At 33.3% G+C, this 72,089-nt stretch overlaps 3 protein-coding genes across 10 annotated transcripts; all 3 read left to right on the top strand.

The window, feature by feature from the left end:
* Positions 1–11,600: 11,600 nt before the first annotated feature.
* On the top strand, positions 11,601–12,795 carry LOC135147130 (uncharacterized). The gene is made up of 7 exons (XM_064080881.1): positions 11,601–11,756; positions 11,830–11,925; positions 11,989–12,121; positions 12,195–12,291; positions 12,354–12,475; positions 12,567–12,648; positions 12,765–12,795. The coding sequence occupies exons 1-7, from the start codon at positions 11,601–11,603 to the stop codon at positions 12,793–12,795; spliced, it is 717 nt and encodes a 238-aa protein (XP_063936951.1).
* A 16,483-nt stretch (positions 12,796–29,278) lies between these two features.
* On the top strand, positions 29,279–36,186 carry LOC108204979 (uncharacterized). 7 transcript variants are annotated; one of them, XM_017374705.2, is made up of 21 exons: positions 29,279–29,420; positions 29,599–29,722; positions 30,922–31,001; positions 31,508–31,594; positions 31,690–31,740; positions 31,818–31,992; positions 32,109–32,173; positions 32,268–32,351; positions 32,483–32,533; positions 32,679–32,741; positions 32,828–32,874; positions 32,992–33,061; positions 33,154–33,216; positions 33,755–33,844; positions 33,922–33,960; positions 34,070–34,297; positions 34,377–34,462; positions 34,863–34,911; positions 35,058–35,138; positions 35,268–35,361; positions 35,616–36,186. In XM_017374705.2, exons 2-21 carry the CDS (start codon positions 29,605–29,607, stop codon positions 35,804–35,806), a joined length of 1,812 nt encoding a protein of 603 aa, XP_017230194.1. In that variant the 5' UTR covers positions 29,279–29,420; positions 29,599–29,604; the 3' UTR covers positions 35,807–36,186. The 7 variants fall into 7 exon arrangements, with proteins under 7 accessions (XP_017230194.1, XP_017230197.1, XP_063947037.1 ...); XM_017374708.2 differs by having other exon boundaries at positions 29,295–29,420; positions 29,596–29,722; XM_064090967.1 differs by lacking the exon at positions 29,279–29,420 and having other exon boundaries at positions 29,590–29,722; positions 35,616–36,056.
* A 2,684-nt stretch (positions 36,187–38,870) lies between these two features.
* Positions 38,871–59,639, top strand: LOC108202588 (guanine nucleotide exchange factor SPIKE 1). 2 transcript variants are annotated; one of them, XM_064090965.1, is made up of 31 exons: positions 38,871–39,098; positions 40,671–40,754; positions 41,433–41,595; positions 41,852–41,973; positions 42,095–42,207; positions 42,326–42,381; positions 42,493–42,590; positions 42,744–42,881; positions 43,109–43,411; positions 44,113–44,385; positions 44,789–44,959; positions 45,042–45,233; positions 45,406–45,449; positions 45,945–46,014; positions 46,779–46,940; positions 47,171–47,278; positions 47,428–47,465; positions 47,900–48,044; positions 48,287–48,413; positions 49,251–49,444; positions 50,035–50,165; positions 51,245–51,324; positions 51,417–51,523; positions 51,950–52,132; positions 53,559–53,702; positions 53,855–54,028; positions 54,193–54,540; positions 54,660–54,992; positions 55,087–55,272; positions 57,486–58,460; positions 59,239–59,639. In XM_064090965.1, the coding sequence occupies exons 2-31, from the start codon at positions 40,671–40,673 to the stop codon at positions 59,491–59,493; spliced, it is 5,517 nt and encodes a 1,838-aa protein (XP_063947035.1). In that variant the 5' UTR covers positions 38,871–39,098; the 3' UTR covers positions 59,494–59,639. The 2 variants fall into 2 exon arrangements, with proteins under 2 accessions (XP_063947035.1, XP_017226550.1); XM_017371061.2 differs by having other exon boundaries at positions 38,872–39,098; positions 51,245–51,320; positions 51,413–51,523.
* Positions 59,640–72,089: the final 12,450 nt, after the last annotated feature.

The raw sequence follows: 72,089 nt of genomic DNA, 5'->3' as shown, positions 1-72,089 counted from the left end.
GATTATTAAATAACACTAGCACATATATCGTTTTGTTTCACTAAAACTCGAATTCTCGATCACCTAGCCGAAATGAGAAAAAGGAAACAACCACCTTGCTTCTCGCGGATAGCATCCAAATCAATATTCGACAAATACACACAGTTTGATTACTAACGAAGAGTATATAAAATTAGAATAAAATCGAGATAGGTTGATGTGAAGGGCTGAACTATGAAGCCACATGGAATGGACCACCTGCAGTTGCATGAGAATCTTTTCACAATAAAAATAAACAAAAACAAAAAGAAATGAAATAAATTAAGAGGATTAGGTTAGGTATATGGTAGTTATAACGTCAATTTCATCACCTACGTACTCATGCATCCCCTATTTGCCTCGCTATTTTCTTCTTCCTTTCGATACCGTTTGTTCGGAGTTCGATAATTTATGCAGAGAAGAAGAAAAATACCGTTTTCATGGGGACTTAGCGTGGAGCTTCGTGGCTTTGAGTGACACCAGCCATATGAGGAGAGCTGGTTCAGAGTCTTGCACATGGCGCCCTCCAATTTTTTGACCTAAACACATGCAGGAGCAATACCTACATTTTCCGCTTTCTTAGACCAATATATTGGAGCGAAAACACATTTTAACTCCACATTATTAATTTGATTTGCGTAAATTAATAATATTATTATGAGTTCGATGATATATGAAACTAGATAATTTTTTAAATTTTAAAATGTCCAGAAAACTCTCAACAAATTCTTATACCCCTTTTGTGCCAATAACTTGTTTTAGACATTCTTTTTTGGATGACTGATATAAGTCCATATTACATTTCAAAACTTATCAAATATAGTTAAATTTCATAATATAAAAGTGAGTTATTTTCATTATTTTTCTTCGCTATTCTTATAGTATATGCATCTCAAATTTCAGCCAGTCCTATTATCATCCATATTTTTCTTATATTTCATTCATATTTATATAATTTTTAAAATTTATTATAACATATATTCCGTTTAGAACATAGTCTGAGTAGAGTATATTTTGACGAGAAAGAGCTGGAGTTCAACGGGGACTAATGACATAAGAAAATGGAAGTCATGGGGCACTAGTTTTAGATTATAAAGAAAACATGGACCATTAGAAAGGGAAATCATGTAAAGAAACTGAGAGAGCAAGCGATAAAACGATAAAGATTTTGTCGGCAGGCAAGGCAGTTGAGATCGGTTGGTGTGGGGTCCTTAACCGAAACAACCGCCAAGGTAGGGGTCCAACTACTTATGACTATGTCAAAACTAACTAGATTCCACGTGTCGCCACCTGTCCTCTTTATTACCCGTCAATCGCCCTACGCGCTCCCGTGCTTCTGTCAGTGACTTGTCTATTTACATTGTGGACCCCGCTTTTTAGATTTTTCACATTTTGTTACAGTCCTGCTGGGCCCACTGTTTTACCGGACGAAACGAATGTCACGAATCAAGCAGAAATTGGAAACTGTAGCGGAGGAAACTTCCTTATGGGACTCTCTCAAATAAGTCCACAAGTTGTTTTTTTTTTTTTTTTTTTCCACAATGGGGGCACAGGTTAAAATAACTAATTCATGCTCTCGGTCTTTGTTGACTATTAACTAAACTAAAATTATTACAGGTAATTGCCTTAGTTATGTATCATTGCGTCATAAATTATTCGTTAGTTAATTATTCATTGGTGTATATCAAATTTATATAGTGATACACTTGTTTGCCAATATTTTGTCTTTTCTTAGTTACAGTATGTTTTCAGTTATATTTTAAATTTTTGTTGAGATTTATGTTTTATCATGTGTTATTTTTTTTGATATGTAACCAAAGAGACCTCACTATCTCTTTGGTGTAGATTTTTTAATTATTTGTTTTATGTTAGTTTTTATTTACTTTCGGTATGCTTTAAAAAATATATTATATTCTTATCTTTTTTCTTTTTAATTAAGAGTTTGTCTACTTTTTGCCTTTTTTATTTTTAGACAGTTTTATTATTCTATTATCTATATGAAATTATTATGTTCTTTTATTTGTATTGTATTTTTTCAGGGCGAGAGTGAAAGAAAGAATGATAGCGTGACCTCTTATGAGTGTTTTCTTATCGAACATTAAAATTTATTTTCTAAGTATTTCTGGTCATCTCTGCATGTCCGAGAGTTAGATGATAAACTTTTTTAAACAAAAAGAACTCATGGCCACGGCTATCGTATTCTGATACAATTTATCATACGAGATTGTATCTTATGACCAAAAAAATAATAATTCTACTTTGAAATATATACATTATAGTTTAAATTAATGATAGAGAAAACTATAGATCTACCAGTACATGGTTGTGCTTAAAAAGATCTACCGGGTACATTATCTCATAATTTTATTCGACACTAATAGGACTTTTTCAGAAAATCTTTGACCGTTCTATTACAAACGAATCAGAAAATCTTTGACTGCGTTCTATTACAATAATCAGAAGGGAGGGGGCATTTTCAAACCACCCTGCGGAAAATACGAATGGTCGACTTTCAAATCTGTTCAAAGCAATATAAAAATTCTCACACTGAGTCACTGACACATGCATGTTTTATGTATACAATTGATCCCACGAGGGTAGGGTACATGTCAAGGCAGTTCTCACCGGCATGCCTATAGACTAGGGGTGATCACGGTCTGGTTTAAACCGCAAAATCCGCATAAACCAATCCGATATTAATCCGATCCAAACCGAAACCGAAATGAGGTTTACGGTTTCGGTTCGACTAATTTAAAAAACCGTGGTTTGTGGGTTGGTTTAGGTTTTATATTAAACCAACCCATTATAAAACCGAACCGCATATTTATATATATACAAAATATTAATTTTATATAAAAATATTAATTTATTAGTTTATACTTGCTGGGTTGTTATCAATACCAACTACAAGTTATATTAATTCACTAATTCAGTAAACCAAGATTTCGATTCAAGTTTATGCATTTTATTAGATTAAAGTTTGTATTTTAATTTAACTATGTGAAATTGTGCAAATGGAGACAAAATGAACTTTATTTTATAGTATTATTCATGAATCCTTATCTCTGGTTAAAATCTTAGTCATAGACCGATCAATCCGTTAAACCGAACCATCAAAAACCGCACCGCATGTTCCGGGTTAATTGGTTTGCGGGTCACGGGTTGGTTTAAAATTTTAAAAAACCGCTAATGTATGGTTTGGTTCCGGTTCCACCTCCAATCCGAACCAAACCGCATGTCATTTTCCATTAAATATAGCAAAAACTGCTACATCATTACAGGATTGATACTAAAGTGCACATACAAATATAACCAAAGTTAGTAAATATTAAGAACAGAACTTAGTACAGTACTTTATTTAACTATAAAGTTGAACTATATTTAAAATTTTCAATATTTATAAGATATAATATTTATATAAATTTTATTAATTATATAAAAAATTAGTAAAAAAACATAACAAATGGACAAAAAGCATGCCTAGAGCATGCCCGCATCCCGTGCCGCTGTGACATTGAACCGTACATGAGGGTCTGACTAGGTCCGAGTCTGATTGCCTCATGTTCTCTAACAAGGTGGGGTAGGTCTTTTTTCCAAGTTTAAGAATTAATTTTTTAATTTATATATATATATATAATTTTTACCGAATAAAAATATTAAAAAAGTGTTTTAAATTTTTTATTCATAAAAAGAGGACTTATGTTAAAGAAATACAATTTTATGTACTTTTCTTGAAAATAATCCTTTTTTTCTCGAAAATAAATTTAATAAAACCGTCATAATACAACCCATCCAGATTACTCGAGGATTCTGTTCAGGTTGCTGCTGAAAAGTAAGATCCTAGTAGAAATGCTGGTTCAGGTAGTATAAAATTGCTCCATTTAATTTTTATATATATAGTGAAATCTGTGAGATTTTCTCGCAAAAACATAAAATTTTGTTAAACTAGATTTTTCCAATGTGTAGGTTATTTTATTACTTTTCCTATTTTAATAGTCTTTAGGTATTAATATTTTTTTATTCAAACACATAATTTAATAGTTTCTTCTCTTACTCATATATATATATAAATTTACAAAAGACAAAACGAGATTCGAGATAAATTTTTTTAAAAATAATACTCCCTCCGTCTCGTTGGATTGTTAACATTACTTTTTGGCACGCTCGTTAAGACCTCTTTAAAATGTAGTTCCATAATGTTTTTGTTACTAAAAAAATTCTGAATAAAAATTTGATGTTTAAACTTTTATTCAGAGAAAAAATAAACTAAAAAAACATTATAGAGTATAAGAGTCTCAAATGCGTGCCGTTAACAACCCCATGACACGGAAGGAGTAATAAATGAGATAACGTATTTGTAAATGTTATAAATTAAAATAAAATGTTCTAAATTTGTCACATGAATTTATGAATAAAAATAATTAAAATAAATATATTATCATGCACAAGATCACACAATATACCGGTGTGTGTGTATAAATAACTAAAAAGGTTTCTATCTTTATCTACACTAAATTTATTGGATTAAAATAACATATTTGAAAATTAAATTTCTTTTGAGATTCAGGATTTGATCAAATTAAATGTTTAAATAAAATATATCCTTCACAAACGGCAACAATTTATTCTCTAGATAAAATGAATGAGACCTGATGAATACTCCCTCCGTCCCAACCAATTCTTTACGTTTGGTTTGGGCACGGAGGTTAAGAAATATGTATAAAGTAGTGGAAAAGAGGAAGAAAAGTGGGTGAAGTGGTGGGACCCGTCAATTTTTAATGAATAAAAGAGAGATAGTGGAGTAAAAGTAGTGTGAAAAGGAAGAAAAAGTAGTGTGAAAAGGGAGGAAAAGTTGGGAAGTGGTGGGACCCATTGACTATTTTTGGTAAGTTTTGGAATGTAAAGAATTGGATGGGACATCCCGAAAAGGAAACTGTAAAGAACCTGGTGGGACGGAGGGAGTATTAGCTTACCTCTATGAGACTATGAATTATGGCCTGCGTGAAATAAACTGATCAATACTCCTAGAAGAGACGGTGGTGAAAGATCAGAAAAACATCAGTGTCAAGACATGGGATGAGTGAGTACTGAGTCATTGCCACCTCCATTCCATGTAGTCCACGTTCGTAGCACCACGTTGCTTGCATATATCAGATATAGGTGGTGTTCTTACTTCTGTTTTTTTACTCCTTTGTGTAAGGAAGAAGAAGTTTTTTTAAGAAACTGAGAATTTTTCTAAATACTTTATTAACTTATTTATTTATCATTTCTGCTCCATCTTTTTGCATAAGTAAAAAGTCACTTTTTTAAGGTAACTCAAACGGCCCCATTATCCGCAGATGTTGCTTCTCTCAGTTTCATTTCTTTTTTCAACTTGTAAACAAACGGCGTGCACTTTGTCAAGCATTTCAACATGTCCCATGTTCATTCATCTTATCATTTATTTGAATACCCCATTTGCTCGTACCAATCAGCTTTTAATTTGTAATTACACATTGTTAGAATTAATTAGAAGTATTAGACTATTAATAGAATATTTTCAATTTAATTAAAATACAGATATCATGATTTGTTTGTTTTTATTATCAATATTTTTTAGAAAGAAGTTTGAATCTTGCAGTACCACTGACCAGCCAAATAAGGTTTGAATAATATGCATGGATGTTACTTGTTAGCATGTGAATATACAGTCGTTACCTCGTTGGTTTGCTTAACTACGTGTAGCTTGTCAGTTGGATGGTTGGTATCTCATTTTCAGACATGCAAGTCCTACAACGACCTCATCAGTCTAGGTTCGACTAATTAGGTTTTAAACACTAATCTAATTATTTTTTTTTGACAAAATATCGCTTATAACATAAAATAAGCTCTTAATCAGTTTAAGCTATCTAAGAGCATCTCCAACGGCATTGGCTATAATCGTTGGCTAAATTGGACCTGTAAGATAATATGTAAAATTTGTTGAACCTGTAAGACATTGTGCTCCGATGGTGTTGGCTATATTGGTTGGCTATAATATAAAAATAGTATGTGATTAATATTTAGATTGTTATAAATAGAATATATCAGTTTAATATAGTAATAAATGATGGGAAATTTTCTTACAGATTTCTTACAGAGCTGTAGAGGTTCGACAAATTTAGCCATCCATACGAGGTTGTCTATAATTATAGACAACAGGTGGACGTGGTTGGAGTGTACTTTTTTGACGATGTTGGCTATAATTTTTAATTATGGCATGCCAACTCATATTTTAGCTAAAGGTACACTATGGTTGGAGATGCTCTAACCATGCTCGACATTGATCTAATTTTACTCACACGTCGCTGCAGATTTCTTTGTACTAACAACATTTTATGGAAATTCCAGCTCTTCAATAATGAACCAACGCACAGCTGTATGATGCAAGAAAACATGCATGTCTGCGAGCGAGGGCCTTATTCAAAAAGTACTGCTAAATGCACGTAATTGTACACAAAGAATTTGTATGTAATGACATGGAAATTGATATGGAGTGTTTTGATTGGGATCGTTGATGTGAATGTAAAAGACTCATTTCAATTAAAACTAAACACATGTCATGTACAAAATTTTATACACAACTACGTGCACCAAACATTCAAATATTTTTCCATACACAAAAAATATATATTTTATAAAAAAATATATTTAGATACACAAAAAATTTCGATTTGAATTTTATTCTGTAATTCAGGACATTGATCAAATCCTAATATAATTTGGTAACACTTTAAATCATGTCATTTAAAATGAAATATTTGTTTTCGAACACAATCGTGTAGGATTAGAATTCGGCAAATCTCAGGACCGCAATGTAGTGGATGAAAGGTCGTTGCCTCCAAAGACGACATAGAGTAGAGTTTGGTAGCATAGTAGAGCTGATGTGGGAACTACGTGGAATATATCATTGTGTGCACTGTGAACAACATTTTGGTGGTTGTGTACTCGAAATCGCCATTAATTGGATATTAAATAAAAAGGGCATAATATGGGGAGGCAGAGACAATGTAGTAGAAGCTGTGCACTGGGGAGTGATGACGGAGATGAAGAGGAAGAAGATTGTTTATAGAGTCAGCAACAGGTGTGATATCATATCATCTGTTTGGATAAGAAGGGAATTTTTCATGCCTTAAGAATGACAACATTACATAGTATTTCACTTAGTGTTGTTATGTTGTTCATCAACAGACGATTCCCTCTGTTTAGGGCAGTTCGGGAAAAATAAGTGTTTTTTGTTTAAGATAAAAAAGTAAAGTAGAAGTTATAAGCAAATTAAGATCAGTGATTAAAATATTTGCGAAAGAAGTAGAAATCAGGTTACAAAAGCTAATATTCTCAATCTCTTATGAGTATTTCTTAACTTTTTACACAAACGGTAAGAATAAGTGTTTCTAACTCATAAATCCAGAAGTCGTTTTTAGATCCGGCCAAACACTCCCTTAGACTAATTGTTAAGAAAAGAGATTTGTATGCATGCATGTTAACGTTTAATTGTGGAAATGAGAAATCAGAATTCATTAATTGATCTGTTGATTAAGAATTTATCAATTAAATTTTTTTTATTTAAATCAAAATATAATCGATTTAGACTGGTAAAATCGGAGATTTATCAGGGAAAAAAAATCAGTAAATCGGGTATTTTCAGAGAAATGATTCTTAGATATATTGAATTTATCAGTATATTTTGTGTAATTTTTTATAACACCCCAGTCTCACATCGAGTCGTGTGGAGACTTTAGTTTGATTTATAAGCATAACTACTACTACCAATTGCACCAACAAATCATGATCTTTTGTGGGTTTGGTGGTGAGCTTGTGGATTACTCAAGTTGCACTTGGACCAGTTTATTTTGGCTTATTTTTGGATTCGAAGTTCGGGACTTGACCCGATTTTCGGAAAAAGCCTCAGGATTTGACCCGAGTTGTTTCATTTTTGAACTTTATGAAATCAAGTGCGGAATAAATAATACTCCCTCAGTCCTTTTTTTTTTTTTTGATTTTTGTGGTTTACTTGATCAAATTTTGACTGAAATTTACGTTGACTGAAAAAAAATTAAAAATATATTATCAGAATTTACTTTTATTCTAATTTAAAATATATTTTTCCAATTTTTAAAATTAAATAAAAATAATTATTAATTACCAATCAAAATCTGATCAATTTAAAAAAAAATCAAATAACACCACATAAGTCGGACGGAAGGAATAATAGAATAATAGATACGCGTAAAACTAGAATGTCAACAACACAAATTCATATTAGTCAAAATTGCAATTTGTTTTATGTTTTAGCCAACCAGTGAGTGTACACTAGACATAAAAAGCTTAGGAACAAGGCTCGAAAGGAGACACGTCCGTCGTGTTAATCAGTGTCGCAAATGCCCATTGATTTTGTCATTTCTCACGGTGTATATATGTTTCATATTTTCTTAGACAAACTTGTTTTGTTCAATTGTTCCTAGTCCATGTCAATTTGTCATATGTATTTTCTTCGTACTCCATTTGTCAATTTCCCTCTAGGATAAGGAAAGTGAAATGGTTTTTACCTGGATAATGTACTTAAGATTCTCAGATGAAAGATTTGGTCGGTCATATCTTTTGAAAAATAAAACAACTGATTTTTCTAATTTCGAATGTTCTTATAATTATTGTGATCGACTGGATTCACATTCTGAATTTAAAATTATAATTAATATAGAATGAATAACCTTTTTGACATTTTCTTTAATTTAAGAATTATATTATTTTTGCTCACTTTTTCAAGTTGCATATATGATTTGATAATTTGATAAATTTTATAATCTTTTCACTGAGAATGAATTGTTTTTAGATAATATTGTTAGAAATTAAGCAATTGTCAGAAGATTACTAGAAAATTAATAATTGTACATCACTTTTATGTCTTTCAAAGATTCAAATGTAGAAATTTATATATAAGCGTATAGAATATTTTATAATATAAATATAGTTATTATCAATATTTACTGATTACTGTGATATTGACTTTATTTGGATAATATATACTCAATTTAAAATAATTTTAAAATTAATTTATTACCAACCATTTTAGCATAACCGTAGATACTTCAACATAAAAAAACAAGTAATTATTTTATTCAAACTTTTTCATATAAAATAAAGGAAATTTGCACGTCAAAACACGCCAAAACGTCGAAGTACATGGATATGATTCATTAAAACCGAAAATGTTAATCAAGATTATCTATAATCAAATTTCGTTTTCAATAAAACCAGACGACTGCATGCTTTTTTTGACTAAACTCAAGCAGCACAATCCGAATCTTCGTACGAGTCGAGATGATATATGAACTCCTGTTATAATAAAAAAAATCCAAAGTATAATACAGTATAAATATTTTATATTTTTGAGACACGCTTGGTCTTTGTCCATTTCTACCTAAACAATATTACTGAATCGAATCTCAACATTAAGTATTGCAAAATGTAACTATCTTCACATTAGCTATTACTCCCTCTGTCCCATTTAATTGTATTCAACTGTTCGACATGCATTTCAATGCTTTTATAAAACATAGTTCCGTAACTTATTTTTGAGATTTTCTTTTTCTGAATAAAAATATAACATCCAAACTTTAATTCAGAAAAAGAAAATTTTAAAAATAAATTACACAACTACACTTTACAGGAGCATTAAAGTCTGTGCCACATCCCCGTCCCCCAATGTATACAATTGAGGGGGACGGAGGGAGTACATGTCATCTTAATAGACATTAAAAACGAGGCTTATTGTGAACGTATACACACACGTAGTCTAATCGAAAAGTGTGTGTCTTTTTCTCTAGAGTTAAAGAGAAAATGAAATCTGATATTTTTCGGGATCTTAGATTTCGATCTGTATTATGAAAGTACTTCCTCCGTTTTAAATTAGATGTCCACTTTAAAAAAATCACACAGTTTAAGAAAAGTGAATGTTCATAGATTAATTGCATTAAATGATCAAAATATATGGAGTGAGATTGATCTAGGAAATATAAATAAGAGATTTGTGGAGTAGAATTGACTTTGGAAATATGATTTTGCATTGAAAGTTGAAGTGGACAAATAATTTGAAACAAAAACTTTCTTCAAAGTGGACATGTAAATTGAAACTGAGGAAGTATATGTATATTTATAGGAAATTGCTCACATACATTTTACTAAATTATTGAAGTGTGTTCGACTAAAATTTTAATATATTATTTTTAGTTAATAAATTTTAATAGATTGTATCTGATTTTGATTTTGTTCGGATTTTTGCTAAAATGTTGCGGAGCTGATATAAATTTTTTAGGATTTAAGTACAACATTTCAAATTCTCATGGATTTTGAATAGGATTTCAAAATCTATCATATCATAAAGTCCAAAATTTTTTTTACTAGTATTTGAACACCATCAGATTTTAAACAACCCCACTTAAATATCACTGAATTTGAAAATATAATTAAATCATGATTGAATACCATCGAATTTCGTAGTATAATATAAAATTTTAATTATATATTCTCATATTTCATCAACAGAATTTTTTTTTAAGATCTCAAATAATACACCCACCTACAAATTAAAATGCAAAGTCACATAAATCACCCTCCATGATATTGATATCATCCATTTACGACTCATCAATCATCATGTATCCACGTAGTCCGAAAATTTTAGTTAAATCGGAGTATAATGGATAAGTCGGTGAATGTTTTAAAAAATTAATTCAAATCTATATAATTCTTAAAGCATGGGTCATTTTTTAAGGCTGCTTTGGTAATTTCACATTCTCTTGGATCAACCCATTAAGCTCCGGATCGACCCAGCAGCTTTCTCATTCAAATTAACACTATGAAAGCATATTTCGGGTTTTCATGCGACCCACCCGATTTCCACTGGATATGCAGCATGTTCCTGCCATATCAGGAGCGTTGCATTTAATGCTGTTCCTTCGATCATGCCACTCATTACGCTTTTTGTATGACAAGTCTAATTATTTTTTGTATGTTTTCAAAATAAAATTTATACCTAAATTTCAGTATATTCTAAAAGGAATACAAAAAATCATATGTGACACAAAACAAATGATGGCTTAATCATAATGAGATGAGATTTTTATTATGTTAGCAAACAAATTTTTATATAGAAAATCATGTTTACTGATATTATTGACAAGAATATCCATTAGTGATACGGTGTTTTTATTTGTGAGTTCCTTTTCATTGAAAAGAATATCAATCATCAGTGATCTTCTTCAACATTCCTTCTAATTTAAATACTTGATATCTTTGTTATTATCAATTAGTACGACAACATTCCTTCCGATTGAATACAGAAGGAATGCATGATCAGACATGCAAAATCAGTGGCTTTGACCGTGTTTCCTCCTTTAATACATCAATGCTATAAATAAAGATGGAGAATTGTCATCTTTCACCAAGGCTCCTGCAGGACAGGCCAATCATACAGGTTGTGTTTTCTTTTGTCACAGTTACTATGTTCTTGAGTGTTTTCTTTCATACACACTCCTCAATGTGCTGACCCCGTATTTTTACATATGTCTCTTCCAGTGATGAGCTTCCACGAACATATCTTCTCTATTGACACAAGTAAGCTGACATGGACACTAAAGGTGAGGGTTACAAGGATGTGGTCGACACTTGATAATCAAGGCAATGTTGTTAGGCACAATATGATTCTTCTTGATTGTGTGGTAAGCGTCTTCTTCCCTTTTTTTGAATGGTCGAAGTGTTCCTTTACATTTAAAAACTGTCCCAAATTTGCAGGACATGCACATTCACGCAATTGTAAGGCCAGAAATATGGAATCAAATCAATCCTAATGTGCTTGAGGGAGGTTTATACATTATAAGGAATTTCCAGGTGCTTCCTCCACAGGGCCGTCTTAGGCTAGTAAGAATTAATAAATGTATTTTATTGATCCAGACCACCACCATTAAAGCTATTCCCGTCGACGACTTTGCTATTCATTTGCATAAGTTTGAAATTGCACCATTGTCCATTCTAGAGGAACTTATTGAATCTGATGATCCAGAGTACAAGCCACGTTATGCAGCAGGTATGAACAATTTTATACATTATAATACCTTATGTACTATATCATGTAAACAATATATTAATGTTTCGAGCAGATGTGGTGGGAGTTCTTCATGCGCTACAACCTATCCAGATTATAAGGTCAAATAATGTTGACAATCATGTCGTCTGTTTCTCTATATCCGATGGCAGGTTTATTGGACGAATTAAGTTTTTCACTGTAACATGTAGTGATTCGTTTTGGTTTTTAAAAGGATCTCAATCCCGGTTCATTTCTTTGGGCCACCAAACGAAAACACTGAATCACTATACGGCCATGATCTCCAGAACCAGATAATAGTTATTCTTGCATGTGTGAGAATTAGTCGTTTCGGAGGTAAACATCTTTCACTCTTAAACTTTATTTTCAATCCATATATGATTTGTTGATCACATTCATGGGTGTAATGATCTGTCACCATTTTCAGAGAGAATCCACATCACCAACTTGCCTGGCTCAAAGATTTACATTAATCTCCAATATCGTGATGTTACTGAATTGAGGCAGAGGTTCAATAAGTTATTTTTTTTTATAAAAAATTTATTTCATAAATTGTTTCATAAATATCACAATATTACTAATATAAAAAATGATCATACTAAGTCGTGTTGTTTTCATGTCTTAGGTTGGCAGAAGATGAAGACCAGAATCCGTAGATAAAAATCTGCAATCGCACGTTATTTGCTTCTATATAAGATTACATTCCTTGAGTCCTGGAATATTTCTATAGGTTGCCCTTTTAAATTAAAAATAAATAGATTATCGTTTTGTTAAGGAGTTGTGATGATTCTGTTTCCTTCGAATAAGGATCTTGATGTAACAGTTTATCAACAAATCTATTGGAGATACATTGTTTATTTTAATATTTTAATTATCAGTTCCAGGTTCGTTGTAATTGTTTCTCTTATTTTGTTCTCCCATAATCCGGGCCTTGATTTTAGCACCTCATCCTACAATATAATTGATAAATTTCAACTAAGTCATTGAGATTGATACAGAATCTTCCTCTCCTAAATTATAGCCCATGATCAAATAATATATTTAACGAATCAATTATCAAAATGTCCACATCAAAAATTTATATTTACTTATAAGTATTTAATTCTATAATATATAATATATAATTATTTATATTTATTTATTTATATAAATATTTGACGTATATATGTATTTATTCCTAAGAGTAATTTTCATTGAATTGAAGGTGACTTAACACTTGATTATTGCTATATTTATTTGCTTTAACTTTTCAAGTACGTTTTCAATATATAGAAAAACAAAGTACTTCTACACGTTATTTTTAATATTTTTAATAGGTAAAGTTTATATCGAAGAATATAAAGTTTATTGTTATAATTATAAAAAAAATTAATTTTAACTCAATTATGTTGAGGATTCTCATAAATCCATTTGGAGAAACATATGATCAACTTAATTATGGTTATTAATTACTAATATACATATATCCATATCCATATTTCAGATTTGTTGAAAAGACACCACACATGACTTCTAACGACCAGGTTCATTGTATCTTTTTATCACACATGTTTTTATCTACATTTTAGGCCTTAATTTTAGCACATCAACCTAATTTTTTTTTTTATAAACTTCAAGAAAATCATTGAATTTTATAATTGATCTTCTTCTCCGAAATTATGGTCGAAGATTAGAAATCGAGATTATCTGAAATGTTATCACAAGTGTGAATTATAACGACCAGGTTCTTTTTTTATTTCTATCACCTATGTTGTTGTCTTACATAATAAGCCTTGATTTTAAGCACATCATCCACAAAAAAATAATTGACAAATCATTGTATTTGATAATGCATCTCTTTCTCCTAAATTATAGCCAAAGATTGTCCCTTGAATGATAACTAAATTAGAGAGTTAGAGGACTAGATCAGGTTATATATCTTATGATAAATTATCCAAAAATAAATATAAAATTTTCTAAAATTTTAAAATTCAAGATATATTTTAAAATTTCTCTTCAAATCAAAATAAGATTCTAAGTTGGTTTTTTTCATAATGCGCGGTTTTACTATGTTTGTCTTCTATATCTAAATACTTCTTAAAGCATGAGTGATTTTTTAAGGTTATTCCGGTAATTTCACATGCTCTTGGATCAACCCATTACCCATATGGATCAACCCGGTCTCTTCCCTATTCAAATTAACACTGTAATTTCAAATTTCGGATCTTCATGTAACCCGACCCAGATAATGTTGGATCTCATAGCATCTTCCAACCATATGAGAGTTTGAAAAAGGCATTGAATTCGGTTCCTCCAATCATGGCACTCATTAGTACGTCTAATTGATTTAAAATTCAAACATGATAGTTAATCATAACATATTCATGCTTAATTTTCTTAATCAATCTTTTCCTCCTCTATTATGCTCTCTGCTATTTTTTTATTTGAAATTCGAAATTCTTATAATCTGCTTGCATCTGTAATCATTTGGTCATTTTTTCTCACTCTCGATTTGCAGAGTGTTTGGTAGTAACATTTTTTTATATTGTAGTGATAACGGTGATCGTGTTTTTTTAGCATGAAGATGGATTCAACGTCGTCAACAGGTTTTGCAATCCTTTCTATGGTAGGTCATGTTGCGTTGATCAGTGTATATATGCATCAGGCAAGACGATGCTTCGACAAAGGATGATGTCTCGAAGTCAAAAAGAGAATAACACTATTGGACGTGAAATAGGTCTGCACTATATCCAGCTTAATTTACAATATATGCTCCATTGTGTATATTTGTTCATTCTATTATTTTTGAACGGGTTCTGAGTTTGTTATTTGAACGCTGCAGGTATAATAATCAGTACATAAATTTGTATTTAACGTGTTTGATAATTTGCTACAGAGAAAAATTGAAAGATCCGTTCTCACGATTTCTATTGGATTTCATGTTTCAGGAATTTGAGAAAAGGTTCGAACACTTTTGTGCAAATGAAAGATTTGTGTTGTGATATTGAACTTGAGATTATTTTTTGAACATCATTTTTAACTCTTCGTGTTAGGATTTGTGTTGTGCAAAACGTAATCTTGATGTTTTCTCTTTTAATTCTTCTAGATTCAATTTATTTTGACTTTGTTATAGTTTGTCATGTATGATTTCTGATTTGTGGTTAGTATAATTCATAGGTCATAAAGTGTTTGTTAGAATGTCTAAACTAAACTGTTTGTTCTTTGTGTTTTTTGATTCATTTAATATATTTTTTATTCCTAACGTGTTAATCTCTTCAAACTCTATTTGTGTTTCAGATTAATGTTAAAAGAAATGCTTGAAGATCTTAGAGTGAAATCAGTTCAAGTATTACAAAATAATTTCGTAATTGATTTCCGCACTAGAGTAAAGTTTCCATACGCATTCATTTCCAAGATACAGTACTCTTGGTCTTGGTTCCTCAAAAGTCTTGGACGCGATCGTATTGTCGTTAACGTCTTCATGTAGAATCATTAGTGTGATATACAACAATTTGTAATAAGTTTGTGTCTGTTATTTAATAGGTATTCTCATGTGGGGAGCTCATTTTATTCACCTGATATTGGATTAAGGTAGTCACTAGGTGAAAGTTTGGAAAGCTGGAGAGGCTTTTATGAAAGTATACGACCTCCACATATGGGATTGTGGCTTAGCATTGGTGTATGTTCTATTTTTTGTATTTTTGTTCCAGTTTTTAAGTTTTTTATATTGTATAGATGACATGATATTTTGTAATTAATTTTTTTGGATTTATTTTTGCATAATTTCCTTTCGTGTTGATAGTGATTATGATGCATATAATGCATTTATTGAGCTTTTTTTTTAGAGTTAATTGCAATTGGCACCCCTTTGATTTCGGCTTATTGCACATTGCACCTAATAGTTTTGAAAAATACACTTTGCATCCCCAGACTTTTAACCCGTAGACACTTTGCACCCTTTCCGTTAAATTCTGCCGTTACCGTTAACTTTTGCAGGGGCATTTTTGGAAATTTAATTAAAATCAGACTTTTATTTAAATTTTTTGACCATCTAAACAATATTTTTCGGAAAAACTTAAAGAACGAAAGTTGTAGAGAATAAAAAAATCTTCTTAGAACTATAAGGTTCAAAATTTTCGTAATTGTTTTTATAATTATTTTTAAAAAATTCAAAAATTAGCAATCTTGTAAAAATTAGCACGTTATTTGCTTCTATATAAGATTACATTCCTTGAGTCCTGGAATATTTCTATAGGTTGCCCTTTTAAATTAAAAATAAATAGATTATCGTTTTGTTAAGGAGTTGTGATGATTCTGTTTCCTTCGAATAAGGATCTTGATGTAACAGTTTATCAACAAATCTATTGGAGATACATTGTTTATTTTAATATTTTAATTATCAGTTCCAGGTTCGTTGTAATTGTTTCTCTTATTTTGTTCTCCCATAATCCGGGCCTTGATTTTAGCACCTCATCCTACAATATAATTGATAAATTTCAACTAAGTCATTGAGATTGATACAGAATCTTCCTCTCCTAAATTATAGCCCATGATCAAATAATATATTTAACGAATCAATTATCAAAATGTCCACATCAAAAATTTATATTTACTTATAAGTATTTAATTCTATAATATATAATATATAATTATTTATATTTATTTATTTATATAAATATTTGACGTATATATGTATTTATTCCTAAGAGTAATTTTCATTGAATTGAAGGTGACTTAACACTTGATTATTGCTATATTTATTTGCTTTAACTTTTCAAGTACGTTTTCAATATATAGAAAAACAAAGTACTTCTACACGTTATTTTTAATATTTTTAATAGGTAAAGTTTATATCGAAGAATATAAAGTTTATTGTTATAATTATAAAAAAAATTAATTTTAACTCAATTATGTTGAGGATTCTCATAAATCCATTTGGAGAAACATATGATCAACTTAATTATGGTTATTAATTACTAATATACATATATCCATATCCATATTTCAGATTTGTTGAAAAGACACCACACATGACTTCTAACGACCAGGTTCATTGTATCTTTTTATCACACATGTTTTTATCTACATTTTAGGCCTTAATTTTAGCACATCAACCTAATTTTTTTTTTATAAACTTCAAGAAAATCATTGAATTTTATAATTGATCTTCTTCTCCGAAATTATGGTCGAAGATTAGAAATCGAGATTATCTGAAATGTTATCACAAGTGTGAATTATAACGACCAGGTTCTTTTTTTATTTCTATCACCTATGTTGTTGTCTTACATAATAAGCCTTGATTTTAAGCACATCATCCACAAAAAAATAATTGACAAATCATTGTATTTGATAATGCATCTCTTTCTCCTAAATTATAGCCAAAGATTGTCCCTTGAATGATAACTAAATTAGAGAGTTAGAGGACTAGATCAGGTTATATATCTTATGATAAATTATCCAAAAATAAATATAAAATTTTCTAAAATTTTAAAATTCAAGATATATTTTAAAATTTCTCTTCAAATCAAAATAAGATTCTAAGTTGGTTTTTTTCATAATGCGCGGTTTTACTATGTTTGTCTTCTATATCTAAATACTTCTTAAAGCATGAGTGATTTTTTAAGGTTATTCCGGTAATTTCACATGCTCTTGGATCAACCCATTACCCATATGGATCAACCCGGTCTCTTCCCTATTCAAATTAACACTGTAATTTCAAATTTCGGATCTTCATGTAACCCGACCCAGATAATGTTGGATCTCATAGCATCTTCCAACCATATGAGAGTTTGAAAAAGGCATTGAATTCGGTTCCTCCAATCATGGCACTCATTAGTACGTCTAATTGATTTAAAATTCAAACATGATAGTTAATCATAACATATTCATGCTTAATTTTCTTAATCAATCTTTTCCTCCTCTATTATGCTCTCTGCTATTTTTTTATTTGAAATTCGAAATTCTTATAATCTGCTTGCATCTGTAATCATTTGGTCATTTTTTCTCACTCTCGATTTGCAGAGTGTTTGGTAGTAACATTTTTTTATATTGTAGTGATAACGGTGATCGTGTTTTTTTAGCATGAAGATGGATTCAACGTCGTCAACAGGTTTTGCAATCCTTTCTATGGTAGGTCATGTTGCGTTGATCAGTGTATATATGCATCAGGCAAGACGATGCTTCGACAAAGGATGATGTCTCGAAGTCAAAAAGAGAATAACACTATTGGACGTGAAATAGGTCTGCACTATATCCAGCTTAATTTACAATATATGCTCCATTGTGTATATTTGTTCATTCTATTATTTTTGAACGGGTTCTGAGTTTGTTATTTGAACGCTGCAGGTATAATAATCAGTACATAAATTTGTATTTAACGTGTTTGATAATTTGCTACAGAGAAAAATTGAAAGATCCGTTCTCACGATTTCTATTGGATTTCATGTTTCAGGAATTTGAGAAAAGGTTCGAACACTTTTGTGCAAATGAAAGATTTGTGTTGTGATATTGAACTTGAGATTATTTTTTGAACATCATTTTTAACTCTTCGTGTTAGGATTTGTGTTGTGCAAAACGTAATCTTGATGTTTTCTCTTTTAATTCTTCTAGATTCAATTTATTTTGACTTTGTTATAGTTTGTCATGTATGATTTCTGATTTGTGGTTAGTATAATTCATAGGTCATAAAGTGTTTGTTAGAATGTCTAAACTAAACTGTTTGTTCTTTGTGTTTTTTGATTCATTTAATATATTTTTTATTCCTAACGTGTTAATCTCTTCAAACTCTATTTGTGTTTCAGATTAATGTTAAAAGAAATGCTTGAAGATCTTAGAGTGAAATCAGTTCAAGTATTACAAAATAATTTCGTAATTGATTTCCGCACTAGAGTAAAGTTTCCATACGCATTCATTTCCAAGATACAGTACTCTTGGTCTTGGTTCCTCAAAAGTCTTGGACGCGATCGTATTGTCGTTAACGTCTTCATGTAGAATCATTAGTGTGATATACAACAATTTGTAATAAGTTTGTGTCTGTTATTTAATAGGTATTCTCATGTGGGGAGCTCATTTTATTCACCTGATATTGGATTAAGGTAGTCACTAGGTGAAAGTTTGGAAAGCTGGAGAGGCTTTTATGAAAGTATACGACCTCCACATATGGGATTGTGGCTTAGCATTGGTGTATGTTCTATTTTTTGTATTTTTGTTCCAGTTTTTAAGTTTTTTATATTGTATAGATGACATGATATTTTGTAATTAATTTTTTTGGATTTATTTTTGCATAATTTCCTTTCGTGTTGATAGTGATTATGATGCATATAATGCATTTATTGAGCTTTTTTTTTAGAGTTAATTGCAATTGGCACCCCTTTGATTTCGGCTTATTGCACATTGCACCTAATAGTTTTGAAAAATACACTTTGCATCCCCAGACTTTTAACCCGTAGACACTTTGCACCCTTTCCGTTAAATTCTGCCGTTACCGTTAACTTTTGCAGGGGCATTTTTGGAAATTTAATTAAAATCAGACTTTTATTTAAATTTTTTGACCATCTAAACAATATTTTTCGGAAAAACTTAAAGAACGAAAGTTGTAGAGAATAAAAAAATCTTCTTAGAACTATAAGGTTCAAAATTTTCGTAATTGTTTTTATAATTATTTTTAAAAAATTCAAAAATTAGCAATCTTGTAAAAATTAGCACGTTATTTGCTTCTATATAAGATTACATTCCTTGAGTCCTGGAATATTTCTATAGGTTGCCCTTTTAAATTAAAAATAAATAGATTATCGTTTTGTTAAGGAGTTGTGATGATTCTGTTTCCTTCGAATAAGGATCTTGATGTAACAGTTTATCAACAAATCTATTGGAGATACATTGTTTATTTTAATATTTTAATTATCAGTTCCAGGTTCGTTGTAATTGTTTCTCTTATTTTGTTCTCCCATAATCCGGGCCTTGATTTTAGCACCTCATCCTACAATATAATTGATAAATTTCAACTAAGTCATTGAGATTGATACAGAATCTTCCTCTCCTAAATTATAGCCCATGATCAAATAATATATTTAACGAATCAATTATCAAAATGTCCACATCAAAAATTTATATTTACTTATAAGTATTTAATTCTATAATATATAATATATAATTATTTATATTTATTTATTTATATAAATATTTGACGTATATATGTATTTATTCCTAAGAGTAATTTTCATTGAATTGAAGGTGACTTAACACTTGATTATTGCTATATTTATTTGCTTTAACTTTTCAAGTACGTTTTCAATATATAGAAAAACAAAGTACTTCTACACGTTATTTTTAATATTTTTAATAGGTAAAGTTTATATCGAAGAATATAAAGTTTATTGTTATAATTATAAAAAAAATTAATTTTAACTCAATTATGTTGAGGATTCTCATAAATCCATTTGGAGAAACATATGATCAACTTAATTATGGTTATTAATTACTAATATACATATATCCATATCCATATTTCAGATTTGTTGAAAAGACACCACACATGACTTCTAACGACCAGGTTCATTGTATCTTTTTATCACACATGTTTTTATCTACATTTTAGGCCTTAATTTTAGCACATCAACCTAATTTTTTTTTATAAACTTCAAGAAAATCATTGAATTTTATAATTGATCTTCTTCTCCGAAATTATGGTCGAAGATTAGAAATCGAGATTATCTGAAATGTTATCACAAGTGTGAATTATAACGACCAGGTTCTTTTTTTATTTCTATCACCTATGTTGTTGTCTTACATAATAAGCCTTGATTTTAAGCACATCATCCACAAAAAAATAATTGACAAATCATTGTATTTGATAATGCATCTCTTTCTCCTAAATTATAGCCAAAGATTGTCCCTTGAATGATAACTAAATTAGAGAGTTAGAGGACTAGATCAGGTTATATATCTTATGATAAATTATCCAAAAATAAATATAAAATTTTCTAAAATTTTAAAATTCAAGATATATTTTAAAATTTCTCTTCAAATCAAAATAAGATTCTAAGTTGGTTTTTTTCATAATGCGCGGTTTTACTATGTTTGTCTTCTATATCTAAATACTTCTTAAAGCATGAGTGATTTTTTAAGGTTATTCCGGTAATTTCACATGCTCTTGGATCAACCCATTACCCATATGGATCAACCCGGTCTCTTCCCTATTCAAATTAACACTGTAATTTCAAATTTCGGATCTTCATGTAACCCGACCCAGATAATGTTGGATCTCATAGCATCTTCCAACCATATGAGAGTTTGAAAAAGGCATTGAATTCGGTTCCTCCAATCATGGCACTCATTAGTACGTCTAATTGATTTAAAATTCAAACATGATAGTTAATCATAACATATTCATGCTTAATTTTCTTAATCAATCTTTTCCTCCTCTATTATGCTCTCTGCTATTTTTTTATTTGAAATTCGAAATTCTTATAATCTGCTTGCATCTGTAATCATTTGGTCATTTTTTCTCACTCTCGATTTGCAGAGTGTTTGGTAGTAACATTTTTTTATATTGTAGTGATAACGGTGATCGTGTTTTTTTAGCATGAAGATGGATTCAACGTCGTCAACAGGTTTTGCAATCCTTTCTATGGTAGGTCATGTTGCGTTGATCAGTGTATATATGCATCAGGCAAGACGATGCTTCGACAAAGGATGATGTCTCGAAGTCAAAAAGAGAATAACACTATTGGACGTGAAATAGGTCTGCACTATATCCAGCTTAATTTACAATATATGCTCCATTGTGTATATTTGTTCATTCTATTATTTTTGAACGGGTTCTGAGTTTGTTATTTGAACGCTGCAGGTATAATAATCAGTACATAAATTTGTATTTAACGTGTTTGATAATTTGCTACAGAGAAAAATTGAAAGATCCGTTCTCACGATTTCTATTGGATTTCATGTTTCAGGAATTTGAGAAAAGGTTCGAACACTTTTGTGCAAATGAAAGATTTGTGTTGTGATATTGAACTTGAGATTATTTTTTGAACATCATTTTTAACTCTTCGTGTTAGGATTTGTGTTGTGCAAAACGTAATCTTGATGTTTTCTCTTTTAATTCTTCTAGATTCAATTTATTTTGACTTTGTTATAGTTTGTCATGTATGATTTCTGATTTGTGGTTAGTATAATTCATAGGTCATAAAGTGTTTGTTAGAATGTCTAAACTAAACTGTTTGTTCTTTGTGTTTTTTGATTCATTTAATATATTTTTTATTCCTAACGTGTTAATCTCTTCAAACTCTATTTGTGTTTCAGATTAATGTTAAAAGAAATGCTTGAAGATCTTAGAGTGAAATCAGTTCAAGTATTACAAAATAATTTCGTAATTGATTTCCGCACTAGAGTAAAGTTTCCATACGCATTCATTTCCAAGATACAGTACTCTTGGTCTTGGTTCCTCAAAAGTCTTGGACGCGATCGTATTGTCGTTAACGTCTTCATGTAGAATCATTAGTGTGATATACAACAATTTCTAATAAGTTTGTGTCTGTTATTTAATAGGTATTCTCATGTGGGGAGCTCATTTTATTCACCTGATATTGGATTAAGGTAGTCACTAGGTGAAAGTTTGGAAAGCTGGAGAGGCTTTTATGAAAGTATACGACCTCCACATATGGGATTGTGGCTTAGCATTGGTGTATGTTCTATTTTTTGTATTTTTGTTCCAGTTTTTAAGTTTTTTATATTGTATAGATGACATGATATTTTGTAATTAATTTTTTTGGATTTATTTTTGCATAATTTCCTTTCGTGTTGATAGTGATTATGATGCATATAATGCATTTATTGAGCTTTTTTTTTAGAGTTAATTGCAATTGGCACCCCTTTGATTTCGGCTTATTGCACATTGCACCTAATAGTTTTGAAAAATACACTTTGCATCCCCAGACTTTTAACCCGTAGACACTTTGCACCCTTTCCGTTAAATTCTGCCGTTACCGTTAACTTTTGCAGGGGCATTTTTGGAAATTTAATTAAAATCAGACTTTTATTTAAATTTTTTGACCATCTAAACAATATTTTTCGGAAAAACTTAAAGAACGAAAGTTGTAGAGAATAAAAAAATCTTCTTAGAACTATAAGGTTCAAAATTTTCGTAATTGTTCTTATAATTATTTTTAAAAAATTCAAAAATTAGCAATCTTGTAAAAATGAACAATCATTTTTAAATAATTATTTAAATTTTGAACCTTATTGTTCTAGAAAGATCTTTTTATTCTCTACAACTTTCGTTCTTTAAGTTTTTCCGAAAAATATCGTTTAGATGGTCAGAAAATTTAAATAAAGGTCTGATTTTAATTAAATATAATTAAATTTCCCAAAATGCCCTTGCAAAAGTTAACGGTAACGGCAGAAATTAACGGAACTGGTGCAAAGTGTCTACGGGTTAAAAGTCTGGGGCTGCAAAGTATATTTTCCAAAACTATTAGATGCAATGTGCAATAAGCCGAAACCAAAGGGGTGCCAATTGTTATTAACTCTTTTTTTTATGATTGAGTTTTCCTTGCAGCTGCTGAATAGAGATGATTCGTCTAGGCCACTATCGGATGCTCACCGTGTGAAGATTTATATTAACTTTTTTTCAACATCTGATCAAGGTTTTTTGTTTACTTCTTATTGCGTGTCATTGTATTTTGACAAGAGACACCGAGAATGAATATGACCCAATTTCCATCTAGATACATGAATCTAGCCTACTATAACTCATATGTGTACAAGGAAATGTAGTCAAAATATATTTGATTTTCGATGATTTTGGCATTAATCTTTTTTTGTATAATATGTAGTGATTTCCATATTCACTATATTTAATTTTCAAATCTAGACCTTTTGTTATAATTTCAAATTAATGGAGTACTTTTTCACTCCACAATTTTAGCTCTCGATAAGGAAGTTTTTATATATTAGATTTTTAAATATTCGGATACATGGATCTAGACTGTTAATAGGGAAGTCAAACTTTATTTGATTTTCATTGATGTTGACATTAATTACTAAAATACCATTTACATTTAATTTTTGCGGTTTCCACGTTCATTATATTTAATTTTCAAATCAAGACTTTTTGTTATAATTTCAAATTAATAGAGTTTTTTTTTCACTCCATAATTTTAGCTCTTGATAAGAAAGTTTTTATATATTTGACCTTTTAAATTTTTGGATACATGGGTCTAGCATGCTATAACCCATATGTAAATAAGGAAAAATAGTCAAATTTTATTTTATTTAACTGATTTTGGCCGTTATTATTACAATCCTTTTTTGTATAATATATATTGGTTTCCATATTCAATACATTTAATTTCCAAATCAAGACTTTTGATATTTTGATATATTAATTATTATTTTTTTTTATATTTTCCGATACATGGATATAGACTGCTATAATTCATACAGTTGCAAAAAAAGAAACGTAGTCAAACATAATTTGATTTCCACTTATTTTAGCATTTAATACTACAAAACTTTTTCGTATAATTTGTGCAGTTTTCATATTCACTATATTCAATTTTCAGATCGACTTTTTGTTATATTTTCCGATTAATGGAGTATTTTTTTTTCACTTCACAATTTTAACTCTTGATATAAAAAGTTTCTGTATATTAGACTTTTAAAATTTTCAGATACATGAATCCATTTATATGTAAATAAGGAAACATAGTCAAAATTTATTTGATTTTCAATGATTTTGATATTTATTATTACAATCCATTTATGTATAAAATGTAGTGGTTTCCATATACATTATATTTAATTTCAAATCAAAACTTATTGTTATAAATTCAAATTAATGGAGTTCTTTCTCACTCCATAATTTCAGCTCTTGATAAGGAAGTATTCATATACCAGGTTTTTCAAATTTTCGACACATGGATCCGGACTGTAATAGCTTATGTGCGAATATAAAGTCAAACTTCATTTCATTTCCACAGATTTTGACATTTTTTACTAAATACTTTTTCATTTAATTTATACAGTTTTCATGTTCATTACATTCAATTTTCAGATCAAGAATTTTTGTTATAATTTCATTATTAATCGAGTACTTTTTTCATACTCGTATCATACCCGTGTGTGTAGCACGGGCCAAAATGCTTAAATAATTTTCATGTGGTAATAAATAAGCATATTTTTATTTAAACAAATTAATAATAAATTTTTTTACATACGGTTTATTATAATTTTTTGTTATTCTATTCAAGATACGAGGTGTCGCCGTTAGGCGACACCGAGAAATTTTAATTATATAGTCATTACTATATTCATGTCTTTTATAAGTATTTCTGAAAAATAATTTATTTTTTAAATTATTTTAAGTAAAAAATTAATGATTGAATAATAGATCCATAAACATATAAATTTTTATTCCAATCACAAATATTATTATTATATTAAAATTTGGTCATTTTTATTCCATTATAGATATTTATGACGTATATCTTCTTATTATAGATTTTTAATATAGGCAATAGTTGTAACATATAAGTTTAGTAATGTAAGTGAATTATGACTACATATGTATTTTTTTTTTTTTTTGAAATCACATATGTATTTCTTTATTGATGTATTTCTTCAAGGTTAATTATTTCTTAACATGTTTATCAATTTTTATATAAGGACGGGAGGAAACTCTATCATCAGCATATTCACCTTAATTAATGATAATAATGAAAAATCTATTACTTTGTCTTTCATAACATATATCTCATATCATACTGTTTGTTAATAAAAAAATTTATAGCTTAACTGGAAAAAAAAAACAAAAAATCCTATCTGTGTACGTAGCACCGGCCAAAATGCTATGAGCATTTTTTTTATTTGAATAAAAATTTGATAGATGAGCATCATTTTATTCAAATAACTTAACTGTAAAATTCTTTGCATACAGTTTATTATTATTTTTTGCTACTTTATTTAAGGTATGAGCTGGCGTCGCCGAGAAACTTTAATTATATAATCATTACTATTTTCATATTTTTTATAGATATTTTAGATAAGAATTACCTAATATATATTATTATTTTAACTATACAAATAATGATTTAATAATATATCCATAAACTTATAGATTTTTATTGCAAACATGAAATACTATTATTATATTAAATATTTGATTATATTAATGATATTAATCATCAGCATATTCACCTTAATTTTATAATTGAGGAATAGATATATAGAAGCTCTATAATCTGCATAATCAGGTTAAGTTAATAATTATATATATATATTTCTAAATACAAAGATTTATATAGTCTGCTTCGTTATAATTTCTGTTGCGTGATTTTATTTTTTCAATCGACATTCGTATATATTAATTTTAACATCTACAACGTACTGATCGCCAATAACAAAACTCGAGTATTTTGACTCTTACATACGTTGTTTTCATAACTTATATCTCATATCATACTGTTTGTTAATAAAAAAAAGTATAGGTTAACTCGATAGAAAAAAACAAACAATTATACACGTGTGCGTAGCACGGGGCAAAATGCTAATAAACATATAAAATTTTATACTTTAAAACTCATAATAAATAATTTGACTGCGCCGATTACCCGCCAGATTTGGGGTTAATCACGACATAAAGTATAGATTAAATTGATAAAAATTAAAGAATCAATACCCGTGTGCGTAGCACGGGCCAAAAAAGCTAGTTTTGTTTAATAGATCAGTGATTCTAAGAAGACTAGTATTATTGATTTATGTTTAGTTTATATTTTATTATTTTGTATAATCCAATGGAGAATTTGATAGAGTTACAAATTTATTCTACAGTCAAAGAGTACAATTAAACTAAACTTATGATTCACTTAGGCCATCTCCAGCCGTTGTGATCCAAAAATTTAAATTTAGATTATCCACTAATCCAAATTCTGATCCAAATTTCTGACCAACTCCAGAAACGTGATCCAAATTCTGATCGAAATTACTTTTTGTATATTATATTAGATAAATTTTATATTAAACTATATAATCTTAAATTTAAATTTAATTATGCATTTTATTTTATTTTATACATTTTATGTACTTTTTATTTTATGCATGTAATGTACTCTTTTTTCAATTTCGATGAAATTTGCTTTCCTATTATTCTAAGTTTTTACTAAAACATTAATTTTATTAATTATTGATTATAAACTATTTTTAATTAAATATTAATAATCGCATATTAAATTTAAGTCCAATAAACGAAAGATATAGAAATAACAAAATCATTATTTTATAATAAAGTAGGTGATCCAAATTTGGATCAGTACTATTCGTTGATCCAAATTTGGATCACTTTTTGAATCACTGCGGGAGAAGAATTTGAGGTAATTTGCCTCAAATTTGGATCATTGGATCACTGCTGGGTTTGCCGTTATTGTTCCAGCATGCTCAAATATTTAAATAAGTTGGAATTAACACATTTAAGAAGTAGATAGGTAGGTTCAAGTCCTACTTGCAAGCAAAACATAAGTGTACGCAAATGCAGAATTAAATTTAAAATTTATAGGCATTTATTCACCAATAGTCCAATATCGTTAATTTGACTATATTAAATCTTACAAAAACTTCGCTATCACACATTCAACACTCCTGTTTAAAATCTTCAAACTACCAACCTACCACTCCTATCTCCCTGCCAGATTTTTTATGCACTTTACGATAGCCTCACTACTTATGACGTCACATATATTTTTTTCCTGCATAATTAGCATCAAAGTTTCCACTTATTCCCAATACTATTATGTTGCTTTTCATTATCGATATTACACACTCCTCAATATATTATCTTTCGTATCATTACCCCCCTCAATTTCAATATACATGTACATATTATTCAATGAGTTTTGATAATTTATAATATCATTGTTGACATAATTATTTTATATATTTTATAAAGAATTATGTACAGATGAAATGAAATGATTGTAAAAGTCGGGAATCGATTAACCAATCAAAATTTATTTAATAAATCAAAGATATTTAATAAAATCAGAATATAATCAATAAATTAATAAAATATATTTTTAAAATCAATCAAAAAATATTAATAAATCAAGAATTTTTAGAACATAGAATTGTATGACTCTGAGGACCACATATATTAGTGTAGTGACATGCCTGTTTGGCAAATGGTACTTTCCAAATCTAAGGGTTTATTTTCTTCAAAAAAAATATATTTTACAATTTTCATTATTTGACAAGAAAATAAGATTTATATAAAAAATAGAATTTTTTTATATTTTTTTCTTCAAAATTGAACCCTTGGCCCAAAAAATAAGTTCAGCCGGACCGTATGCATAATTAGGGCTGTAAAATGATCCGGGTGATCCCGGGTACCCCTCTGCTCAAGTACCGGATCATATTATTTTTAGCTTGTCCAGATTTGGGTCCGGGATCGTTTTATTCGAGTATAAACCGATCCCGGGTATTTGAGATTCGGATCTGAACCGGATATGATCCAGTATCGTATTTTCTATTTTTTAACCGGGTAGTTTATGATCCATCGAATATGAGCCGAATATGATCCACTAACATCAAATATCATTATTTATTCATTGATTCAAATAATTATTATTTAGTCCAAGTAAACATAATATTATAAAGTATAATAATTTTGAATTAAAACTTATAGTTATGTGTTGGTATGTATCATTTATTAAATATATATGAAGATAATAAGCATGATCACATTAAATAAATCATATTTTATGAAGATATAAACTTAAATAAGATATTACAATTTTATAAAATGATGACTATTTACTTGCAAATACGATGGTGTTAAAATATAATATGTATATGAGTTTGAATCGAATATGAACCGTGGATCATATTCGGTTATTCAGGTAGGATCATATTTATGAAAAATTATATGAGACCGAATCTGAGCGGGTATAGGTGTGCTTGTATCCGGGATCATATATTATACGGCTTAATTTTTCCGCCAGATTTGGATCGTTTTCAAAACGGATATAAGACATGTATCATATTTTCAAGCCGGATATGAGCCGAGATACCGGATAGTCCGTATCGATTTACAGCCCTATAAGCATAATGTGACGACTGTTGGGGCCGGGGGGTTATGAGTTGAGACTCGAGAAAGAGGAGGGTAGATTTGTATAAAGCCGCCATTCACTCTTCTTATTTTCTTCACCAATCTCATTGTTTCCCTCTTTTTTTCCAACCTCTTTTCTCTCTTTAACTACTTATTACTCACAACTCTCTGTAACTACAGCATTGTAACATATAACTACACAAGGTAACTCATTTCTTTAACACACTACTTTCGTATCATAATATGCATACTTGGGTCTTGTCAAAATTTGATCTTTAGTACTTTGAGCTGATGTTCTTGGTGTTTTAAGATTGTGATCACAAGGGGTTGTGGTTTTTGCATGTTTGAAGCTGATTGTTTGGATTTTTTGGTGATGAAGCAGGGGAAGATGAAATATGTGTTGGTGAGTGGTGGAGTGGTGAGTGGACTTGGCAAGGGTGTTACTGCTAGCAGTATTGGCCTCATTCTTAAAGCCTGTGGTCTTCGTGTTACTTGTATTAAGATTGGTCTCTGATTTTCTCCCTGTTTTGCTAATTTGCTTAAAGATTTTGATTTTCTTGAGCATAAAGTTGATCATGTTTTTAGCCCCCCTCTCTCTGTCCCTCTCCCTCTCCCCCATCTCTCTCTCTCTCTCTCTCTCTCTCTGTGTGTGTGTGTGTGTGTGTGTGTACACTGTTGTGTTTAGTGGGGTTTGGTATGTTATGCGGTAGTATCTTTTTTTATAGCATTAGATTTTTAAGTATTCGAGTATGTGAGTAAGAATTTTAAACCATGAGATTTGGCTCAAGAGGAGAAGATGAGCCTTGAAACTAGGCTATAGATGGGGTTATTATTTGAGTTTCTTTTTAATGCATTATATATTTTAGTATACGGGCAGGGGAGTGAGAATTTGAACCTATGACATTTGGCCGTGAGGTGGAGGGGTGAAGGAGCCTTGTCACTAGACTATCATTGAATCCTCGTGTCCTCATGGGAGTGAGAATTTAAACCTATGACCTTTGGCCTTGAGGTGGAGGGTGAAGGAGCCTCGTCACTAGACTATCATCGAATCCTCGGTGTCATTTTAGTTTTTACTTAGAACCTATAATAAGAAAAGAGGTGTTGCTTTTTGTACTTTTTTTGTGATTTTCATTTTTTTTCTCTATATATTTCTTTTATTTCTTTCTGTACTTTGCCGAATTCTGAATTAATTATCCTTGTATGCTATGTTTAATGGACTGCAAGTGTTTAAGTGGAGAAATTTACAGCATTTTGAAATTTTGCATGTTTTTGGCAAAAGTTAACTATGTTCTTGTATGGTATGAGGTGTTGTGCCGATCTAAACGTGAGTGTCAAACGCTCTCTATATATTAAAGACTTTCAAAATTATATATTTTTTTAATATTATTCATATGAGTAAGAAGATTGAAACGGATTGAACCATATGGTGTTATTTGATTGTATATATTTTCTCTGTTGAGGATCTTTTCCACATGGGTTCTTCTAGGTAGGCCTCATATCAATTATTGTTATTATCTTCTTTCTTTTTGTCTTCATGATACATTATTACATTTGTTTTTCGAACTCCTCTCTGATTGTGTTCCTGTTGAACGTGATGCTGTTTGCCTTTTGAATGGTACATACTTACATGTGTAGGCTTTTAATTAACCTCTTTCTTTTGTCATTCCATTTTGCTCAGTATGCTCCTTTTATTTACATCTTTCAGATCCATACTTAAATACTGATGCTGGAACGATGTCCCCTTTCGAGCATGGTGAAGTGTTTGTCTTGGATGATGGCGGAGAGGTAATAGAAACGTGGTTTAGAATTTGAATCAGTTATGTATCCCCCTTGCACCCCCTTTGGTGGTATATTTTTTGCACAGAAGTGCTATCAGTTGTGCAAGAGTGCCTTTAGGTTAGGGTAATTGAGACAGAAAAGAATCATGAACAGAGTGTTGATTTTCTAGTGGGGGATTTGAATTGAAAAGGAAAAAACATGGAGAAAGGGATCACTTAAACGACTAAGAAGTTATATATATATTCCTACCAGGCAGAGTACAGTTGTTATTAACTTATCATACATAGTGAACCAATTATGCTTTTACTACAGGGATAGAACACATATTATTCGAAGTCTTAGGTCTTAACTAACTAATTATATGAAAATTTCACTTCAGATATCAAAGCTCTGTAGTTTAATGTTCCTCAGTATCTGTTTGGTATTGCATCTGGAATCCTCTTTGCAAAATTACTACATGAAGTAAACATTCTACGTTCCACTAAGAAAATATTATGATTTCCTTGTTGAAGGTGGATTTGGACCTAGGGAACTATGAGCGGTTTCTAGACATCAAGTTGACTCGTGATAACAATATCACTACTGGAAAGATTTACCAGGTTAGCGATAATTTAGTTTACTTGTATTTGTTTTCTGTAGTCATCTGATTGAGCTTGAATTTGATTAATTGATTACCATATTTGTTTTGTGATAGTCTGTCCTTGACAAGGAGAGGAGGGGTGATTATCTGGGTAAAACCGTTCAGGTCCACTATTTTGAGCAGCCTTTGTCACTTGCAAGTATCTGGTTTGGCCCGATCTAATATTAATCTCTCTCAATCAGGTTGTCCCACATGTCACAGATGCCATTCAGGAGTGGATTGAACGTGTAGCAGCTATACCCGTTGATGGAAAAGATGGGTCGCCTGATGTTTGTGTTATAGAACTGGGTGGTACTATTGGAGACTTCGAGTCGATGCCGTTTACCGAGGCTCTTAGTCAGTTCTCGGTCCGTGTTGGTATGTAACACACATATTGCTTAAAACAGCCCACTTTACTATTTCATACAATTCAAAGACACTTGAAGCAATCTTAATATGCAATTAAGTTTGTTTTATCAAATCCATCATTACAGGCGCCAGCAATTTTTGCTTGATCCATGTCAGCCTTGTTCCTGTTTTGAATGTTGTTGGCGAACAGGTGAATATAACATTGAAGTAATAACACATGTTGATAGATTTAGACGTTATAGTAGGGTTTAATGACATTGTGCCATTTATGTTTTCATGTTCAGAAAACAAAGCCAACCCAACACAGTGTGAGAGCATTGAGAAACCTTGGATTGACGCCACATATACTAGCTTGCCGCAGCACAACGGTATCTCCTCTTGTTTCATTATGCATATGTTCATGTACTCAGTGCCTGTGAAGTTGCCTACACTTTTATGCGAAACATCTTGCCTGTGGTGTCATCATTCGTCTCGTCATTTCTTTACTATTTAATTGCAGGAACTTGATGATAATGTCATCGATAAGCTATCTCAGTTCTGCAATGTAGCAGTAAGTTGATAACTCGTAGGACACCCACGCACACACAACTTTCTGTGCCAAATTAAAATTTCTTTTTTGTTTATCAGTGTTGCCACTGCCAGTACTTCTTGCTAAATCACTTGCATATGCTTCCTTTTTCCTTTTTTTTTTTCAGGTGGAGAACATCATTACGCTCTATGATGTTTCCAACATCTGGCGGGTTCCATTGCTATTAAAAGTACATGGTTCTCTTATATTATTGTCTTATGTTATTGCAAAATTGCAATCGGAATATTAACTGGTCCCCTCTCCCTCCATATATAGGAGCAGAGGGCTCATGAAGCAATTCTGAAAGTGCTGAACCTTTCTGGGTAATCCAAAGGAGCTCATATCTTTTTCTTCTGTTACAATTGGCTAGGATCAAGTTTTTATCCGTTTCTCTCTTTTTGTGACAATTTAAGTCTAGCACTCACACTAACTTTATGCAGCGTTACCAATAAATCTTCACTGGAAGGCTGGACATCTAGAGCGAATCTTTGTGATAGGCTTCACATTCCAGTATGTTCTAACACTTGCCTGTATTTTGTGTCAAGTTTACTATTTCCAATCCCTTGCAGCTTCCCTTAGAGTGTTCTGTATATTATTGACAGGTTAGAGTTGCTATGGTTGGCAAGTATACAGGCCTTTCAGATTCTTATCTATCTGTACTGAAGGTAATACTTATTCTTCAGCAGTTCTACCACTCTGTTTACATGTTAATGTTTGCTCATCAAGAACACATATCTAAGTATATCTTTCTGTTGCGATTTTATTTTGTTTCAATCCTATGATTACTTGTTACGAAGTATATGGCATCAAGGTGAAATATAGTAGGAAAGTGCACTTGTGCAAACTTTTTGAGTTGGAAGACTATACCAATGCTTTAGACGGTTCGTGGTTCAGTTATTAGATTGCTGTCATTAGCTTCTTAAAACATGCAATGTCTATCCTTCACAGGTGTCTGTAATTCACTCTCTATGGTCTTTTGTATATTACTTTATGGTTGATATGTACTGTTATAGTTTATTTAAAAAGAATCTGGATGTAAACGGTAAACGTTAATAGTAACAGGCTCTTTCTATTTACTATACGTGATTCTAGTCAAATTAGAAACAGACACCCGAAGATCAATCATTATTAACGTCAATAGGGGGACTACACAGTTCATAGAGAGTAAAGAATCTGTGCTGATTAAGCTTTATCATATTCCAGGCTCTGCTGCATGCTTCTGTTGCTTGCCACAGAAAACTGACTGTGGATTGGGTTCCGGCTAGTGACCTCGAAGATGAAACCAAGAAAGAGGTTATTGTCCAGTCGTCTTCCTCATGAAATTTTCCAGTGTCTTACTTAACTGTGTGACTATAAATTTATCCTTGCAGAGTCCTAAAGATTACAAAGCTGCCTGGAACTTGTTGAAGGTTTGTGCAGCTTCAGTTTATTCTTTGTCATTAGCAAAACATAATCACTTGCTTTAACTTTTGTGTTTGAAACAAAATTTGTAAGCTTTTAACATATATTTAACTTTAGGGTGCTGATGCTGTACTTGTTCCTGGAGGGTTTGGTGACAGAGGTGTGGAAGGGAAAATACTGGCGGCAAACTATGCCCGAGAGAACAAAATCCCTTATCTTGGTATATGTCTAGGAATGCAAATTTCTGTTGTGGAATTTGCGCGGTCTGTTTTAGGGCTGGAAGATGCCAACAGTACCGAATTTGACCCAGAAACTCCAAATCCTTGTGTTATATTTATGCCAGAGGTCCGCATCCTTTCTGTGTCTAAAGCTTTGATTTCTATTTTTCTTGGAAATTGCACTTCTTATCTTTGCCTTCTTGCAGGGTTCAAAGACCCATATGGGAGGTACAATGCGTCTCGGTTCAAGGAGAACATACTTTCAGGTTAAAGACTGCAAATCTGCAAAACTGTAAGCATTTTTACCTTTTGCGCAAATATTTAATTATCGACTGTGTTCCACACATTAAGGCTGCAATTATCTTTTATTATTGTTTTATGCAAGCACACCTGACACCTAGCCAGGTATTCCAATGTTAAATCTTGGCGTGCTTTTTGAAACCATTACTAATTATATTTAAAATTAAACTGAAAATCCTATAACTTGTCTTCCTCCAGTTTTTGTCAATCAAAGCATAGAATATCTAGTCATTAGCCGTGCATAGTGAAAATTGCCTCGATTATTTTATTCTCAATTCATGCATATCTCCTTAACATAATACTCAGTCTTAATATATTTTACATATTAGCCAATATGACTTACTTCTTCCATTGTGAATTCTAATGTTGAGGTGCAAATCATTTCTTATTAGATATGGCAATAGGAGCTTTATTGATGAGAGGCATCGACATAGATATGAGGTACGTATATGACCTTCTTTTTCTTTATTTCGTTCCTTCTGTTGGTAGTTGCTTAAAAAACATTTTTCTAGTGCACATACTCATCTTGTGTAATTATTACATTACAAGCTTTATCGGGACTGAACAATGTGCTTTATTCTGTGTAGGTCAATCCTGATATGGTTCCACAGCTTGAAAAGGCAGGTTTGTTGTTCACCGGCAAAGATGAAACTGGCCAGCGGATGGAGGTAGGTCTTTTGTATATGATTAGTGGATTTCTTCACTTGTTTTGGGAGAGGGGGATGGGGGGAGTAAGTTGCTTTGTTGCCATGTCTTTTACCATCCCAATCTTAAGGTTGTCTTAATCTGAAATGCAGATTATTGAATTGCCCACACATCCATACTATGTGGGTGTCCAATTCCACCCTGAGTTCACATCAAGGCCTGGAAGACCTTCTGCTCTTTTTGTAGGTAATTTTACATCTCACTCTTTCCGAAGAAGGGTTTATCCACCATGATGATGGTACAATTCATCTTGGTTGCGTTTTATTATATCTCTACTATTTTTGATGCTAAGATAGATTAAATACATCACTCGGTAAAAATCTCTGTTTCCTACATGTTGTTTTGTGGCTAAGGTATTTAAGCCTAGCTACACTATAGTCCCCAGCACGTTGTAAAATTGGTGCCCTCAATTTCCTAACAATGCATTGTCAACAAAACAGGGCTTATAGCAGCAGCATGCGGACAACTAGATATTCTCTTAAGGAAGAGCGAGTCAAAAAGTTTTGGTTTTATCAGTAGGAGTGGTGGCTCAGCAATAACACCGTACCAAAATGGGCATTCCCTAAAGCATGCGAATAACTTAATAGATGGCATTTACAGCCATGGCAACGGGAACGGTCTTCATGTCTAAGGAGCAAATTTTGTTTGGTATTGTTGCAGAGCCTTCTTTTTTCAGGTAGCATGGTTTACTAGTTGTGCTGCAAGCCTTCTCTTTACGCGTGTATACAGTAATGCTAGTGTGCTTAGGTATTAGCTTCTGGAATGGAAATGTGCATAGGATGAAGCTGAAATTCCGATCTTTTAAACGGAACAGCCTATTATATATGTTAGAGCAAATATGCCAAGGGGAAATGGGATTTGAGGGGCTAATTATCTTTCTAGTTTCGAAGCTGCATAATGTGGTTTATTTCAGTAGCTCTTCATCATTTAGACAAGTGCAGTAGCCTGTCATTGTATATATTCGGACAATTTGTTTTGTTAATTTTAAATCTAGTCATTGTTCCTCTTAAATGTGACTTGTGATTTCACCGGGGTTGTTGTGAAATAAATAAGGCTTTATACTCTTGGTCTTGAGTAGTATCTCTGTCACTCTTTTACAAGGGGATGTTAATAATTCGAAATTTGTCAAAAACAATGCGGGTGTGTGGGTTCTTGTGATTGTATAAAAAAAATATTAAGCAATCTTGTTTGAAGAACAACTGGAGATGAGCATAATTGAATTATGTAAGAAATTAAATTGATAACTTCTGTCATTGAATAAGTTACCAGAAGTTATTGAACAGAAGGCGTAATGCCCTTTTGGCCATCAAAATTTGGAATGTACCGAGGCGGGCTCGATGTTTTTACTCGGCCGATTCAATCCTCCTAGTATCTGATATGTTCCTTTTTAACCCTCAGTATTGTCATGGTTCCACTATAGTCCCCAGCATGTTGTAAAATTCAATGTCACGGTTCCTGATCCATGGAATTTTTAGCTTTGCATTCTGTACCTCCTACAGAACCTGGAACTATAACCGTTGCATCCATTAAGTGAAATCAATTGATCTGCGATCTGTTAAACTCCGGTCTGCAGCCTGCAGATTATATGGTATATAAATATCATTCACCGCGAGTTCAGCTAAATAGTTCATAGCTTTCGTCCACAGCATGCCATTAGCTCCCGCCTCATTATCGTGCCTATGAGGTATAAACTATCTATCTAAATTAGTTGGTTGGTGTACTAATGATGATCCTGCATTTTACACTCCTTCCATCTCCTATGCATCCCAGGATGGCTAAGAGTGAAATGTAAGGCAAGGCTCCATCTTTTCTTTTTCTCTCTTTAAAAAACATGTAAATTGACATACCTGGCATCTCTATGTTATCCAGACTCTTTATTTGTCTTAAAAACCCGTATCGGACACTGGACACTCGAATATGGGTATGAACATTATGACACTTATTTTAAACCAAAAACATATAAAATTTTGAGAATATTGCCGACTCCGACACTTGGACAGTTGGAGACGTTATCGATGTTGAACACTTTTAACCGAGTCCGGTAACATAATCCGGTATTGACGCTGATGCGTTGAAAATGCTGATGTTACTATACATAAGAAATAAATGAAAAGGATGCCTGCAACTTCAGCTGGCATTTCATTTACAGAGTGTATGACATATTTTAAGCACCTGCTCTGTGTGCGCAATATGATTAATAATACTATCATGCAAGGGTTATAATAACTGGCCAGTGGATTAGAGGTAATTAACTCTCAAATTATATGATTAATTGAACTTTTTAAGTGAGGGATTAGGTTAATCGTGGCACAAACTTTTTAGAATGCTCCTCATGCCATCAACTGTCTCAGCCAACAAAAGCGTGGACATGTGATGTTATAGTTGACGGCGGAATTAGAGATCAAAATATTTTCAATAAAAATGTAAAATAATAATTTTTCATCGAATTAATTGTAATAATCCCGGGATTAAATATATATATTTGCAGGATCTTAAGAACAAGAGATGCCTGAATATATTGAAAAAAAGAAAGATATGACTTATTATAAAAAATTATTAATTTTTCTCGATTAGCTGGAATTTTAGTCTGGAATGACTTAGGAAAGATATGCGAATAATATTTAATTGTGATCGTTTAATAAATACAACCGAAGCTTGAGGTTAGTTCACTCAATCCCTCATCCAAGTGTAACAATGTTTTTCTAGAAAAGGTAATATAGCAATGTTGCGGTTCAATAAAATTTTCTCGAGAAAAGATTGACAAGTTTTATATCCACTTTTAGTCATGAAAAGGTGCTACATTTGTAGCTTTCTCTCTGGGGTCACACAAGGAGGCACATTCATTGTTACTGCCAATTGTATTCTTGGGACTCCAACTTTGAGGTATATATGGTAAAAATATGTTTTGTCCTCCTTTGCAAAATCTATCAGCTCATTTAAATTCAGTCAATATATCCCTATGCAACAGTGGGCTCGTCGGGCCAAACTTAAAAAAAATATTCTTTGTTTAAGGTGAGGAAATGGATTAGAAATGAGAAGTAAAAAAGTTAATAAAATGTTTGGAAAAGAAGCTGAACCGGAGAGAAATTAGCATTTTCAACTTTTTAAAAATGCTTCTGCTTATTTACACAAAAAGATCAAGAATAACAAAAGTTAGAAGCAGCTTCTGCTTCTCGAAAACAAACACCCTAATGATTCATGATTCTATGAATTGGATCAAAACTAATCGATTAATCTATTATTTCATGATTTATTATCAATTATCAAATATTTTTTGTTAATTAGAAATTTTCAAGCAAACCAGAACATAATTGATAAACTGTTTTTCAAGAAACACTTGAATATTAATCGAGAAACTTTTAATAAGTTGAATATTTCTAAATTATTGCTATGTATTGAGTTTTTCTTATAATTCCGTTTTGGGTGTGGATGATAACAATAAAATTTACGATATTATAACAACACTGTTTGGACTAGATATTCTATGATGTATATTTTGAAAGTTGGAAATTTTTCTTAAAATTATTACTCTAATATAAAACACCGCTCGATCTCGGACTATTCATTTATCAAAGAGCGTTTAAAATGAGTATTTGAATTTCAATTAAAAATAAATATTTCAATATAAATCTGTGAAAATTATGTTAATTGAATAATTTCGAAAGGGACGAGGAAAGAGTAAAGGAGCTCCGAAGTAGAAAAACAGAGTAGAGCAGAGAGCCAGGGACTAGTAGTATACGGTATAGTTCGCGTATCTAGGGATCCCTACGATCCCGTTAGGTGCTCTATCACTGTCGCATACTCTCCAAGTTTGTTTCAACCTGTTCAAACAAACCCCCGATTTATACATACACACACCACTACACCCTCTCTCCCTCTATCTACTCCACCATTGCCTCCCTGCTACCTATCTCTCCTCTCTCGTAAGTCTCTCTCTCTCTCTCTCTCTCTCTCTCTCTCTCTCTCTCTCTCTCTCTCCCTCTCCCTCCCTCCCTCTCTCTCTCTCTCCGAAACTGTTACTTTTCATGTCTAGGTCAGATTCACTGTTCGATTTTCACCTGCATTGCTAATTACTACTAATCACACTCTAGATTCGCGAATCTCGGATACGTGTTTCGCCTAATTCAACTCGAATCTGCCGTTAATTTGTTAATTAGTGTTTGACTTAGGTCTTGACTTCATTAATTAGGGCTCAGCTACTTGGATCTTGTTTATCTTAGTTACTGTGTCTGTAGATTGTAGTACATTGAAGTAAATTGGCGGTGATAGTATAGCTGTGAGTTGAAACGAGGTTTCACGTTTTGATTGAATGGAAGTGAATGTTGTAGTTTCGTAAATTTTAGTGTGTTTCGGTCTGCTCTCGAATTTCATATTCTATGAAGAATCTAGAATTTAATTTTAGCTCTATAATATGATTTCATTCATTTTATTACATGTCATATTTTTGTCAAGCTTCATTTCTTTCCGAATGAAAATTAATATCTGGGAAAATTATCATTGAGCATTTATAAAAAGATATAGACTGTTAAATTAAGACACTGATAGTTTCTTAAAGTGAAAACCGAGCTGAACATTTATCTGTAAGCTGGTGTATATATTGCTCATGTGAAATCTTATTGTTATTATTTCCTAGGATATCTGCACTCTTATGACATTTCATAAAAAATCCCAACTCCATCCAATTAAAGTATCATATGTGTTCCGGCAAAAAAAAAAAAAAGTATCATATGTGTATCTTCTATAATTAGATATCTTTACTTGCCAAGGTTTAGATATATCATATCCGAGAAAGCATTTTACAAATACCACGTATTGACAAGTTTAAGGTCTAGTTTTAGTTGCTAAAGTATGATATCAAAATAAGTCTTGATGATAAGATTGTACACTTTTTGTCTTCTAGATTTTTTTGTTGTAAAGAATATGGTCCACCGAACGAATTAAATGGGAAGAGCAATGTTGTAAAAAGCGGGAATCGGACTTAATCGGTGAAGTCACTGAACAAAGATTAATCGGGGATTAATTGGATTGATCGGGGATTAATCGGATGATTAATTGCATAATCGGATATTTAATCAGTTCGACAAGTTACGAAACATGGATTAATTGTGATTAATCACCGACTTTTAGAACAGAGGGGAAGAGTATCAGTGTGACTAAATGATGGTATGATGCGAAGTAATGTCTTTTCTAGGCCGATGACACATTTATGTAATTTTTGATGGTGATAGGGATGCACCTTAAAATGTATGGAAAAACATAATGCAAAAAGTATATAACATGTGCAGAACATTCATTCACTGTTCCTGTGCTAAATTCTATTCATATTAGAGGGCAACCTTATAGTATATATGTATGGAGAAGTTAAATATAGAGACCTCTATTTTATTGGAGACCACGGAGACCATATATGTCATTCAAGCAGTACATATTTTGCATAATAATATATATTGTGGTTACTATAATCCTTATTGGTTCATTTCTGGCTTTAATTTCAGATGGAGAATTCGTCTCCAAACGGGCATCGTTTTAGAAGAATTTCCCGTCAGTCCTTCGCTGGTAGTCTGAACTTAGATCCACTGGTGAGTTTGGAACACTTAATTATTTGTTTTAAGTGTTAAAAAAGAAAGTCAGAGATACAATAAACATTACATTCTTGGTAAAATGTTACTATTTTATGCACATTAAGGTCTAAGTTTTAATTTTTTTAAAGCAGACCATTAAACATTTCCTTGAATAAACAAACAGCATGAAAGAACTTCTCGTTCCAACTCCTCTCAACTTAAAATATACCCAAAGTTTTCTACTATAATTAATAAAATTGTTTTTTCTGGTGTGTGCCATTGGGTACAATAAAAGCCACTTTTTAATTAGGTGGCAGATTTTTATTGGCTTCAATCTCATTAATAATGATGGCCCCATGTATGCACAAAAATCTCCTCCAATAAAAATCTGCTACCCAAGTAAAAAGTAGTTATGGTGTTCCCATGAGCACACACTAGAAAGAGCCTTGATAAATTATAGCTTAATGAACACATGTGATCATTAATTAAACAAAGTGAACATCCTTATACTATAATGGGTTGAAATTTTCCCCTTAGTGCGTCTTATGTTGTCAAAATGATTGTTATGCTAGATAATCTTGAAAGTGTTACTAATAGTAACTTGCAGATCATGGTTATACCTATACCTATTAATTCTGGAGTGTTTTTATTAACATGAAAAAAGTAGCACCTTAACCTACATTATTTCTTTTCCAGCTTGATGAAAACTTGGAACAGTGGCCACATCTTAGTGAACTTGTTCAGTGCTACAGAACTGATTGGGTGAAGGATGATAACAAGTATGGGCATTATGAGAGCATCGGCCCAATATCATTTCAAAATCAAATTTTCGAGGGACCTGATACTGATATTGAAACAGGTAAACTGAATATAAAAAGCTAGTAATTGGCATGTTCAGCTCCTTGATTAAGGATGACCTTGGGGCAGACTTTCTCTGTGCATCTATTTGTTTCTTGCTTTAAGCTTATTTCGTGTATTTCGATGACAGAATGTTCTTTTTTTCTGCAAAATAAGAGTTTGACCTAATCATAAATTTCACTATATTACGAAGGTACACTGTAAACTTCCCACTGCTTTCTTATGGACCTGTTGCAATATTAATATGTTGTCTGCAGAAATGCATCTTGCTAATGCAAGGCAAAATAAGATCGATGATACTGATGACGACATCCCAAGTACTTCTGGGAGGCAGTTTACAGATGCCGCCTCCAAGTCATCAAGCTTAAATGTTTTAAAGGTTGAGCCAATAATGATGGTTTATCAATGTATCTGTCTATGTACTTCATGAATTCCCCGACCACATACAATCTGTGCATATACTTTCTATGATTGCAAATTGATCTAAAGTCCCACTGCAGCATTTGGGAGAATCCCCACTGCCCACTTATGAACCTGTTTTTGACTGGGAAACTGAGAGGTCGACAATATTTGGGCAAAGGATCCCAGAAACTCAGCTAGCGCAATATGCCAGGTCAATAAATGTTTTGGAGTAGAATTTGAATATCTTTGATTTTAGTGTTTGTTTAGTTTCTTCTCTTTTACAATGTTGTTTTTTAAAGTTTGTTTACTTCCATAATCTCGTGTTGTAGTGGATTGAAGATATCAGTTAAAGTCCATTCCTTGTCATTTCAAGCGGGACTAGTGGGTGAGCCTTTATGCCTAACTACTAGATGCTTATACCAATTTCTTTTTCTCACAATAGAGACTTAAAGCCTTCTTTCAAATTGTAATGTTATATTATCAAATCTTATTGCAGAGCCATTTTACGGCACTATCTGTTTGTATAACAAGGAAAGGAGGGAGAAACTCTCAGAGGACTTCATTTTTTCTGCATTACCCACAGAAATGCAGGAGGTAATGTCCCCCCCCCCTCCCCCACCCCACTCTCTCTCTCACACACACACACACACACATGTCCTAACTGTCTTTTTAGGTATTCTTCCGCTGTATATACTACAAATATAAATTGATATGATCTTTACTGTCATCTTTTGTGACTACTACCAGGCTAGCAGTTCCTATGAACCTCGTGGTATTTTTTATTTAGATACCCCATCAGCATCAGTTTGTCTTCTGATCCAGTTAGAGAAGCCTGCCACAGAAGAAGGTGGGGTAACTCCCTCTGTTTATTCACGTAAAGAACCGGTATGTATGGTTCCCCCAACAACTTATTGCATAAGTTATATTCTGTTTTAAGCGTAAGTTAGGATTGCATAAGTTATTCATGTAAAGAACCGGTATTCACGTAAAGAACCGGTATGTATGATGTTGTGGTTGTTGGTGTATGTTGTGCATATCCTTTGCAGATATAGAGGAAGGCTTAGTGTGTATGTTCTTCCGAATTCATGTTTACATTTGTTTGATTAAAACAGGTCCACATGACTGAGAGAGAAAAGCAGAAACTCCAAGTGTGGTCCCGCATCATGCCCTACAGGGAATCTTTCGCCTGGGCTATTATTCCATTGTTTGATAGCAATATTAATTCTTCCCCTGGCGGGCCTGCTTCTCCTAGTAGTTCTGTTGCTCCTAATGTGTCCGTATCAAGTTCACAAGACGCCTCTGATCCTGTTGCAAAGTTAGATGGAAAACTAGGTTACTCAAGCGGAAACTCTGTTGTAGTTGAAGTATCAAATTTAAATAAAGTTAAAGAAGGGTATACTGAGGACTCACTCCAGGTCTGGTAGCCAATTGCATGAGTTTTTTTATTTGAATTATATTTTATTAAATGTTCTTTTTTCAACATTTTATCTCCCTTGTGTTTCTGTTCTAGTATCAAAAAGGTGGTTGTTCTAGGTTATATACTTGTAATTTAATAGTTTTCGTTGGTATTTAATTAAGCTATATATATTTGTGCTGGAAGACTATGGTCTTGTACAATTTGCTACACATTACCTGTGTCTGTAATGGGAAGAAGGTTCTCTGCTTTAGTTTATGCATATTAACTGCACACTACTTGTAAATTGTAATTAACCTATGCATTACTAGAATAAATGTGTATGGAGCTTGAAGCAGACAGGAGATAAAGGGCAACGGTAAAAGCGTTCCATTTCCTAAAAAACACTAGTAATTCTACTGTTGTAAAGATTATTGGCTTATGGTATGGAAGTGGTTAATTTGTACTGTTAGCGTGTATGGTGCTGGTGTGTTTCATGTTGATTGAGGGAAGGGGGCAGAATGTGGTGTTAGTTTGGACTCAATTTTTAACATTTGAAAAGATAGTATCCTACTCTATTTTTTTGGAATTGCTAATTTTTTAGAATCTTAAATTGTTAATAGCCTTGTCCTATTTGTCACTCATATTAATATTATTGTTATGTGTTGTAACTTGAGCTAATGGAGGCAATTTGTTGACTGGGTCTTTTGCTCTCTGTATTAGGATCCCAAGCGGAAAATCCATAAACCTGTAAAAGGAGTGCTGAGATTGGAAATTGAAAAGCTCCAAGCTGGTCCGGTTGACTTTGAAAATGCTTCAGAAGGCGGAAGCATTGATCATGAAGATCAAATTACCGATTCAAGGTTTGCAAAGTGTCCCAGCAATGGTTCTGATGGACCTCAGAATGGGCATTCAAAAGTGAATTACTATGAAGGAAAAGAGTTACCTCGAAATGGATCAATTGCTTTGGGAAATACAGATTTAAATACTGATGATGTGAGTGCAGCAACTATTTCATGCACCTTATAATATACCATTACATCTAATAATAATTGTACATTTCTATTTGTCCAGTGCTATCACTGCTATCTATTTAGGTTGGTTGATAAAACTTGATATACTTTATAGTTATTCGTGCATTTCCTTGTGATATTTTAGTGTACTTTATTTTGCAAATATCCAAGATGGTGTAGTTTAACAACACACCCTTTTAAGATAAAGATAACATCTTGTGACTAATTAGTTTATGATTTGTAAATTTTTTTTCCTTGTATAATTTAACATTTTAGGTTCTGCTTTTAATTCATAGATAAGATTCATCAAATAGGGTGTATTTTCTTTTGCAGCAGTATTTTGTGTTATTTCTTCTTCAGAAAAAATTGTATTGTTGTTATTACAGTTCCAAGCCTTCGACTTCCGAAGAACAACAAGAAACGAGCCGTTTCTGCAGCCATTTCATTGTCTCTATGTTTATCCAATTACTGTAAGTTTGAGTAGGAAAAGGAACCTGTTTATACGTGTTGAACTCAGGAAGGATGATGGTGATGCTCGTAAACAACAGCCATTGGAGGTAAGTGGTGTTTATCTTCAAGGCGGTTTTCCTTCTAGATTTCATTGTTTTGAGCGGTGATATATGGTTTGTCTTTTATCAGGCAATGCATTCAAGGGAACCTGGTGCATCCCTCCAGAAATGTGCCCACACACAAGTTGCTGTTGGTGCTAGGATTGCTTCTTACCATGATGAAATCAAAGTTTCACTTCCGGCAATATGGACACCATCGCATCACCTTCTGTTCACTTTCTTGCATGTTGATCTTCAGACAAAACTAGAAGCTCCAAAGCCAGTAAGTTTAATCACGTTGATAGCACTCGAACTGATTATACTTGGTGTGATGCCCACCTTTCATTGTAGCGCCACATCTACACTATTATATTTCATTCATTTGTATTCTGAGAATGTAACTACTTTAAATTGTTCATTGTTTTCCTTAACAGTTCCGATTTTGATCTGTACAGGTGGTAATTGGATATGCATCACTCCCGTTATCAACACACGCACAGTATGTAATTTGTCAGAATCTTTTTTGGTTTTTGTAATACTAATTGTCTAATTGCATATTTACGTTATAAAAGGTCCTTTTCTTTGGTATAAACACCAGTAGGTAACTAGGTTTTTTTAGAAATATAAATGTAACTTTATTATATAAATATTAGTGCATCTTAAAATTAATTATGGTCATATAATTACAGCTTCAGATTAAAAAAATATTGATAAACATTCAACATTAACGAAACTTATTGTTATCATACTGGTGTATTTGTATAATATTTTTAGTAGGTATTTGTATAGGGCAGGGGATCCTTTGCACATTTTTTATTTTGGGGGGGGGGGGGGGTGAGAGATTTTGGATGCTCTGAAATATGTCTTTTAGGGATACAGTAATTTTTCTTCAAAACTATGGAAGGTCTGGGCTGTCTGTTGTAATTCTTTACTCTAGGCTTACTGTTAAATTTCTAAAGAACTAAATGATAACCAACTTCATGAAATTATTTAGGTTGAGATCAGAAATTTCACTGCCAATAATGAGAGAGCTGATTCCGCACTATCTTCAAGACGGCGGAAAGGTATAAGCTTGACACTGACAATATGCTACACATGTCTTTATCCTATCTTTATTGTTATATTCTCAAATTGATTCCACCTTTATATTAGTTAAAATGTGCACTGCTTGTCGAAATAGTTTTAAGCTCTAATTATATCGACTAGCAAGATTATTCTGGACTTTGGTACATACGTAGTCTTGACAAGAAACTAAACCCTGACATTTACTACCGTGAACAGAGGAAGCTGCAAACGTAAGGATATGTACACTTTAACCTTGAAAATTTATCTAGTCAAATAACTTAACCTTACTGTCTCTTTAGTGGCGCCTTCTATCAAGTATATCGAGACATTTGTGGTGCCAGTTTCAGTTAAATAAATTCTAAGACTTAAAGTGTACATATCTGGAGGTTTAGCCGTGGTAACGGCACTCCACCATGACAAAGGTCATGAGTACAATTTCTCGCTCCCCCTCTCCTATACTTGCAAAAGAATGCAACTTTTAAAGACAAATATGTACTTGTTTAAATGTCAGAGTTCTATTTGTTTATGTGCCATTTCAGTTGTTGAGTCTAATAAGAACTTGAAGTTTTATAACTAATACTAATTGTTTTCTGGTTAGGAGGTTTGATCAATTTGCTTGCTTTTTTCCACTTAATTTATATTTTCTACAGTTTTTATTGTGATAAAAAAAATTCACAATATATATTTTACCTTCTTGATTAAGTTGTCAAAGCCGCTCATTATTGTCGTAATATATGTTACCTGATACTCGGGGGTGTTTCAGGAAAGGATAGATTACCTCGAGGATGGCAAGAATGTATTTAAATTGCGATTAAGGCTGTGTTCATCCTTATATCCAATTAGTGAGCGCATTAGAGATTTTTTTCTCGAGTATGATAGACACACACTCCGAACAAGTCCACCTTGGGGATCCGAACTACTTGAGGTATATTTTATATTATTTGGTTTACTGATACTGTAGTTGAAATGTTTTTACTGATTGTTTTTAAATACAACTCCTAGAGGTTCCATCTCTTTTGTTGCATTTGTCGCTTGTTTTGGTGATGATGCATGTTTTAAGTTGGTACTAACTGCTGAGTGTTAATGCTGTATATGTGATATATGTGTACAAGCGGTGTCTTTACTGAAACAATGTACAATTTTGTATCCTTTCAGGCTATTAACAGCTTGAAAAATGTTGATTCAACTGCTCTGCTTCAGTTCCTTCAGCCAATACTAAATATGCTTCTCCATCTAATTGGAAATGGTGGAGAAACTCTTCAGGTTTGCCAATGATTTTATAAACATCTTAGGATGCGTTCATCTTGTTTCTTAATGAATTGAGTTCTTACTTCCTTTCTGATATTTCTCTCTATCAGAAGACACTTGTCAAGCTTTGAATTTTTACCTGGTTGCTTTTTTCTTTCTCTTAGGTTGCAGCCTTCAGAGCCATGGTCAATATACTAACGCGGTATGTATATTTAGTTCAAATTCAAATGTTGGGCACAGATCAATTTGTTAGTTTTAGTAACAAGTAAAAATGATCATGGTCACAAGCAAGTTTGCATTTTGGTAAACAAGGCCTTTCTTAACCATTCTTATCTTGATAATAGAAAAGTACCATTTTAGTTCCAAGTTGGACTTTTCTGGAAGAATGTTCCAAGTGACAATTAAACATCAACACACTATAATTAATAACATAAAGATCTGTAATGTTATGCTTGCATGCAAATATTGTCAACTCGTAGAAGTAGTATCTAATCAGTAGCTATGCAAACTTAAGATTTAGGGAAAGGTTGCATTATTTTCTCAGCTCTGGTCAATACTTCAAGTCTACTACCAGTGGAGTCACTCTTTTGTATTTTTTATAGTAAATTATCAATAGCATGGAATGTTGATATGCAGGGTTCAACAAGAGTCAGTTGATGAGGCTGAACGGAACATTTTTCTAGTGAACTATGTGGACTACTCCTTTGATGATTTTGGGGGTCGTCAACCACCTGTTTATCCTGGTTTATCAACTGTATGGGGAAGCTTGGCTCGCAGTAAGGTGAATACTCACATCAAATTTTGTGTCGACTTGTCAGTATAACGGTCACTTGTCAGTTTGCAAGACCTAGCTACTGCTCTTTCTAAACAGATATGATGTATAGGTGTAAAATTTCTTCTTGTTTGCTCTAATTAAACTTTTTTGATTTGTAAATCACTGCATGTTACAGAATGCAGACATTTCATGTTTTAGAAGTTGAAATGGTTATGTTACCTTGTACTTTTTAATTTTTGCTTTGACAGGCAAAAGGATATCGTGTAGGACCAGTTTATGATGATGTCTTGTCAATGGCATGGTTTTTCTTAGAGTTAATTGTCAAGTCGATGGCATTAGAGCAGACTCGGCTGTTCTATCACAACCTTCCACTTGGTAATTATTTTTCAAACAAAGTGTTTTGTGGCATGTTCATTTATTCTCCACTTGAAAACTAAGTTGTGAAATCTGATGTTTTTTTTTTGCCTTCCCATGAAGAAAGTCTCACTTTGTCTGTAAATGATTTCCCTTTAAAAAATTCATTACAGTTCTCCCTTTCTTTTGCTGGTGACTGAGTAATATAGAAGTAAATATATCTATAAAAATTCATTACAGTTATCCCTTACATTACCACGCACCGGCGCACCCGCACCCCCACAACGGTGCGTATCCCGTACGCAATATTCCACCCATGTGGAGTATTCCTGCTTTGGGGGAAATATTGACCGCATATAATGTGAAGTTGAGGTTTTTTTTAATTTTTTTTTAAGACAATGACCTCCATGGAATTAAATACAATACCAATGCCAAACTACAAGGGCTACTTGGGTTGTCATAAACTGCTTAGTTCTTACGATGATTTATCTTTAACCTGGGGCCAGTGCTAGTTTGTAGCCATAATTTTTTTTAGTTAATGGTAGCCTTGATTTGTATTCTTGCTTCTCCTAAGCTTCCAGTGCGAGATCTCATCAGGTATCTACACGACTGTTCGACTGATTCGGGAAGGGACCAAAATGCTGAACCTTTTTACATCTCATGTTTGTATGGTTATGGCAGACTTCTTGTTCCTCCATTAACGACAGGCTAAGAATATACAAATTATTTGCTTATCAATATCAACAAACAAACAGAAGGGAAGCATAAAAGGAAAGAACATAAAAATTATTGCCAGAGATAACTGATTGCCTATAAGTCTAGTTAGTTGATTGTTTTTTTTGTTTTTTTGTGCAATAGGTGAAGATATTCCTCCCATGCAGTTGAAAGAAAGTGTTTTCAGATGTATACTGCAGCTATATGATTGCCTTCTAACAGAAGTACATGAGCGTTGCAAAAGGGGTCTAAGCTTGGCAAAACGCTTGAACAGTAGTCTGGCGTTCTTTTGCTATGATCTTTTGTCAATCATTGAGCCTCGTCAAGTATTTGAATTGGTATTCTTCACCTTTATCTGGCATTTGGACTTTCAATCTTTCACACTCATTTGATGTCATCAGCTTTGTGTTGAGATGTTCATGTCAGATGAGTTTCTTTCTTCTTGTCCCTGCGTTATGTGTTTCCTTTTTTGCATGCGCTGACTTCATCTTTGTAGGACACAAAAAGTCAGAAATTCAAAATTCTCAATCATTGTTACATAGTAGAGAATCTTTATTTGAATATACTTCAAAATTTTGAAAGAGATCTGAAATTCATTTCATACTTTAAATCTGCGTAAGTGAAAACATGAGAAAAGCTTTCTCTTTACTGTACTAGTATCCTTCTTTGTGTTTGTAATTTTTTATTTGTGAATTCAATACAGATGATAGATATACACATGCAATGCACGCCCGAACACAGAAACACACACACACACACACCAGGCTAACTGAATTTAGAATACAACCATGTTTAGCCTTTGGCTATATCTATTTTGCATGTGGCCAAAGTTAGTCGCATCCCATAATTGGCTATATATTTTTCTTGTGTTTGACAGTGTTTCCCCATCTTTCAGTTGACGGTTAATGATTATTTACATTTCATGCAGGTCTCTCTGTACATTGATAAGTTCTCTGGGGTGTGTCAGTTAGTGCTTCATGATTGCAAGCTTACATTTTTACAGATTATTTGTGATCATGATCTTTTTGTGGAAATGCCTGGGAGAGATCCTTCAGATAGGTAACTGTTTGGTTTTCTTCAGTACAGTATCATTGAAAAGGTTAACCAGCTGGCATCACATTGTCATTTTTGATACCCACATTTAGTACACTTTTTCATCCTTCCACCAATTGAATCTTTTCACAAAGAACATATCATTCACATCCCATTTGATAGGCTCATATACCTAAAGATATTATTTCCTCCTATAAGGTTTAGGGACCCATTTCATATGTATTTGAAGCTACCTGCAATGAAGTACTTATATAGTTATATGTGATGCTTCCTAGATGTTATATCAAACACTGATTACCAGCATACCTGTGTATTATAGCTTCCAAGAGAAATTCCTTTTTTTTCCCCGGTAATTGAGTTGTGAGCTATTTGTAAACTAGTGCTCTGCTGAATTTTTCTTGGGCAGAAATTTCTCCTAGTACACTTCATTCAAGGAAGCAAAGTTGTTGCTTGAAGCTTTTCACCAAGTCTTCTAATATTTTAAAATATAAAATGTCAAAGTAGTCCCACTGAAGTTGGGTATAGGACCTGTGACTTGTTTAATAGAGGTTGAGATTTTGAGTCGCAGTGGAGGCAATTTGTGTGCGAGAATATATATTTATGTAATTGACCATTTCCAACATCAAACGTAGAATTGGAAATGGTTTTACTCAGAAACTTATTGTCTTCAGTTGCAATGAATTATAAGTGACATTTCATAGATGTTCATTACATGAGGTTGAATGAAGGGCCTCTTATAGGTACATGATTGGTGGTTGTCTTTGTTGACACATACTAGTTTATTTAAGTCTCTTTGTGTGCCTGCAAGTATGTTTACATGTACATAAAGTCAGATGCCTGTGAGTTACTGGGCATTGTAGCTTGCAATGTAGTAATTTGTGTGAGGTCTAGACGTGATGAAATCCAATTAGGAGCTCTCCAAGTGTACACTCACCGTTACTGATTCCTATTTTGCTTATCATGACGCAAACACTTCTATGGACAAAGTTGTTCTCATAAATAGAGTATGCCATGTTGTCTTGCTTGGTAGTAAAATTTTCATAAAACATGAAATATGCCTGACTTTGTATCTATGCATTTTGCAGGAATTACCTTTCTTCTGTCTTGATACAAGAACTTTTCTTAACATGGGACCATGATGATTTATCTCTGCGGGCAAAGGCGAGTCCAGTATTTGTTATAAGCCACCGTTTGATTTTAATAGTTTGTATGTTTCCAAGTTAAATCTTTCATGACTTTTTTGGTATTTGTAGGCAGCTAGAATCTTGGTAGTCCTTTTGTGCAAGCACGAGTTTGATGCTCGTTACCAAAAGCCTGAAGACAAATTATATATTGCACAACTGTACTTTCCCCTTGTTGGCCAGGTTTCTAACATTTATTTCGTTTATTTGTTCTGTATGATTTGTCATCCTGTGGAATTTTGTATCACATTTTGTACTACTGATATCTGTATCCAATGCCGGTATGTCCTTGTGCCTGACTAAACTGCTTCAGCTGTTCCAAGCCTTCAGAATAGACAGTATGGCAACAAAACTGCACTTTTGAATGCATGAAGTCCTTTTCATTTCCAAAGTATAAATTCAGAATTACCACCGAGTGTGAGAGTAGTGGTAGCTAAATAAATGTAAAGATGGACACTACAATCTGTGCTAGTTTATTTTTTTAATAGCATACATCACCATAAATTTATTTCTGCGTTGTATGATAGTGGGTAAATCTGTCATGGTATGTCGTATTTTGCAATGCCGATGTTAGAGAATCCACATTTATCATTGCTTTTTATTATGCAGATTCTGGATGAGATGCCTGTATTTTATAATCTTAGTTCTGTTGAAAAACGTGAAGTCTTGATTGTCATCTTGCAAATAATACGTAATTTGGATGATGCATCATTGGTGAAGGCTTGGCAGCAAAGTATTGCTCGAACCAGATTATTTTTTAAACTGTTGGAGGAAAGCTTGGTTCTGTTTGAGGTTTGATCTCAACTTCTGGATGTTCTTATTCATTTTGTTGCTTAAAGTTTAACATTTGACAACTTCAAACTCGTGTTCATTATGTATTCTGTAATATTGTGGCAGATGCAACATATGCATTTAATTTGAACAGCATTGTTGCATATATCCAAGTGAATTTCTTTCCTTGTCAACTGCAACCAAAATTAGTGAACTATCTCTTTGAAATTAATTGTGATGTAGTTAGACTCATAGTCCAAACTCTAATGATGTGTTAGTAATGAAGTAGATGTTACTTATTCTTCTTTTGTGACGAGGAGCATCCCAATAGTTTCCAAGTCCATTCATGAATAATGTAAACAATTGGGCTTCTAGTAACTTGGTACAAAAAATATCTGTCAGATTCCTTATACGTGGCAGTCTTCAGCAAATGCTCCTCAGGCTTACTTTGTATTCATTTTTTTGTTATTGAAAAGTGAAAGAATTTGATAAACAATATTAGTTTAAAATTATTTAAAAGTAGGAGAGTTTCCCTATTGATGGAGGATGAAGAGATTCTTAATAATTTGAGGGGTTGCTAAGAGACTATTGGTTTCTGATTTTTAGTGGATTCTTCTCAATATTGGGTTAATTATCAAGTTGGTCACTGAATTGGGCTTAATGTATCAAGTTGGTCAGTGAACTCAAAACGGTATCAAGATGGTCACTAAAGTCACCATAAATATTAAACAAGTACCTTGAAATATGAGTTCAAGCAGTAAAAATATTATTTATAAAGTTTTACACATTATTTTTAAATGTTACCACAACCAACTAAAAGGTTATGACTTCTAGTATTTAAAATAATATATTTATATTTTATCAAATTTATTTATTATTTATATTGTATTATATAGTTATTTCTTTGTTTGAATTAAAAATAAATAATAAATAAACTTGATAAAATCTAAATATATTATCATAAATATTAGAAGTCATAACCTTTTACTTGGTTTTGGTAACATTCAAAAATAATGTGTAAAACTTTATAAATAATATTTTTACTGCTTGAACTCATATTTCAAGTACTTGTTTGATGTTTATGGCCACTTCAGGGATCATCTTGATACCATTTTGAGTTCAGTGACCAACTTGATACATTAAGCCCACTTCAGTGACAAACTTGATAATTAACCCTAAATATTCTTAGGAGCTTGAATGAAGAGCCTACTGTAGATGCTCTATGCTATCTCATAATGTAATTAAGAATTCTTCAGATAGCCATTGTGAAATTTCCCATATTAAGGTTGGTACGAGATCCATATTAAGCATTGAACACTAATGCAATGAATCTCGTCATATCTCTCATATTAAGCTTGTTGCCCTTTGGTTGAGGTTATTATCATTTTAAGCCTGTGTGCATCGACTTATTCTCCTCTGTACTAATTGCATAATCTATAATATACAGCATAGGAAACCTGCTGATAGCATGCTTATGGGCGCTAGTTCTCGCAGCCCGGTTGCTGATGGACCTGTCTCTCCTAAATATTCTGACAGGCTTTCACCTGCCATTAACCACTATCTATCGGAGGCATCAAGGCAAGAAGTCAGAGTAAGTTCACCCTTTATTTTATATTTTTGTGACTAGTTCCCAAATTTTTTCTTCAGAAATTATATTTTTTGATTATTCATGAATATATAGGTCGTCCTCGCAGCAATATTTTCTAATTATGTCAAACTTATGTTTAACATTTTCCTGTGAAGCCGCAAGGCACTCCTGAGAATGGATACATGTGGCAGAGAGCAAATTCCCAGTTAAGCTCTCCTAGTCAGCCATATTCTTTAAGAGAAGCACTTGCTCAGGCACAGTCATCTAGAATTGGCGCTTCAACTCAAGCATTGAGGGAATCTTTGCACCCAATCTTGAGGCAAAAGCTTGTAAGTATAGTCAGTGTTATGCTGATACCAGCATTGTTGTTTGCTTATAATGATGACTATCTAATCATTCTTCTTAATTCTGCATTGAGCCTTTTTGTCCATTTCACAACAAAACAAATAATGAAATAGTTAGCTAGTCAACTTATAATCTTCCCTTACTTCAGGAACTTTGGGAAGAAAACTTGAGCGCTGCTGTCAGCCTGCAGGTCTTGGAAATAACAGAGAAATTTTCCAGTACCGCTTCGTCACATAGTATCGCCACAGATTATGGAAAACTTGATTGCATAACATCCATATTTACAAGCTTCTTCTCACGTTATCAGCCGCTAGCATTTTGGAAAGCAATGTTTCCGGTGTTCACCAGTGTCTTTCAGCTTCACGGAGCAACACTAATGGCAAGGGAAAATGATCGATTCTTAAAGCAAATTGCTTTTCATCTTTTACGTCTTGCTGTTTTTCGAAATCACAATATCAGAAAAAGAGCTGTGGTGGGCCTTCAGATACTCGTCCGGGTAGGCTTGCGTTTGCGTTACCTACTATTGCAAGTTGCAACTGTATCCTCTGTGTGCTACCTCTGGATTTTAGTATCATGTTGCTTTGTTACAACACTCGTTCACTTTTCATTTTGTAGAGCTCTTTCTCTTACTTTACTCAAACGGCAAGGTTAAGGGTGATGCTGACCATAACATTATCGGAGTTGATGTCTGATGTTCAAGTGACCCAGATGAAGTCTGACGGAACGCTTGAAGAAAGTGGGGAAGCACGCCGTCTCCGGAATTCTTTAGAGGAAATGGCGGACGAGTCTAAAAGTGGAAACTTAATCACAGAGTGTGGTCTACCGGAGAATGCACTTGGTACTATTCCAGACGCATTAGCTGAGAAAAAATGGTCGTGGTCGGAGGTGAAAATCCTTGCCAATAGCATTATTCTGGCTCTCGATGCTAGCTTGGAGCATGCACTCTTGGTAATTTTTGTCATCCTGTTTGCTTCTACTTGGATTAATACTCGGAACAAGTACCAGGAATTGATATAATCATGTGGAATGCATTTGTTTACAGGCTTCTGTTATGAACACGGACAGATATGCTGCCGCAGAAAGTTTCTTTAAACTTGCAATGGCATTTGCTCCTGTACCAGATCTCCACATAATGTGGTTATTGCATCTTTGTGATGCACATCAGGAGATGCAGTCATGGGCTGAAGCTGCACAGTGTGCGGTGGGCGTTGCAGGTGTTGTAATGCAGGTAATATTGCAATTGTCTGTGGGGTTGTAGTTAATTCTTCTTAATCTAATTACTAGATATTATCGAGAGCTAATTGCATTTCGCACCCTTATACTTTGGCCCAAAAACACTTTAGTATGCAAACTTTAGATAATTGCACTTCGCCACCCACTGGTATTTTGTGCGCGGAAATATGCATCCCTTCCGTCAAAAAATTAACGGTTCCGTTAAAAAATTGAGCGCAATTGTGGCATTTAAAAAAATTAAAATATAAACTCACTATTACTTGGTTAATTAGACAGTTTAATAAAGTAACTCCACATGCCCCCCGCCCAAACCTCAAACAGAAACAGCGCGCCCAAATCCAACCTCAATTGACAAAGATTTCAGCTGTCCATTCTTCTCTCACAGCGTGATGAACCCAGCTGCAAAGATCAATGCCAATGGCTTCTGGTGGAGCAGAATGATTAGGTATGAGCTTAGTCGGGTCTGCAATGCTTTTCATTGTTATGGGAGCTAGAAAACTGCAGTGTGCTTCAGAAGCAAGATTGGGGCTTCTTCATGCATGGTTTGGCCCAATGCTCTTAGACTTTGGTTGGTTACAGAGTGTAAATAGGGGCTCGACATAAAGGTGCTGGAAGAAGCCATGGGGCACGTGCTCCTTACCCTTCCTCTTAAGCATCAATACACGCTGTTTAGGGCATGGTTCCGCTGTTTCTCCAGACATGGCACTGAATGCCCAAATATCAGTAAAGCATTTCAAATTTGGTGGCGGCGTTTATTGTTGAGTGGGTCTGTATCTATTGCAGTTGAGTCCAGGTGATGGTTGGGACAGTTTTTCTAATTGTAGTTCAGCGTGTAATATTGCAGTGTAGATGTTTGATACCAGCAGTCTAGAACCTCTAATAGGTCTAATGAACATGAGATTAGGGCTTATATAAAGTAAAATGGGGAAGAAGACAGTTAGAAATCAATTTTCCCGTTTTACCCCTGCTAAGGTAACGCTAAACATGAATATTTAACGGAGGTTGTGAGAAGGGGTGCATATTGCCGACAAAAATTACTAGTGTGCGGCGAAGTGCAATTATCTAAAGTTTGCATACTAAAGTGTTTTTGGGCCCCAAGTGTAGGGGTGCGAAATGCAATTAACTCTATTATCAAAGACAATATTTGGGATACAGAATGCATGTTTTTTTCTTGTCTATATTCATATTTGTATGCTGGTAATTACTAGATACTATGACCTAGCATTATAACCTGAGCACACGCTGATGCATGTTGCTCTTACCACTGTGAAATTTTCTAGTTTCTAATATCTATAAAGAGTGTAGAAGAGAAACATGTATATACCAAGTTGAGTTGTGCAAATATGTCCTCTTTCTCTTTTCTTTTCTTTTTGCATATTTCTTCTTTAACTTGTAGGTTTTAATTCACTATGCAATATAAATCTGGTTTTAGGGGGAATGTGGACTAGGCAGCTCCCAGGACATGTGCCACAACCATACACTGAACTTCTAATGTTCCCTTTGTTGTTTCCTGTATTAGCATTACATTCTTTTGTCAAAATCTTATTCAAGCACATATGTTGTTGATAGGGTTGCCTATTTATGTACCATGCTAAGAATTAACGTAAGCATAATATATAGCCTTGGGGAAGGGGGTATGTTTTACAAGTCATAATAACATCTTTGTATGACTTTGAATATGCAAACATTCATGGGTTTGAGAAAAGAGAATCATACAAGATGATTCTCTGGTCTGTTGTTGAAAGTAATGCTATTGTCCTCTTACCTGCTGTGTAAATATAAAGCAATACTTCCAGAACATTAATTAATGGGTATTACCTGTGTTTTATGTGAACAAATTCCTAGTGATGAAACATAATTATCGTCAATTAGTTTTGTTCAGAAGATCCTGTTTAGGTTGGGACCAATTCTGCTGAGAATTATTATTTTGGTAATCTAGTAAAATGATCTGCGACAAGTATTCCAACCTTTTCAGAGTGTTTAATTTATGTATATTTTTATTTTCTTTTCTAAGGCATACCTATTGAACAGAGTTCCGGCCTATCTGGATGTGGTTAGTCTATAGATCAGACAATGACATGCATTTGTTGTCATAATTTTTCTGCCATTTCATTCATGCTTCCGTTGTAGTTTGTTGACATTTATAATGATTTACATATAAATGGTTTTCAAATTGTCTAGTTCCTTCTAACTATGAACATATTATAGGCTCTCGTAAGTAGAAATGATGGAGTCTGGGGCAATGATCATATTACTGCACTACGCAAAATTTGCCCCATGGTTAGCAATGAGATAACATCCGAGGCCTCTGCAGCTGAGGTAGAAGGATATGGTGCTTCGAAACTCACAGTTGATTCTGCAGTGAAATACCTACAGCTAGCAAATAAGCTTTTTTCTCAGGCTGAGCTCTACCATTTCTGCGCAAACATTCTCGAACTTGTAATTCCAGTTTATAAAAGCAGGAGGGCATATGGACAGCTAGCCAAATGTCACACAATGCTAACCAATATCTATGAATCAATTCTTGAGCAGGAATCAAGTCCAATTCCTTTCACTGATGCCACATATTATAGAGTTGGATTTTATGGTGAAAAATTTGGCAAGTTGGATAAAAAGGAATATGTTTACAGAGAGCCCCGCGATGTTCGATTGGGCGACATAATGGAAAAACTTAGTCATATATACGAGTCAAGGATGGATGGTAATCATACCTTGCACATAATTCCAGATTCTAGACAAGTCAAATCTGAAGAACTGCAGCCTGGAGTCTGTTACTTGCAGATAACTGCTGTGGATCCTGTTATGGAAGATGAAGATTTGGGAAGTAGAAGGGAGAGAATAATCTCTCTTTCTACAGGAAGCGTCCGTGCACGTGTCTTTGATCGCTTCTTGTTTGATACCCCTTTTACAAAAAATGGCAAGACCCAAGGTGGATTAGAAGACCAATGGAAGCGACGGACTGTTCTTCAGACTGAGGGATCGTTTCCTGCCCTTGTCAACAGGCTTGTTGTAACAAAATCAGAATCTCTTGAGTTCTCTCCCGTAGAGAATGCAATTGGAATGATTGAAACTCGCACGGCTGCATTAAGAAATGAGCTTGAAGAGCCTCGCAGTTCTGATGGTGATCAGCTCCCACGTTTGCAGAGTCTACAGAGAATTCTTCAAGGCTCTGTCGCAGTTCAGGTAAAACTTCAACACAAATCTTTGCACTTGATTTTATGGTATTATCTTTTCTCAGTCATATATATATATATAGAGTCCTACTCCAATAGAAACCAAATTAGCCTAAAAACTAAAAACCAGTTTCTGGACAGTTTTTTATCACTATTTTTAACTACAGAAATCACTAATTTGTACATAACATATCACTAATTTATATATAGCATATCTCGCGAATATAAATATATATATACACATATATACAACGTATATGACCATCATCTTCACCCAAATCGTAATAATGGACCTCTTACCACCATTACCAAACGTTTCTATGACTTGCCACCATTGTCTATCATCACCAATAGTCACATACACTTTCCATCATAACTTACAAAACTAACGACTACTTACCATCATCATACAACTTCTCTTGCGGCTTCCTACCACCAAGAACCTTCCTACGGATGAAATTAATCATCTATAATCGATTATCAATAATTTAGATTAGTAGATTTTCTCAAATTTGATAATAAAAATCGCTGTTTACATACTGTATAAAAACAGTGATTAGTGCAGTATAAATTAGTGATACCCGTAGTTATAAATAGTGGTAGGGTAACTGGTTTCTAGTTTTTATTTTAAGAGTGGTTTCTATTTGATCATGAGCCTATATATATATATCTCTAATGCCACTGCTGAGCCTGTCTTAGAAGTTAGAATGGTGTCTGCTACATATGATTTCCTTTATGAAATGAATATCTAGTCCATGCTCTAATCACCCTTATATTGGTATTAACAGGTAAACAGTGGCGTCCTTAGTGTATGCACAGCTTTCCTGTCAGGTGAGCCAGCGACAAGGCTGAGATCACAGGAGCTGCAGCAACTCATTGCTGCTCTCCTTGAATTTATGGCTGTTTGCAAACGTGCCATTCGTGTACACTTCAGGTTAATTGGGGAGGAAGACCAAGATTTCCACACACAGTTAGTCAATGGGTTTCAGTCACTGACTGCAGAGTTGTCTCATTACATCCCTGCCATTCTTTCCGAGCTCTGAAAATCACTAGTGGTCTTTGTTAGTGTAATGTGTTCATATTGTTTGTACAAGTTTTCTGTAGGTTCATGTTGTGTTCTTGTTCATATAATTATTCATCATTTGTTGATATATAATTTTTTTTATTCATTTTTGTATTTTTAACTACAGTGTTTTCCCCTTTTTAAGTAACCTGTCCAGTTTAGTTTAACTGAATGTTCAAAAATTTGATTAGCACTATGGTAGGGTTTGACTTCATACAAGAGCAACAGAGCCTGTTTGTTTGTCGAAAACATCGTGCAGGTGCAGTAATGCTTTGAGATTTCAGAAGATATGTTTTGTTAATATAGCATTATGTTGGTGGTAACTGGCAAGCAAAAAAACTTTTTTTTTATGTTTTTATTGCCTCGTCTTAAATTGTTCCCTTTGAGTCACATACTAGTAGGCGGTTACAAAAGTCTTACCTTCACAGTCATTGTACAGTAGTTTTTTTTCTTTCTGACCGGAATTGTTATATATCAAGTATTATTGTTATATATCAAGGATAAGCGCCAGTGTGGAAGAGGATTCGAACCTCTAACTTTGTTTCGGCAAAAAAATAGTGTAAAACACAATATAAATAAATTTATGAAGAATCGAGAATCCGTACCTCGAACTTTGTTTCAGCAAGAGATAGATCAGAATATGATCAATTCCCCAGTGATACGGTTAGGATATGACAATTTACATCAGAATATGATCAATTCCCCAGTGATACGGTTAGGATATGACAATTTACAGCTATTATAATGTTTTACCAATCGAGCTACTTCTTCAATGTAGTTATTATATATCTTTGTTTTATCCTTGAATTCAGTTATTATAATGCTTTACCAATCGAGCTACTTCTTCAATATAGTTATTATATATCTTTGTTTTATCCTTGAATTCAGTACTAGATGATAATGCATATGAAAAATATTAAAAATAGTTGTTTGCAACATGATTTAAAAATAATTAGTTCCGTTGAATCCTTGCAACATGATTTAGAAAATAGTAATAAAAAAAATAATGGAGAAGCGAGGATTCGAACCTCGAACCTTGTTTCTGCATGAAACAATTCTATCGAAATTGTACCAACAATTGATATGTTTATGTGCTCTACCATTGAGCTACTTCCCCGATGATACTTTAATGTGTATTCATTTTATGTAATGTTCTCTTTAATATAAGAATCATTTAAAGCTTATATGAATCAAAATATTCTATTCCAGATAAAAATCATATTATTACTAATTGATAATGGTATATGAAGCATAAATTTTCAATGGAAGAGAAATAGGCTCTAAACCGGAGTAAACAAGCTCAGCATAATAATATATCTTTTTATCAAAATTTTTGTGACTGGAATTATAAATCCGTCTAAATTTTTTATGTGAATGCAGAAGCTACATTATCTCTCAGAGTTACACTATCCGTGGACAATCTGAGGTAAGAAATTCTTTCCTAACATAGTATCAAGTCCGAATCATCTATATTCACTATCTAGAATTCAATCAAAAACAATCCAGTTACCATTTACCGCCTCCTCTCCCTGGGTAAAATCATCCTTCCTATTTCACCTACCCGTTGATCCATGTTTCTAGAACAAAAACTCACAGAACACAACTGTAGGTGCATGAGCCTGAACGCCTGATGAATGAAAAGGCGGGCCCACCACCGGCCTTTGTAGCAGACAATGACCCTTCACTCCACACACACGCCCTGTACGCCGACTGCAATTACTGCCTCTTTTCATTTGTTTTTTTCCAAGTCCTGGGGACACCTATAGCTATACAACCGTGTGTGATGGTGATGGATCCACCCGTCTAATTTTGTGAAATAAAATTAAAAAAATTAGCTCTAAGAATTTTTTAAATTTTATTTTTTCCAGAAGTTAGCCATAAGATAAAAGTACAATACATGCAACACTACCACTAGTGTTTTTTGTCTAGTGTGTGCCCATGGGCACATGCTAAGCGCGGAAACTCATAAATTTGGTGTGTTTTGATTGGTTTGGTTGGTGTGAATGCAGGGGAGCCATCATTATTAAATAGGTGTAAGCCAATCAAAACAAGAAAAAGATATCAAATTTTGTGCTTATTGTGTGGCCATGGGCACACCATAGAAAAACCGTCTTTATAATTCAATGTCTGAGTAAGCTATAAATTTTATAAACCCGGGGCATCTCTTTTCCCTAAATTTTGTAGTGAAGTAAAAGAGACACGGTTCTAACTTCTAAGTATATTAAACTTTATTTGTCGAAGATTATAACTCTAATTTGAATAAATTCATGATTATTCATACTTTGCTAAATTCTTTACCGCTTCAAACTTCAGGTAAGTCTGTATTATTCTCATCAAAAGCGGACAAATGATACACAAGAAATACCAAACTACATATATCGGGGCCGTTTGGGTGAGTTTAAAATAAGTGCTTCTTGCTTAAAATTAATAAGTGGAGTAAAAGTTAGAAGCAGGATAAGACTTATAAGTGATTAAAGTGTTTGGGAAATAACTAGAAATCCGGAAACAAAAGCTAAAATTCCTAACTTTTTATAAGTGCTTCTTGACTTATTACACAAACGGTACGAATAAGTGTTCATAACTTATAATCCAGAAGCTGGACTTATAAGTTTCAAACAAACACCCGCATCTTAATATTTTAAAGATGATATTGTTTTGTAAATTTAGCTGGGGTGGTCCTGGGATAGGTTGGAATTTAGAAATGTTTCTAGATAGTTATATATATAAATTGTTACGACAGTATATGGTATTTTCATTAAAATAATATATATGTTGTAACACCCCAGTCCCACATCGAGGGGTGTGGAGACTTTAGTTCTGTTTATAAGCATAAATACTATTACCAATTGCACCAACAAATCATGATCTTTTGGGGGCCTGTGGTGGGCTTGTGGATTACCCAAGTTGTTGCAGTTGGGCCAGTATATTTAGGCTTATTTTCGGATTCGGATTTCGGGACTTGACCCGATTTTCGAAAAAGGCTCGGGATTTGACCTGGGTTGTTTCATATGGTATCAGAGCAGGTTCTCGAAAGCTTGATTCGTCAAGTTGCCGGAGGTGGGGACACGAAGGCTGGTGGTATTATCCCGCAATGGACAGAGATCCGGAGGCGGGGACACGAAGCCAGCCGGTATTATCCCACAATGGCTAGAGAGGTTCGATCTGGGCCTATGGGCTATCCGTTTCGGCCTGACGAGGACGTCAGGAATTTAAGTGGGGGAGTTTGTAACACCCCAGTCCCACATCGAGGGGTGTGGAGACTTTAGTTCTGTTTATAAGCATAAATACTATTACCAATTGCACCAACAAATCATGATCTTTTGGGGGCCTGTGGTGGGCTTGTGGATTACCCAAGTTGTTGCAGTTGGGCCAATATATTTAGGCTTATTTTCGGATTCGGATTTCGGGACTTGACCCGATTTTCGAAAAAGGCTCGGGATTTGACCCGGGTTATTTATGCTTATAAACAGAACTAAAGTCTCCACACCCCTCGATGTGGGACTGGGGTGTTACATATGTATAATAAAATAAATATTAAATCAACATTTAACTTGTAATTTAATAACCCTTTAGTGAATAAAATCCTATTACATACTTTAAAATATAAATAAAGCTATAAAATAATTATAGTTGTATAAAAATGTGTCAAAAATAATCAAACAATAATATTGAGCAAGTAAAGTGGATCAAAATAGATTTATGTAAAACAAAGATAGATCAAAATAAGAGTTCTGCCCATAATTTCATCTTAACTCTTATGCAGGTGAGACATATAAATTTCATCAGTTCATCTTAACTCTTATGCAGATGATAGTTGATACATACATCATACATGGATGAACTTTTCACTTTTAGTCTTTTACCATCAAGTACATAGTTAATGCAAATGAATTATTTAGGCTAAAGTTTTATTTATGCAATAGACCAACACCAATTCAATAAATTAGGGTCAGGAATTATGGATTGATCTGGGTACTGGGTGGGTGGTACTGTTTGATGTGAATGATCCTATCAACTACCCCGTCACAACTCCATCGAAAACATTTCTTCACCTTTATTTACCTAAAATAATTAAACAGTTATTATGAGATAATTTAACTATACTGTGTTCAATTTTAATGATTGTTTTGGTAACAGAAATGGTAATGAGCTTAGATATTTGAATATATAAGTGAACGATTATCCTTCATATTTTTATTATTAACATTTATTCATGACAATATAAAATTATTAACCTTCGTTTCATAGTTGAGATATAATGTACGGGTATTTTGAAAAGTTATTCTTTCGATCTTGTATTTTTATAATACAAGTTACTTTAAAAAACTTGATAACCAATAAATTCTAATATCAAACATAAATATCGTCTCACTTTAGTTTAATGAATGAATAATTTATTCAAACATAAAATCTGACTAATAAATAACTTAAATGTTAAAAAAATATATATACTTGTTAGTGAATAAAATTAAAGTAACAAAAATTATAATAATTGAAATTGTATTAAAAATAAATATAAATGACTTGATTTATGAGCTGATGAGTGTGAAAATACATTATTCATATATAACAGATTTAGAAAAATATTAAATATATTGATATTTTTTTATCATTGATTAGTATAAGTAATCAAATTTAAAATGTTCGAAATTGGTCCGTGAAGGTGTTGTTGGGTGAATAATAGTGCCACTCCCATGATAGAATTATTACCAAGTTGGTGAAGTCTTTTAATCGTCCTAGTGTAAAATTTGAGTAGTTTATGTCATACATTTATTACTAACAATTATTAATAAATTGTTACCAATGGTCCCAATATTTATTATGACTCATTTACGAGGCAGTGACTCTCTCTGTGGTTCGGTGAACAAAAGCCTTTACTCTTTTTTTTTGCTACGCCTGTTGTTTAGTACTTTTAATTCTACATGAATTGATTTTTTTCCCAAATCAAATCAATATACTTATATAAAGGAGAAGCGAGGGGCGTGTAGGTGGCGCCTCTCACATCGCTCCATTCTATTTTTCTAATTTTCTGGAATTTTTGGATGAAAAATATCAAAAATTAGAACTGCCTTTTTTATTTTGGATATATTAGAAGCAAGTTTCAGAATCTGATTTTGTTTTAGATTATTTATAGAATATAGTAGTTTGAAAGTCAAGTTTCGGAATCTGATTTTGTTTTAGATTATTTATAGAATATAGTAGCTTGAAAGTTTTAATCTGATTTTATCTCTATATAAAGGAGAAGCGAGGGTCGTGTAGGTGGCGCCTCTAACATCGCTCCGTTCTATTTTTTAATTTTAGATTATTTATAGAATATAGTAGCTTGAAAGTTTTAATTTGATTTTATTTCTATATAAAGGAGAAGCGAGTGTCGTGTAGGTGGCGCCTCTAACATCGCTCCGTTCTATTTTTTTAATTTTCTAATTTTCAGGAATTTTCGGATAAAAAATATCAAAAATTAAAACTTCCTTTTTAGTTTCGGATATATTAAAAGCAAGTTTCTGAATCTGATTTGTTTCAGATTATTTATGGAATATAGTAGTTTGAAAGTTTTAATCTGATTTTGTTTCAGATTATTTAATTATAGGAAACAGTAACACACAAGTCTATCTGCACTTAAAATTTATAAATACCCTTATAGGTTGTAGGGTTTTAGATAATCTAAACAACCCTACCTCTCTCCGCTGATAGTTCTCTTGCTCGATTTCTAACTTGGTGCTGCCGTTCTTCTGCAACGATAAGTGAAGGCTGTTTATACTGTATTAAAAAATATATATATATATATATATATATATATATATATATATATATATATATATATATATATATATATAGAGTCCTACTCAAATAGAAACCAAATTAGCCTAAAAACTAAAAACCAGTTTCTGGACAGTTTTTTATCACTATTTTTAACTAAAGAAATCACTAATTTGTACATAACATATCACTAATTTGTATATAGCATATCTCACGAATATAAATATATATATTGTAAAGCATAATGTAATGTAACTGTAATTACGATAACTCAACACAACAAAAGACAGGAAACAATACGTAAGTATGATACAGGAATCTACAGGTTGGAGATTCGATACGAACGGACAAAGACAATCAAGATATCTGAGACAAGCATCCGTCCACTGAAAGAAGTTCATTAATATGTTCAAGCCTCAGTGAAGAATAAAGTTCAATGTGTCTGCTATCAAGATTGCCTGAAGATCAAGTATCAAAGACCAGAAGATTCCAGTACAGTTCATTTGATTATTAATAATCAAATTTATCGAAGCAACATCTAACCCGGAATGACTGATCAAGTATATTATCAAGCAAAGAATTCAAGGGATTATTTCAGTTCGAGTCGTTCGTGAACCAGACCAGTGCACAGGACGTCAGGACGTACGAAAGTATTCAATGGATTCGATCAACGAATTAATTGATCAAGTCAATCGAGCTGCTCCAGGATTTATTGCCAAAGGAAATTATTAATTAGATATATATATATATATATTAATTGTGAATTATTTGAGTTTAAATAATTCAAGTAATTAACTTAACACAATTAATTGTATATATATGTATATTTAATTATTGCACAAATGAAAGACCTGTAAAAAATGTCTAAGTACATCACAGGGAACTCAGTTGCATTTAGGCGCAAACTTTGACCATGAAAAGTCAAAGCTTGCGCTTCATACAAATGCACAAGACTTATGTGCTAGAATTTCTAAGTATGGTACAGGGACACAGGGGAACCGCTCTTGAGCGCAACCTTTGACCAAGTCAAAGGTTGCGACTACAAAAGTTCATCTAGCGCAAGTTCACTTAAAAGTTTCTAAGTCACAGGGGTTCACTTCCTGAAGGGGCGCAAAGTTTGACTATGTCAAAGCGCAAGGTTTGACTTAGTCAAAACTTGCGCTTGACAATCAACTCTGTTTTGTGGCTAAGTGGAGATGTACACTCTCATCCTCCTGTATGGCGCAACCATTGACTTAAGTGGCGCCAAGTTTGACCACAGGTGTGTATACATGCATTTTGGGGCGCAACTTTGATATATATATATATACTCACATATATGTATATGAAAGTGGCGCCACTCCTAATACATTCTGTGTTAGATTTATTTTTGTAAATCTAAGTCGTCCTGGACGAACTCGTTAACCATGGTTAGTTGTTGGAAAGTCTATAAATAGGGCTTTGTGTTTTCACTTGAAAATAACTACACACTTTGTAAGTGCACACACTATACACGTTCTCGAGAGTTCAATTAGAAGATCGTATTTATCGAGAGTTTGTAATAGAGTGATTGTAGTCTCTGCAGCCGACACTTGTGTTGGAATTTGTAGCACCCGAGGATTATTTCTAATATAAGAATATTCCCCGACTTGCTGGAGTTATTTATTTACGATTGATTTAACATGGACTGAAACAAAGATTATCCGCAATTAAATTAAATCGAAGAAATTGGTACGACGTATTCAACCCCCCCCCTTCTACGTCTGATTGGACCTAACAATTGGTATCAGAGCTTAGCTGATCGATATACAGATCTGAGATCCGTAACCAATCTGAAAAGCTAGCTGTCCGTACAATCGTAATTTTATCTGATAACATGTCGACACACAAGTTAGGAATCAAAGTACCTCCATTTGACAAGGATGACTACAACAACTGGAAGATGAAGATGTTGCTGTACATCAGAGTTGCTAATCCCATGTTCATTGGGATTCTGGAAAATGGTCCATTTGTGCCTATGAAAATTATTCCTGAATCTGTTGAAAATGGTGTTCGTATTCCACAAAAGTCTGTTCCCAAAGAGAAAAGTGAATACACTGATACTGATAAGGAATATGTTGCACAGGATCATAATCTGCAACTCATAATTGTTGAATCAATGACCAAGACAATGACACATCTGATACTAAGTCTGAAAACTTCAAAGCAGATGTGGGATACTATTGAGGCATTGATGGAGGGATCTGAAGAAGTCAGGGAAAACAGATACGATATGCTAATTGCCAGATATGAAGCATTTCAGGCAATACCTGGAGAGAACATTTCTCAAATCTACGAGAGGTTCATGTTGTTACTGAATGAACTCACCCTGCATGGAAAGACTTATCCACAGAAAGAGATTAACAGAAAGTTCTCATTTGTGATGCCACCCCATCTAGTTGTAAAGACAGAGACCATCCGGGAAAGAAGCGACTTCAGGACTATGACTTTGGAAAAGCTGTTTGGAAAACTGAAGACGTTTGAGATGGAACTTGAACAGAGAAAGATCATATATGGTGGTGGATCAACAGAATCCAAGAGTATGGCCTTACAGAAGACCACTGCACTGATTGCTGATCAACCATACTTTGGTTATCAACAATTAGTTGAATATGGTATCAATGATCACACTGTTGCTCAGAGTGATTGTTCATCCATCAAAGCTGACTATCCTTCTACCATTACTGAGATTGTAGAAGCTGAAGTTGATGAAGTTTCTGAAGAACCGGAGGATGAGTTCTACACTCAAGAAGAGCTGGAGCAGCTGGAAGATAAGTCAATGGCTTATATGGCTGCAAGGTTCAAGCATATCAAGTTCAGGAAGAACCCCCGGTACAAGAAAACTTCAGGGAACAAGTTTCAGGGTAAAGGAGGATACTCAGGCTCAGGGTCAAAGACTACTGGCAGTTTCAAACCAAACATGTATGACAAGAGCAAGGTCAGATGCTACAACTGCAATGACTTAGGGCACTTTGCAACAGAGTGCAGGAAACCCAAAGCTGCTCCTGTCAGAAGCAACTCATATGATAAGAAGAATTCTTATGAGGATCTGAAGAAAGAGAATGAGAAGCTAAAAGCTAAGTTGGAAGCAATGGTGGCCAAGCATAAAGGAAGGGCTTACATTGCTGAGGGAAAAAGCTGGGATGACACAGATTCTGATGATGAACCTGTCCAGAGCAATTATGCATTTGCATTAATGGCTGACACTGTCGAGGAATCTCCATCTCAGGTATCTCCTGAAATTTCTGTTGATGACATGACTACTGCTGATTATAAAAAGACTATAAATGAACTAGGTCAAGAGATGTATAACTTGCACACTAGTTTATTAGCTTCAGAATCAGATAACAGTAGTCTTTCTCTAAAGATAGCTAAACTTGAAGAAAGAGTAGATGAATTAGCTTTAGAGAAACTCATAAACACTAACCTTAAAGATAGAATTGAATATCTAGAGAATAAGGAGAAGTGTAGTGCAGAAATTGAGGAGTCCCTTAGGTCTCAGATTGCTGACCTAGAAACTAAGCTTAGGGCCTATCAGAATTCTGCCTTTCTACAGAAAGAGATCTTGGATAGTCAAAGGGTTGATAAGAAGGTTGCTATTGGCCTTGACTATAGTTCTTTGGAAAGAGCTAAAAGAAAGAAAAGAAAAGAGAATGAAGGCATATTTGTTTCAGCAGGAACTGAGAATGCTCCTGAAGGAACAAATATACCTAAAATTCTAAAGAACACCAAGACCCCTATCTTTAGAATGGCACAAACAGAACCTCTGATAGAAGAAGATCTTGTAATCAAAGAAGAGTTGAAAAATGAGGAAGTTGTTAAGCCTCAAGTAAAACAGGAATCACAAGATGTACCTTCTAATTCCCAAGTCAGAGATGACTCAGATAAAACTGGATTAGGAAGTACTAGTTCCAACAAAAAGAAGAACAACAGGAATGGCAAGTTAGATCCTAAGAACACCAATTCTAGGAATTCTAATGCTAGAAAGGTTTGTAATAATTGCAATTCTACTAATCATCTTACTCATGCATGTAAAGTGATTAAAGTAGATAATTCTGTTTCTAGCATGCCAAATGTTGTTAACATGAATGCTGTTCATTTGCCATGTGGTAGAGTAGGTTGCATGCAATGTGCTATGAATATGATGTCTGCATGCTTTAACATGTTGAATGCATCTTTTTCTGCACCATCTGCCATGAATATGAATATGCCTGCACCTTCAGTTGCCCCTGTGGCAAAGACTGCTAGTCCTTCTAAGAAGAAGGAAACTCCCAACTCCAAGTCTAAAAGCACTTCTGCTAAGACTACAAAGGAGAAGAGTCCAGTCATCCCTGAACAAGTTCATGTTAAACCAGTTTCTGTTGATAATCCTGTTTCTACTAAATCACCTGGACCCAAGAACGTCTGGGTACCAAAGAAAGTTTAATCCATTTGTGAATGCAGGGCACAGGAAGGAAAAGAAAAGTTGTGTGGGTTCTTGATAGTGGTTGTTCAAGACACATGACTGGTGAAAAGTCCCTGCTCACAGATGTGGTGATGAGAACCGGCCCAATTGTAATCTTTGGAGATGACAGCAAAGGTTTTACAACGGGATATGGTAAGCTGAAAGTTGGAAATGTCATAATTGAAGATATCTCTCTGGTGGAAGGACTCAAGCATAATTTACTAAGTATCAGTCAGTTCTGTGACAAAGGATACGACGTAATCTTTCAGAAGGAAGTTTGCTTAATCCAGAACCGGAAGAACAAGGATCTTACACTCCGTGGTGTAAGAAAATCAAGTTTGTTTATAGCCGACATAGACTCAGCAAGTAAGGGGGAGGTCAAGTGTTTCTACACCAAGGCCTCTGCTGATGATAGTTGGTTATGGCATCGGAAGCTCTCACACTTGAACTTTAAGACTATGAACTCTTTAGTCAAAAGGGAACTTGTGAGAGGATTGCCACAGAAAGAATTCTGTCAAGAAGGACTCTGTGATGCATGTGAAAAAGGGAAGTCAAAGAAAGCATCACACAGGAGCAAAGGCATGACTGACATTGGTTCACCCCTTCAACTGATTCATATGGATCTGTTTGGACCAGTCAACATTCCTTCTATATCAAGGAAAAGATATGCTCTTGTGATCGTCGATGACTACTCAAAATACACATGGGTATTATTCTTACATTTAAAGGATGAAGCAGCACTCGTCATCATTGATCACATCAAGAAGATTGAAAAGGAAGCAGATCTGCCAGTAAGGGCAATCAGATCAGATAATGGAACAGAATTTCGTAATGCTGTTCTTAATGACTTCTGTACTGATAAGGGCATCTCTCGTCAGTATTCAGCTCCAAGGACTCCACAACAAAATGGTGTCGTAGAAAGGAAGAACAGAACCTTGATTGAAGCAGCAAGGACAATGATTAGTCAATCAAGACTTCCAATCTATTTCTGGGCTGAAGCTGTAAGCACTGCTTGCTACACTCAAAATCGTACCCTGATTAACAAAGATTTGGATAAGACTCCTTATGAAGTAATGGCCAACAGAAAACCATCACTGAGTTACTTTCATGTGTTTGGTGCAAAATGCTTTGTGTTAAAAGAAGAGCATTTGGGAAAGTTTGATGCCAAAGCTGAAGAAGGCATATTTCTGGGTTATTCTTTGGAGTCTAAGGCCTACAGGGTTTATCTGATCAATGACGACAAGCTGATTGAAAGCATCAATGTAAGATTTGATGATACCAGACTCCCAAGTCTTCAAAAGGAAAATGAATCTGATTCTCTGGAGTTTGAGAATTTAGAAGACATCTACTTAGGAGAAGATGAACCTGAAGCTGATATAAGAGATCCTAATGCAAATGAAGAAAATGCTGATCCTGAACCATCTGGAGGAAGTATTGGCAACAATACAAATGATCATCATGATCACAGTGGTCAAAGTGGAGGATCATCAAATAGAATTAGCATCAGCTCAGGGGGAGTAAGTCAAAGTGGATCTACTAGTCATCACACTCAACACAACTATGATTTTGGTGAATCATCAAGATTGAATCTGCCAAGACAAAGGGTATGGAGTAGAGCCCATCCTGTTGAACAAATCATTGGTGATCCAGACACAGGAGTGCAGACTAGAAGAGCAACTCAGAATGAATGCAACTTTGCTGGATTCTTGTCTCAGACAGAACCAAAGAAAGTTGAAGAGGCTCTAAATGATCCAGATTGGGTATCTGCAATGCAGGAAGAACTCAATCAATTCGAAAGGCAGAAAGTTTGGAAGCTGGTGCCAAGACCTAAAGGAAAATCTGTAGTTGACACCAGATGGGTTTTTAGAAACAAACTGGATGAAGATGGTATTGTTACGAGGAATAAGGCAAGACTGGTTGCAAAGGGTTATTCACAAGAAGAAGGAATTGATTATGATGAAACCTATGCTCCAGTTGCTAGGCTTGAAGCAATCAGGATGTTCTTAGCATTTGCTGCACACTCCAACTTCAAAGTATATCAGATGGATGTGAAAAGTGCATTCCTGAATGGTGATCTAGAAGAGGAAGTCTATGTTGAACAACCCCCTGGGTTTGAAGACAAAGAATTTGAAGACTTCGTATACTTTCTCTTCAAAGCTCTCTATGGCCTGAAGCAGGCCCCTCGAACCTGGTATGACACTCTTTCCAAGTTCCTACTTGAAAATGGTTTCACCAGAGGTATCATCGATAAAACTCTTTTCCATAAAAAGCATAAGGATGATATAATTCTCATACAAGTATATGTCGATGACATTATATTTGGTTCTACTAATGATCTTTTGTGCGAGAGATTTGCT

Source organism: Daucus carota, chromosome 1, assembly GCF_001625215.2.
Source record: "Daucus carota subsp. sativus chromosome 1, DH1 v3.0, whole genome shotgun sequence".
Classification (NCBI taxonomy): domain Eukaryota; kingdom Viridiplantae; phylum Streptophyta; class Magnoliopsida; order Apiales; family Apiaceae; genus Daucus; species Daucus carota.
The sequence above is the reverse complement of the archived record's forward strand: the minus strand, read 5'-3'. Positions and strand labels throughout refer to the sequence as shown.

What these genes read in the sequence shown, in the direction of transcription:
- LOC135147130 (XM_064080881.1), top strand. Translation starts at nt 11,601, where the DNA reads ATGTCTCTTCCAGTGATGAGCTTCCACGAACATATCTTCTCTATTGAC. An exon ending in TTCTCTATATCCGATGGCAG is followed by an intron (nt 12,292 to 12,353) that starts GTTTATTGGACG and finishes GGTTTTTAAAAG; the next exon opens with GATCTCAATCCCGGTTCATT. An exon ending in GTTACTGAATTGAGGCAGAG is followed by an intron (nt 12,649 to 12,764) that starts GTTCAATAAGTT and finishes TTCATGTCTTAG; the next exon opens with GTTGGCAGAAGATGAAGACC.
- LOC108204979 (XM_064090967.1), top strand. Translation starts at nt 29,590, where the DNA reads ATGAAGCAGGGGAAGATGAAATATGTGTTGGTGAGTGGTGGAGTGGTG. An exon ending in TGAATGTTGTTGGCGAACAG is followed by an intron (nt 32,174 to 32,267) that starts GTGAATATAACA and finishes TTTCATGTTCAG; the next exon opens with AAAACAAAGCCAACCCAACA. An exon ending in AAACTGGCCAGCGGATGGAG is followed by an intron (nt 35,139 to 35,267) that starts GTAGGTCTTTTG and finishes TCTGAAATGCAG; the next exon opens with ATTATTGAATTGCCCACACA.
- LOC108202588 (XM_064090965.1), top strand. Translation starts at nt 40,671, where the DNA reads ATGGAGAATTCGTCTCCAAACGGGCATCGTTTTAGAAGAATTTCCCGT. An exon ending in TACCCACAGAAATGCAGGAG is followed by an intron (nt 42,591 to 42,743) that starts GTAATGTCCCCC and finishes GACTACTACCAG; the next exon opens with GCTAGCAGTTCCTATGAACC. An exon ending in TTTATTCACGTAAAGAACCG is followed by an intron (nt 42,882 to 43,108) that starts GTATGTATGGTT and finishes TGATTAAAACAG; the next exon opens with GTCCACATGACTGAGAGAGA.